The sequence below is a fragment of the Thunnus thynnus genome, chromosome 15, assembly GCF_963924715.1.
Source record: "Thunnus thynnus chromosome 15, fThuThy2.1, whole genome shotgun sequence".
In the NCBI taxonomy this organism is placed as follows: Eukaryota; Metazoa; Chordata; class Actinopteri; order Scombriformes; family Scombridae; genus Thunnus; species Thunnus thynnus.
In genome coordinates, this window is record NC_089531.1 from 30922102 (window position 1) to 30991648 (window position 69547).

The following is a 69547-nucleotide window of genomic DNA, read 5'->3' on the forward strand; positions in this document are numbered from 1 at the left end:
GGGTGGTGGGAGGAAACGACACTTAAATGTCTTAACAGCTGGACTCCACCTGAAAAAGAAACCAGGCAGACTTTTAAACGCGTTACTTCTCATTTGTTTTATCTGATGATGATGGGCACACTGAGCATCTGATCCCAGATCAGGTACCACAGTGAATAATTGATTAAAGCAGCGTCTGAGCAGTGTTGCATACTGCAGGACGTTTCCCTCACTGTATTTCCACTCTGACAGGACAGAAAAAGCACTGCGTCTATAGGTAAAAACGGTATAGTATAATAGTATAATAATCCATATGGAACATTTCGCTGCGCATACTCACCACATAGAGGATGTTGAGTGCGCACAGGGAGTGTTTAGAGCAGGTGAATCCAGCGCAGCCCATCTTGGTCAATAAATAAATACAATAAACCCTTGAATACAGGGGTTAACTAAATATATCTGCTCCAAAATTAGATCCACAGCAACAAAAAGCCCGCCCAAGCAATAATTCCGCTTCCCCAATGGAATAGATGGTCACCCAGCAGCAGGTCCAACCTAAAAAGAACGGAGCTCGATGCATCAATTGAAAACAGTAAGGGAGGAGCACAGAGGAAGTCAGACATCAGGTCTTCAACATAAAAGCGGGCATTTTTTTTTTTTTTTTTTTTTTTTTTGAATTCAAAAAGTGAATCTGACTGCTTGAAAATATGGCAGAGCATTACTGCCACCATGATGTAATAAAAACATAATGAACGTTTTTAATTTTTTTTTCTTTTTCAAAATGTAATCCTTTATTTAAACAAGTAGTCTCATTGGGATTTGGATCTTTTTCAAGAGAGACTTGTGTACTAGAATAGACATATACAGTTTAAGCATGGGCACAGACACACACACACACGTTTGACATTATCTTCCCATTAAGAAAAGCAATTAGCAAATACTTGTAATACAAATAAATAACATACAATGCTGCTCTTTCTGTTTGTTAATGAGGGCCACCCAACCTTTTTATTAAGAAGCAGTGATGAGTGGGGAATTTATCACCTGTGATGAAGTGCAGTTCAGTGTGAGTCAAGAGGCTTCGAGGTGTAGGGAGAAGCTTCATATCATATAATGTCACTCTAATCAAGTGCAGACATAACTGTGTATTGTAAAATGGCCTTCTAACTAGCAGAAAAGAAATATGATTTATTTATATCCAAAATCCAGAAAAAAGTTACTGTACTCTCGTATCATTATATGAAATATAGTCATTATGACACACCAATTAAACTTGTTAGAACAATATTTTTCTCATTTGAATGACATATCATATCAGCTTGTCTTATTACAACAAAAATGTTCATTATAACAAAAAACTTTCATATGATGTTACAATAACAAAAAGATGCAGTCATCACCTACAGTAAAGATACTGTAGCTTATTTAAATATATATATATATATACATTAGCTAGAAAGCTACCATCATTGTCATTTCTTACTAATGAGCTGGAAGGACACAGGCCGAAGGGATAAAAGTCTTAATCAATGGATTCAATGACTGTCAGTGTGTGTGTCCTAGACTATAGGCTGCCATCAAAGAAACAAACTGAGCAGTAATTTTATTTAGAAATTTTTAGTTAGTTAATTTCACGAAACAACTGTGCAAAAGTGCATTAGTTTATTTTCAGATATTTATATGACAAAATGCTGAGCAGTCATCATAAATTGCATTGTAATGTGCCTCTCCTATAAAAAATAACAATACACCGTAGCAAAGCACATCCCACACACACCTAGCCTCTTTCCCTTACTTTAACCGTCACAAGTAAATGCCTTACACAAAAAATAATATGAATGTCATTCTAACCTCAACCCTAAAACCAAGTCTGAATCCTTAAACAGCCATTTGAAGAGGTGAGAACCAGCAAATCTGTCATCACTTCAAATATCTCAAAGTTTAAAACTATAAAAATTCCTCACAGAAATAGACATACAAGAAGGTGCGTGCGCACAAACACACACACACACACACACACACACACACACACACACACACACACACACGCACACACAGATTCAATAGACTCTTTTTCTCCTCATGAAAATATAATATTGCTGTTATAATGACACTCAAACTCATGGTGTCACAAGAAAGTTTTTGTTGTTTTTGTGAGGAAATAAGTTTGAATATAGTTTTAATGAAAAGATCATTATAATGAATGTTAGTATGCTAAAATAATGAGAAAACATATCATTGCAACACAAAAATGAAATAAAGGTCATAAAATAAAATGTTCTTGATATAATGAGACAGTTAAGGGGAAAATTGTAATGACAGAAACATTCATAGTGATTGTCAGAAAAAAAACAGGGGCCACTGTACTTTAGTCGGACTGAATATTTTATTGACATTGACTATTTACTGCAAACACATATGATGAATGTCACGTGAAACCAATGCATTTATTTTGAAGAAAAATTAAATAATATCCGGTCTAGGCGTGGTCACACATTTGAACTTGATGCCCACTGGGCATATGACTAAGTGAGGGAGGGGCACCAAAGCATCCAGCCTGCTGATTGGCTGCAGGGAAGTCCTGTTATTTCCTCTGAATATCCATGAAACGTTTCCAGAAAGAATCAGTCGATGAGCAGCTTCAGATTTTTAAGGTTTCTTTTGGTGATTCATCCTTTTGTTTCCTTCTCTCTCATTTTTCTCTCTTGGTTTATTTATAATAAACGACAACTAAGCAGTCTGCAGGGCAATAATCAGGAAATACTGAACATCAAGAACATATTTAGCTGTGAGACAGAAGCTGCTCTAAAGTTATCATCTTTGATTCACCATCAAATGAAACAGTACATCACAATACTGTAACAAAGCAACATATTTGTTTGAAAATCATCCACAGCTAGAAAGCAATTATAAGCCTCACATGTGGGTAAAATGCTTGGACATTAGTGTGTACATACTATAAATTTATTCATATTCTGAGCTGCATTTCCCTGTCAACACCAATGCTGGCTTACTACCATTACTGTGCTTCATTTTATGCTGTGGAACCCACCAGCAGCAACAACCACACCTGAAGCTGAAGCTCTTCTTCCAGGTCAATTATGGTTAAATCATGTTTTGTCAGACTGCCTTAACTTCCACATAGAGACAAAATGTTGTTTTGCATTGACACAGTGAGATTTTCAACCATTTCAGACTGAATCTTGGTGGTGCAGAGGGTTGCCACCTCATTCTTGGGTTTCTTTGTTTGTTGCATATGCCTGCATATGGAAATATACAGTATTTGCCAACAATGGTCACGTGCATGTCCCTACCAATACAGAGGTCCAACATAATATATTCATATTTCTTGAGCTCTAAGCACAAGGTGATTTCATGGAAAGTGAGGCAGTATTTTACAAAGAACAGAACTCTGCCTCCCTTACTTCTTAGATCACGTTCCATCTATAGTAATGTTGTTATTTGTGATCTTAGGGGAAAGTCATGTTTCAGTCACAACGAGGATGTCCAGGGAGGTTTTATTTATCAAAACGTGGATATAGTCAATTTTTGGGGGCAGGCTTCTGATGTTTAAATGCAACAGTCTGAGCCTGTGGCATATTTTAAAGTCTTGAGATGATTCAAGTGTAACATGCTCTTTAGATGTAACAATGGGCAGACGAGAGGGCACAATAGGCACAGGAAAATAACAGACACGTTTGGTCGACTTCTATGTGGTGTACTGGGAGAATTTACATCATTGTCAGAGGTTCCTGGCTCCTCATGAAAAACATAATTGAGTGACTGCTCAGATGTTGTGGAAGTATTTTGGCTACCTGTTAGTGGAGCATGGGGTGGGTAACAGAAAACAAAATGTTTGCTGAAAGAAGTTTTTCCCCCAGCCAGTTTGGATGTATACCATTGCCTCTGAATGTCTATGTTCCCAGAGGAGGTTGAAGTTGTCGATATAGGAGACTGTCTGCAGCGCAGGCTGATGAGAGCCAGATGTGTACAGACAGTAGCCTACTGAAATGCCTAACACCACGGCCACAGGAGGGGATGGGGCCAGACATGTAAATGTGGATCTCTTCAGAGAGCAGAACAAGTGCACAAAGTGACTTTTCAGAAGTTCAGACTGCTCCTTACAGATGTTATTCGTGCCTATGTGTACAATGACCTTGTTAATATCCTGTTCATTTGTAAGGATGTCAATGGCTTTATCCTCTATATTGCAGACAGTGGCACCCGGGGCAGAGTTTGTTCTGACATTCCTAATGATGGAATCACCTATGACCAGTGTTGTGACCTGATGTGGGCGTTATGGAGCGGATATGGAGCTGGTCACTCTAGAGGCAGAGCGTTGGTGCAGTCCATGGGGACCTGAAGCTGCTGGTCAAGGGCCTCCACTCCCTAGACCAAGCAGATCAAGCAGCAACCAACACAGCATCACACAGCAATGACATATATGATGTTGTGTTCTAAAACATTTGGCGTATTTTTGTACCATTCCAGCTGTCATATGTTTCCATTAATTTCTGTAATGAAAATAGCTTGGTTGTCTTGAAGCTTGAGTTGTGTAATCAAGTGACCATCAAGTCTGCATTCATTTTCGTCAAAGTTCCTTTATCTTTACACTGGTGTAACGGTGCAGTGCAGATTTTTCAAATCAGTCTCCACTTAAACTGAACTATCGAGAGACAGTAATGGAACATTGACCAAAAGTATCGCAGGGTTGATGTTTGAACAAAAGTATCACAGAGTTGATGTTTATACAACGCAAGTGAGTTTCAAAGATATTTTGTTTAAAGTCCCCTCCATTCAAAAATGTTTTTTCATTCTTGTTCCTTCAGTTAAATCTTTGAGCTTCACGGTGCAGAATGATGTACGTGCACAGTTTGTTTTCATATTCATCTGCTGAAAGTGGAAAGTTTTGTGCTCCTTTAAAATACAACTTTAAGTGGTTGTTGATGGGCCTACGAGCAGGACTTGTGACATCACAAATAGTTTAGAGACAGATGTTTAAAGATGTTTTTATTGAAGCAAAATTGTCATTTTTTCATAAATAGATGAAAAACAGAAGACAAGTCAGGAGTAGATGCCATTTTAAAGATTTTAACATGGTGATTATGCTAAATCAAAAACTTTTTGTTTTTATTACGCTTTTAATTTTAGAAAATTGAAGTGTTACAATAAATGTTCATGAATAAACTACCTTACGCAGGAGGTCCCCACAGCAGGTCTTAAACTGGAGTCTCCCAGATCATAGACAACTGCGCTGACTACTGAGCTAAAACTTTACTCATCGGCTCATTGCAGACAGACCTCTACAGAACACCATGTAATGTGTATGGAGGAACTTCAAAGGTTCTTACTTTGCACTTTTCATTTATTGCCTAATTTTTACAACCTAACTTTGTGGAAAGGGGAAGGGGAACGACAGGTTATGGAGAGTTCCTTGAGAGCACTTTGCTTGTGTCAGTAGCTCAGCTTTACCTCTGGGGAACACCCTCAACTCTGGGAGTGATATCCAAATTAGGAAAGGTGCATCATGAAGCAGGTGGATGTGACTCCCCTCGAGACCTGCTGATAGACGTAGCAGTGGAGCAGAGAAGAGAGACTGAGATAGCGATGTAACCGACCTGCATGCTGGTATTTGACATGGGTTTTTTTTCTTCCCGAAAACAAATAATTTTTAAAATATTTGTATGACACAAATATTAAACCCCCACTATTTGTGATTTGCAGAATAACATAATTGTATTTGGGAACACCCCTTGTAGGAACATCACTGAATTTCACCTTCTACACATGATTCATATGATGTTGTATCACTTCATTTTGGAAACTGTGAAAATTGAATTTATTCTCATGGGCAGAAATTGGCTCCACAGTGTACAGACTGGAAAACATTAGAAATAGGGCTCAACAGTGCCTGAGATTTAGCCTGCTTCTACATATCAGTGAAGACAAAACAGATCCCCTCCCCCCAAAATAACTTGTTTACCACATGATCGACATGTATTTTTAACAAAATCCAAAGGGTTTTGATAACCCCAGAATTTGTAATATTTCTCAACCCATAGCAGAGCTCTGAAGTAAAATGTGAAAATCACCACTTAGGAGTTACTGTATGCAATATGTTACTGTTGTAAACACAATGGTTACACAATGGATTTTTATTGATTGTGCTGAAGAAAAAAAGCAGTGTACACACATACATATAAAACCACTTTATTCATAAAAGGATGAAAGCATTGCCAATTTACACATATAAGCATACTTTGTAAAACTCACTTGTGTGCTAAAACATGTAAATCTACTGCAGAGGTCATTCATGGACAGTGTCATAGATGGAGTCTGTGCTGATCTCTGCAGGCAGTGCTGAGGTGGTTGGATGTCAGTAGGGTTGTCTACATGTGTGGAACTGAATCCTGTGACTCTCGTGTCTCAGAGACTGGCTGCCTCAGGAAGGGAGGGGTCCGTAATGCTGTGGTTTGGACACTACACAACATGGAAACTAGCTGCTGTGCTGACTCTCAGGCTGTTGAATACAGGAAGACCGACTCCTGCTGCTCCTCCTCTAGCCCTCCTCCCCCTCTGACTCTGACTCTGTAGACAAAAAAAAGACATGAAGAAGTAGCTCCATCTGCTGGTTACACTGACAATTACTGCTCACTGGGTACATCACTGACTACATTTACATGCACAAAATATTCCGTTTTTTCCCCTTATTCCAAAAATGATAATATCCCTACTTCGCTGTTTACATGGCTAATGAGAAGGAATATCCCATTAATATTCCTGTTTACATGCAGAGGGTTGTCAGGTTTTCCCTCTGCTCCAGTGGGGATGGGAATCACAAGATCTCTGCACACAGTGAAGTAAACCAGCAAGGTGAAAACAGTAGTGAGCTGCTGCCTGATATTTATGAGTGATATTGATATGAATGATATTATAAATTAATAGTTACAGGCACATGCAGTACCTAGGTTGTCCCATGATGTAAACTGCTTGGTCCCCGTTGTGGAAAGGGCGCACTCTACTTTTACAGCCCGCCCTGAACAGCTCTCCACTCTCCTTTCATTCCTCTCCACTGTCTACCTTCCTGCTCCTGTGTCGCAAACTGCAGTAAATAGCATGCCCAAAGAATGCTCCTAAACCCCGAATAATACCGACATATCTCACATGTCTTAATGCTACATTCGGAATAAGACCTAATTCACAATATCCAAACAGAATATACTATTTACATGACCCATTGTCATATTCGCAAAAATGGAAAGGAATATTAGTGTGCATGTAAACGTACCCAATGACTCCTAAATGTATGGATACCGATTCCTGCCAGGAAAATACATGCTTGTCCTACTGTTTTCTTAACAAGCTCAGTGTGAAATCTGACTTTTGTGTGAAAATGAAGATGTTTTTGCTAATCTGACAGGAGAAAACATATTAACACCAACATATATATTGCCTATTTGGAAACCGATATAACAGCAGGGAAAAAAAACAATCAGGAGAGCAAAATGCCATAAAAGCTCATCAAATGGGCTGTTGTAATGTCAGTTACAAGTAGGTGCTGGTTTTCTCTTTTTAGCCAATATTTGTTTACATTTTGGAAAATAGTCTGCTGAATTAGCTATTAGCAGCTCCTATTTGCAGTGTAGCCATGGATGTACAGACAACTATCACTGGATTACTTTGATACTGAGGAAAACTTGATGATGAAGAAATGAAATGTGATGATTCTCAAGTTCTTCAGCCTCTTTTTTTCTCATTTCTAAGTGGATTTATGGAGATTTATTTGAGATGGACATTGGAGATAATGGAAGTGTAAACTGAATGATATCAATGTGTGTTTCATGTCTGTGTATTCAGATTTGACTGAGTTATGACTCAGTCAAAGGAGGATGAGTTTTGACTCTTCTTCACATCAAACAGTGTCTTTGCCTCACCTTCAACTCTCCAGCGTCCCCCTGGAGAGGCTTTGTCCTACTGAATGTCCATAGCTATAACAGACCACATGCTGTCTTTTCCCCATGATTAAAATGCCATCCACAACCATGAGTTCAATTCCAGAAGAGCACAGAGAATATTTCATTCCCCACCTCCCCTTGTAATGCTGTTAATGCTGTCTGGGGCTTAAGTTATTATAACTATAAGATGTTACCATAATTGTGATAATAATTAGAGATACCAAGACAGATATTTGATAATAAGTCTTAATCATGAGATAAGTCATACTTTTGACTTACTAGATGTTTCTCATGAGATACAATCTCATTATATCTTTTAAGTCATAGGGAAGTTATGAGATACCTATAACAATTCATATTTGTTTAAATTCATACATGAGGATAGCACAGCCAGCTGCTGTGAGTACTTGATACACAATTTCACAGCAGAAAATATCCACATGGATAAGCTTTTTCAAATCCCATTACTCCAATTTAGAAATATTTTTGCTGTTACTAATTTACTGTAAAAAACTCTGCAAATTACATCCCATTTCTTGACTAAATATGTTCCATGATCATGCACTGTTATTTGAAATTAATACTAACAGAATCTAGAAAGTATGAAATAAAGGAAGTAATATTGTTATTGCCTTCTTCTGCATTCTGGAGCCACTCTACAAATTTCTTCATCTGTTCCAAGAAGATACTCTTCCCTTTGGCAGCATGGGTATCTTTGTACCACTTCAGTATGGCCTCCTCACTCAGGACATCAGCTGGGTTGAGAGACAAAAACATTCAGTGATGGGAGCTTACATTTCTATTCATGAACACCAAAGACAACACATCTGGAACCAAACACCTGGAAGATAAACAGAGACAACAGCTGCTGTATGTTCGTAATAATATAGTCAGTGCAGTAAAAATGTGTTAAGTGGTTGGACAGGCTCTGAATGTGTGAGATGCTGACCTTTGTAGAAGAGCATCACTATCTTAGAGAAGGACTTCATGAAGTGGATGTTGTCGTAGCAGTACTCTTGGATCTTCAGCAGCAGCACCAGCTGTGACTGACCCTGAGTGCTGAACACTGTCAGCAGAGGAGCATAGTACTGGGCGGGAGGGAGAAAACACACACACACACACACACACACACACACACACACACACACACACACACATACACACACACACACACACACACACACACACGCACATACACACACACTTAATGCTGAATATCAATACTTCCAATAATAGCCAGTGTTGGAAGTGGTGTCGCTAAATACAGCAAATAGAAGCAAATAGTAGCAACACTGCTATCAAAATGTAACAAGACCACTTGTTTAACTACATTTCCCTGTAGCATGTAGTGTAGCTTTCTACTTTCAACAAAAGTGTGTAGTGTTGCTGTAGCTACACTACTTGCAATGAAAAGCATCTTGTCTACAATGTGAAAGTAGCTTCCCCAACACTGAAGGTAGCAGTGCTAATACTAAAACTAACTAATACCTTTTGTCATAGCAACATGCTAATACCAATACTGAAACTACTATCAAGTTCTACTACTACTACTAGCTGCTTACTCCCATACCAATACTGAAACTAGTAGTTCATGGTAGAGTCATATAGAGAAAGAGTCACGTCAATGGAAGTTCAAAATGATTGATCGTCACGTGATTCACGTAGACTTAAGATAGTTCCAGGAAGTTCTTGGCGGGCAATTTGAATGCGTAAATACAGAGAGATAGAATTGCGATTTTTGGTATATCTTTGGTGTGTATATATATATATATCTGTGTGTGTGTGTGTGTGTATGTATGTATGTATGTATATATGTATATAGCACACCGACATGTATGTCTCAACATGTATGTATCAGTATGCTTTTTTAAAAAGTAAAATGTGCTAATAATTTAGGACTAGTGTGAACTAGTGTTACCTGCCTTATTGACATATTTTAGGCCAATGTTACCTTGGTTAAGCATGTTGTTCTTGATTATTACTTTGATTTTTTTTTATTATGTTCTTAAACTTGTACGGTAGTCAAGAGCAATCACATCCTACTGGTTATTATGTAAAAGGGAAAGGGAAGGAATATTTCAAAATTCAGATTAGATTAATTTTCTACCATCTCTTTAATTCATGGTGGTTTCAGTAATCCCATGGTAACGTAGGGCCTAAGTAATCTTAATGATTTATGTAATCTTTATGACTTTCAGATAGGACAGAAGGAGACCAACAGGTGACTTATCAACGATTGTCAACTGACAGCACAATGGGTCAATGGACTAGCAGCAGCAGCATGGTGATGTTTAGTGTGTTGTCTTAGGAAATCCACTGCAAATAAGTGGAATTAATCTTTCCTTTTACAATTCACCCCTGCACTTATAAATATATACATTGACAAATAATGTATTCAAATTCAAAACAACTTTAGTATCCATTTTTTGCATGCAAAAGGCAGCAAGGCAGGCATGCATATGCAGAGATCTGCTAGACAGACCACATTGTGTGTGTGTTTATATACATATAAACATATATATTTTATGTATTATATATTGTTGTTATTCTGTCCCCTCCTCCTCCCCCCTCTTTCTTTCTCTCTCTCAACCCAACCGGTCAAAGCAGATGGCTGCCCACCAAGAGCCGGGTTCCGCTTTAGGTTTCTACCCGTTAAAGGGAAGTTTTTCCTTACCGCTGTCGCCAAGTGCTTGCTCATGGGGGAATTATTGGGTCTCTGTAAATTAAAGAGTACGGTCTAGACCTGCTCTATGTGAAAAGTGCCCTGAGATGACTTTTGTTGTGATTTGGCGCTTGTAAATAAAAACTGATTGAAAAAAAATTGTCTTTTTGCTATGCACTTATTTACTGCAATGAATTCATTAAATAAATCTCTTATAAACTCAGAAACATGAATAGCATGTCAAACAGTTTGTCTGTGCCCTTTCCTCCATGTTGTCCTTGCACATAGTCTCCACCATGGTTTGCTGTGCTGCATGGGGATGCTCCAATCACTCCTCATGGAGAGGAGAAAAAATGGCTGGCTTAAGTCAGCAAGAGCAATCTTACTATCACTACAGATATGTGATGTAATCATATTCAAACATTTGCTATGTTTCCATTTGCACAGTATTACGATTATGCCCAATACTGCGATTAAGACATTAGTGCGATTACTGTTTACATGATTGCAAAGGTGACAACTTCCTATAATAATCCTGTTGACATGTGTTATATAGTTAGTTTGATTATCTAGAGAGAGTTGTGATGTTGAGTTGCTTTGTTTACTTCCTGTTATTATGTTCTATTACTTCTAAGTCAATAACGAGTACACAAGAGCTCTAGTTAACCCGACTGGCTTATTTGTCCATGCATGCCATACAGGTCAGCACTATAAATATATCACACAACATCATTAGACCAAAACAACTATGCTGTTCTATCAGATAATGATCTTCATCACTGCCATGGGCCTAATCCTATTGCAATTACGATTACTTCAGATGCTACTTTTGGGAAACCTGGTTGAGAGCAGAAACGTATCCAACTGATTGTGACCTTGGCACTCCCTATGGAGGTAGGCTTACCAATTCTACCACCCCCTGCTACTCAGCCTTTTTGGGTGAGGATTTGCAGCAAGGTTTGGTGGGAACAGGTAGTCCTGAAGAAGTTCAGTGACCTAGAGTGAAGAGAAAACTTCAGAATGTCCAGAAGATCATTCATGGAGCTGTGTGAACTGGTGTGTGAAAATGTGTCCCCAGGATATCACTGTTCGCGCTCCTGTGCCCCTGCACATGAGAGTGGCAATAGCACCATACAAACTTGGAAGCTGTGTGGAGTACTGGGTGATTGCAAATCAGTTTGGAGTGCACAAAAGTACCATGAAGAAGTTTGTGTATCTGTTCTGCAAGAACATGGTTCTTGTAGCACAAGATTTAATACAGGCACCTGCATTGGATGAGGCACGTGCCATTGCACAGTGATTCGACAATGCGCATCACATCCCTCAAATCATAGAATTCTCTGTACTACTGCCTTTGTTAATACAAAGGGGAGGCCTTCTTACATCGTTAGGACAGAGGTTAAAAGTTTTTCTTTTTAAAACTAAGTTGCTTTATCAATATCAGTGGTAGTCAATCACCTATTGCTTTGTGTTAAATTGACTCACACTTCCAGATCATCCAGTTGGAAGAAGGAGCCCCGACTAGTGGCTGGGAGGAAGGGTTTGAACGGAGACAAGAACTGTTTGGACGGAGAGACAGTTGGTTGCAATCAAACAGTATTGTGAGTGTAGTAATGGGTGATAGTTCAGATGGTGAGGGGTGGCCTCCAGGGATGGAGTTTAGCCAAAAAAAATTTGCAAGGAAACAGTCATGGTCTGAAGCAAGTACTGGAGGAGAGCATAATCCAAGACCTACCACAGAATGGAAAGTTATTATTATGCTCAATAATGATAAAGGCCACTCATCCAGTTCAGGGGACTAAAGCAATAGAGAGAGAAACTGGAAAACTAAAGTATGCTAAACTGCTGAGTAATAAGAAGCAGTGGGAAAGGATACTGAAACTGGGTAGCCTTGATGACAGAAAGATTACAGTGCACATACCAGGAATGGCAGCAAAGTTGAGAGGATTGATTTCAAATGTACCACTGGATATGTCCGTGGAAGAGGTGAAGAAAGAGACACAGGATGGAAAGGTGATAGAGGCCAAAAGACTCCAAACTAATAAAAGTGGTGTCAAATCTGATCGCTTGTCAGTATTGCTTGTGTTTGAGAAGATAATGCCTGAGGTAAAAATGGGCTGGATTACACCTATACGATTATAAGGTGAGAGAGTACATTCCGCAAGCTTTAAGGTGCTTTAAATGTCAAAGAATGGGACACACAGCACAACAATGTAAATGGAGGCAAAGGTGTACAAAATGTGGAGGTGGCATGATTATGGCAAATGTAATAAGGATGCTAAGCTGAAAAGCTGCAGTTGTAGAGTTGAGCATAGCGCTGCATATGCTGGATATGTGATCCAGCATTCAAGTTAGCCGGAGGGCTAAACTGTAAGTAGCCGGCTCGGCTGGCGAAAGCCACTAGTGTGCTCACTCTATGGGCCCAGTGATCCTGGAAGATCCGGGTAATTTTATATGCGGAAGTGGAACTTTTTTGGCTTCATGCGCCATTGAGCAACTTTCATAGGAATGAATGGGGCCCTGCCTCCGACGCTGTATCCAGTTCTCTTTATACATCCATGCATATCACTGGCTGACTGGGCCGGCGGGGTGTGGAGGTGAGTAAAAAAACATAATATGGGCGATCACATTACATAACATACCGTAATCCAGAATATGAATGTCTGATTTTGAGATGATACATAAAACCAATCATATAGTCATGTAAATAACACAAATGACAAAGAAATACAAAACTTTCAAATCATCATTCAACCATTGTTTACAAATACCATGTTTTACGTAATATGTTAATTAATATAACCATCAATAGGTATAATTTGGGTGATCACCACAACGTGGATGCAATTTAAGAGACTTGGGATGCACCCCGTGATCCACGTTCCTTGGCAACATACCGTCCATGACTTGATCCAGCTGTACCAACGAGATAACTCCTTCACCACATCCACACGGAAGCCTACTCCTCCTCAGTGTCCCTTCTTACTACTTGGCAAATGCGCCATCATAATAGCAATCCGCCAAGGTGCAAGCGCACCTGGCTTTTAAAGGGAATGGGAGATGACACTCTGATTGGTTTATTGCATATGCCAAAAACACACCCATGATTAATTAAGAGACTAAGGACAACCTCTTTTAACCATGCGCCTGGCACATCGACAATTTTTTCCGCCATTAAAATAGCAAAAGCGGATTTGGACACACCTTAAATGCACTTGCACATCATTAAAAAAGGGCCCTAAGATTTTCTATTCAATTAAGAATTCCATTGGGGGAAAATTGAAAAACAAATGGGTAGGACTAGTTTTAATCCACATCCAAACAAGAGGGCCAGTTCATTGTAACTTTCTAAGCTATATATAAGCCATCAGTTGCCTGTGGGCTCCAAGCATGAGCTCAATTGGTGCCACTGTCCCCATTATGTATTGTATTTGTAAACTGAACGTTTGTCATTTAATTTTCAGAGTGTGAGTGTAGGGACAGCAGTTGACTTTTCCTGCTTGGAGATCCGGCATATCCCCTTCTTGACTGGCTACTGAAGGGCCACATGCAGTCTCCCGCATTAACCCCAGAACAAGGGTCCTTTAATATTTAATATACTTGAGTGTAGCACGGACAGTGGTGGATATGAAGCTTAGCGAAAGTTCAGTCAGGAAGACTATCTTTTGCATGCTCAGGTCATTAGTATTATTTCTCAAACCATCTGTCATTTCCCATCCCTAACACATGCTCACTTATAATTTCTTTGCTGTCATTCCACTGGGTGTCAATTAAGACATCAGCTGTTCACATCAGCTGATCATATCTAACCAATAGCACAGTGACACACCTTCATTTGTCAGCCTATCATAATGTGGCTGTCTTTTTAAATATGTTTTCTCCTTCCCTGCCTTAGTGCTTTCATATAGCCGTTTTGCGCACCCCACCACTTCCCAATCACCGCCCAGCCTTCGCGATTCATCAGTACATCACCTCATCAACCTCATCAGCCTCATCAGCCTCAGCAGAAGTCATGAGCCACCACCACCAGTGTCTGGACTCCATGCGGGATCTATCTTGCGCCTGCTCAGGACTGATGTCCTTCGATTCAAAATCTCCCTGAAGAGTCTAAGCGCCAAAGACTTTTGTTAACACTCAATTTTCAATATCATTTGTATAAGAAACAGTTCTTTTTGCTGCATTCACTTGTCTCTCCTGATTGAAATGGCATTTGGAAGGTTGAAATAAAGGTGGAGGGTCCTCTTGAAGAGGAGTGACTTCCACTTCCACTAATCATGACCACAGTTTGGTAATGTGCAACTTTATTCTGATGTTTTACTTAAAATAAACTTAACAGAACTTTTTGCATTGAAGCGTGCTTCATTTAACAAATGCAATTAGCTGTGCATAAATAATCCACACTACAGTTGTTGGTATCTGTATTCCTCCTCAAGTGCAAGATGGTTCCTGTTGCTGGGCTAGATAGTGTGGGAATGTGTGGGTTGCAGGGGGCAGGGAAACTGGGGCTGAAGAGCTTGGAGACCCTGCATCAGAACCAACACCACACACTCAGTAGTACAACCATTACTTCTAAGATGCCGTTTATCATCCCCTGCTCTCTGTCAATACTCAGAGCCAGCTGGGCCTCCATCCATTGGTTTTGGTTCTGCTGTATTCTTTCTCTGAATGCTTGATGTTGAGAAGACCAGGTATTCATGGCTGAGGTCGGCCATCTCCTCCTTTTGATCTGCAATGCCTCTGTATGAGATCACAAAAGTATTTAAATACAAGATCCACATGGAACATATATTGTTTCTTTTATTTTATATAGAAACATAAATTGATTCTTTTATAGGACTTCCTAATAATATTACAGATCTTTTGACCTACAGTACAGTTTTCTGCTGATTCTGGATGTGTGGATCCTGTAGCAGAGTACAATTCTGCTGTTTGAGCACTTGTGCCAGGTTCCTCTGCTAGTTGAGTGGATGCTATCCTAGGTGGTTCCCCCGTGTCCGCATTTTCCTTGATAGCTCTCTCTGTTAAAACACAAAGCAGTTGCTTCTTACAGATAACAGTGTTCTTTGCTGGCTGGAGGTAACAAATTTATTAAAATTTATTCGTAATTACTTAAATATGGGTGCAGCCATGATGTTCATGCAATCTATGATATTATCATGTGTCTTATTGTGCCACCTCCTGGTCACAGGCTTGTACAACAGTAACACAACCACTTTGCAGACTGTGTAAACAAGCTCTTAAACCACTGGACAAAAAAACAAACTCATACCACTATTGCAATATCATCGGAAAATCCAACTTATTGAGCCTTGAAAATTCTCGGTTTATGACCAATGTTTGTTTACTTTATAAGATACTGCATGTTTTAGCTCCCCCACCCCTTAAACAATTTATTTTAATAGCTCATGGTGAAATAAGACAAACAAGACAAGCAACGAGAAGAGACTGTTAAACAAGACATTGCTTGAAAAATTTGCTTGAACCACTTTTTCAATTGCAGCAGCAAAACAGTGGAATGCTCAATCAATCAATCATTCAATCAATTTTTATTTATATAGCGCCATATCACAACAGAAGTCATCTCAAGGCACTTTTCACATAGAGCAGGTCAAGACCGTACTCTTTAATATACAGAGACCCAACAATTCCCCCATGAGCAAGCACTTGGCGACAGCGGTAAGGAAAAACTCCCCTTTAACGGGTAGAAACCTCAAGCAGACCCCGGCTCTTGGTGGGCGGCCATCTGCTTTGACCGGTTGGGTTGAGAGAGAGAAAGAGAGAGGGAAAGGGGGAGGGGGGACAGAAGAAAAACAATCACAACAACAACAACAACAAGCACAAGCAGCAACAGCCAGGGAAGGATGCCATCAGGACTGTGAAGGACCGCGAAGGTTCGGCCCGGGACTCAGGTTTTCCTGTGAGATGAGAAAGCACAAAAAACTCCGGGGAAGAAGCAAAGTTAGTGACATGCATTGATGTTACATGAATGCATACAGATGGAGAGGAGGAGGAGGAGAGAGGAGCTCAGTGCATCATGGGAAGTCCCCCAGCAGTCTAGGCCTATAGCAGCATAACTAAGGGCTGATCCAAGGCGAGCCTGGTCGGCCCTAACTATAAGCTTTATCAAAAAGGAAAGTTTTAAGCCTACTCTTAAACATAGAGAGGGTGTCTGCACCCCGGACTGAATCCGGTAGATGGTTCCATAGAAGAGGAGCCTGATAGCTGAAGGCTCTGCCTCCCATTCTACTTTTAGAGACTGTAGGGACCACCAGTAAGCCTGCATACTGGGAGCGCAGTGTTCTAGTGGGATAATACGGTATTATGAGCTCTTCAAGATATGATGGTGCCTGACCATTAAGGGCTTTGTAAGTTAGGAGAAGGATTTTAAATTCTATTCTAAATTTTACAGGAAGCCAATGTAGTGAAGCTAAAATGGGAGAAATGTGGTCTCTTTTTCTAGTTTTAGTCAGAACACGTGCAGCTGCATTCTGGACCAGCCTATTGGATTATTGCAATGCTATCCCTACAAATATTAATGTGCATTAGTTTTAATCAATCTGGCAAAACCCAGGGAGTTGAGATTCAGAGTGCAGAGTGAGGGTGCTGTCTCATTGCAGGGAGTCCTCAGACTCCATTGAATCCCCAGTAGTTCTTGTGCTGAAAGAGAGTGGGAGATGGTGAAAGAGACAGAGGAGAAAGGGTTAGACACACCTATATAGGCTTGGGCGGGAAATTGTTTTAGGGGATCAGATGTGGTGTTTGTTCCCTGACTTAAGTTATGGAACTTCATTAGTTGTGATTATCAACAGCTTGTGCCGCTGAAGTACAGTAGGACAAGTGGCATCAGTTACTGATGTGATATGAATTCATATAAAGTTGTTTCATGCTCTTGGCTGCCATTCAGATATATAATGAGTGCATACATATCAACTAAGTATAAAGTGTTTCCTAACACTGTGCATTTAACCACTATGGGATGTGAATGTAGGTTGGTTGAAAAAACTGAGTTGTGTGTGGGAAGTAAACTCACATCACTCTGCAGGCACATTTTGAGGCAGACCAGTTTGTCAAGACTAAAATGGGCAAGACTAGGCTGAGAGCAGATGCACCATCTTTGAACATTGCCCTAGAAACCTATGATTGATTCACCTGATTGAGGAACTATTTATGTAGAACAAGAAAAAAACAAAGATTCATTTGGCAGAGGTTGAGAATTGAAGCAAAAAATTACGAAATGACAGAAAAAAACAACACTTGGAAGAAAGAGCCAATCCAAAAAGGTGAAAAGGAACAACAGTGGCCAAGCAACCCCCAAATAGCTTCAAAGGTGCCATTAGTCATTGCAATGGAAATATTTGGACTAAGCAATGCTCCTAGTGCAAGTGCTCCTGCACCCAGCCAACATCACTGCTCCTCCACCTACCAGCACCCAGCTAACATCCAGCCAACATCACAGCTCCTCGATCTACCAGCACCCAGCCATCATTGCTCCTCAACCTAACAGCACCCAGCTAACATCACTGCTCCTCCGCCTATCAGGACACCCAGCAAACATCCAGCCAACACCACTGCTCCTCCATCTGCCAGCACCCAGCCAACATCACTGCTTCTCCACCTAACAGCACCCAGCCAACATCCAGCACGCAGCCAACATCACTGCTTCTCCACCTGTCCTCACCACTCCTGACCTGTAACATCATCGGTCACCATCATGCCCTGAGCAGCACTCCTGGTCCTCATCCTACAGCACTCCTGTCATGCAGCATGCAGCATCACTGCAGTATGATTCCTTGAGAAGACCAGGTATTCATGGCTGAGGTCGGCCATCTCCTCCTTTTGATTGCATATCACATATTCAGTATGATCATTTATATAATTAATATAAAATGTTTAGTATGATTCCTTGTATAATATGTCAGTATAATACACATGTAGTATGATTGCTGGCTTATTTGAAACATAACTTGTTTATTTTCAATTTCACCATGGTCCACTCAGCACTCCTGACCTGCAGCATCACTGATGCTCCATCATACAGCAGTCCTACGGCATCACTGCTCCTCACCATGCAGCACCCACTGCTCCTACAGTACGTTACTAATATACACTAACAAGATTACTTATATAATACAGTAATAGAATACATGTTTAGTATGATTACTTATATAATACAGTAGTATAATACTTTTGGTATTTAGCATGATTCCCCTTTTAGCCTAGCAGGATTTGTAGGACAACCGCTTGTTCTTTAATTGTGTTAACTAATGTTTGAGTCCTAAGAAGAAGAAGAGATAATAATTAAATCAATTCATTAAAGAGGATCTATTATGTTCATTTCCAACTCTAAATTTTTATTTATTTATTTTTTTGGCTTTGCATGATTCACAGTTCAAAAAACTCCTTATTTATCTTATACTTGCCCTTTATGCAGCCCCTCAGCCTTTGTCTCTTTACAGTCCATTTTAGCTCCTGGCTCTATAGCTCCAATATGGCGACCACGTAGACACATGAAATCGCAAACATGGTATCTACGTTTATTTTAGGGATGTGCAGAGAGCTCAGTATTTGTATCTGTATTTGCGGAGTTAGCAAAATTATTTATATTTGTATTCAAATAAAAGTGGAAATAGGCATAACAATCCTGTTGTTGTTTTTATTACACTTCTGATTTCTTCTATCTGTGCTGTTATTGATAGGTTTTTTTCCTTCCAGAAAACAAATAATTTAAATTAGTTGTACGAAATATTTGTTAAAACCCACTATTTGTGCTTTTCATATTCGGATTCAGCTTCCCCCCCTAGTTTTTTATATCTAAGCCCACCAGCAGGGTAGGCCTGCAAGTTGAGGGCCAAAAACGTGATCAGTCAGTCAATGGGTGTGGTTTTTGATTGACGTTTTTCTGCCTCAACAAATATAGATACAAATACAAATACTGGGCTCTCTGCACATCCCTAATTCACAGTGACCTTTGGATTCTCGGTTACCTGTCTGACCAAGGCCCCTCATCCCCGATTACTCAGTTTGGCAGGGCAGCCAAATCTACAAAGAGTGTTGATGGTTCCGACTCATTTCAATTTCAGAATGGTGGAAGCTACCATGCTCTTGGGCACTTTCAATGCTGCGGGATTTTTCTTTTTCCTTCCCCAGGTCTGTGCTTTGACACAATCCTGTCTCCCAGGTCTATGGATAATTCTCTCAACCTCATGTCTTGGTTTTTACTCTGACATACACCATTAACTGTGACACCTTATTTAGACAGGTGTGTGCCTTTCTTTATAATGTCCAAGGCAGCAGTTGACTCTAATCAAGTTGTAGAAGCATCTCAAGGACCACTGATAGAGAATCAGAGCACATTTGCATGTCATAACAAAGGGTCTGAATATATATGTAAATGGAATATTTAAGCTTTTTATTCCAAAACATTCAAAAACCTGTTTTTGCTTTGTCATTGTGGAGTAATGTGTGAAGATCGATGAAAAAAATGATAAATTGAATCAATTTTAAGATGAGTCTGAAATATCAAAATATGGGATACTTGATAGGGTGTGAAAACTGTATGTACTGTAAAGACATCCACCTCCAAGAGTATAGTTATTAGTCTCTAGCCTTATCTAGTGGATTAGACTTCACCACCAGCTTCCACCCAGCAACGGAAAACCAGTACAGATGGGTATATCTTTTGGAGGTCAGTCATCCAATCCTTGTGCAGAGCTTCTATGTATGGCAATGTCTGTCTGTCACTTTGGTCCAAACTGAAATGTCTTGGCAACTCTTTGGTTAATACATTCTTGTTCTGCTCAGGATGAATTAAAATCACTTTTGTGATCTCCTGACTTTTCATCTAGCACCATCATCAGGTCAACATTTGACAATGACATTCCCATCAGCCTCCACTGTTCTTTGTGTTTTGTGCTAATAAACAAATGTTAGAATGCTAACACACTAAACTAAAATGGTGAAAATGATAAACATTATACCTGCTAAACATCTGCATGTTATCAAGCTGACAACAGAATTTAGGTCAAAGTAAAGTTGTTGTATGTTTGTTTGGCATACTTTCTTTTTATGCTGGGCTGTCACGCAGCAAAAAGAATAATTATGATGAACTGGAAGAAACACAAACTATATTGTTTTTCAATAAAGAGATGGTTGGAGGACTGTTTGGATTTGTTAAACATGAAGAGCAGCAGGTTTTCTCAAAGATTTTAATAGAGGCTTGGAACATGGTCAACAGCTACATGTAACTATTGTAGAGCTGACCCATTCATGTTCTATCACCTCCCCTGTGTCCTCAGGTTTTTAGGCTCACAGGAATTCAGAGCTTTAATGGTAAATGGACTGTACTTGTATAGCGCCTTTCTAGTCTTTCAACCACTCGAAGCACTTTTACACTACGTGTCACATTCACCCATTCATGCACATTCATACGCTAGATGGGTACAGAGGCTACCATGCAAGGTCCGAACCTGCCCATCAGAGGAAACTAACCATTCACAACCATTCATACACTGATGGCACAGCCATCAGGAGCACTTTGGGGTTCAGTATCTTGCCCAAGGCACTTCGACATGCAGACTGGAGGAGCTGGGAATTGAACCACCTACCTCCTGAGCTACAGCCGTTCGTTCTTTATTGGAACAAAACTACAGAGATTAACAGGGAGAAGTATGAGGGGCACCCTCATATTCTTAACTGCATCGTGTTGAGGAGCCTGGTGCATATTTAGAAACATCAAGTACAGGGGTTGACAGGTGAACATAGTCACCATGAAAATCTCTTGATACTAATGCTCTCCATTCATCCCTTTACTGTCCCCCTCCATGGTTACTTTAGAGAAAAGTGGAAGTGTGTCATGTGGAGCATTTGGTACACTTCTTGTTGAGCCTTGGTTTTTTCTTACCAGAAGTCTTTTATCCAGGTTTGCCTTCCTCAAAGATGAGGTTACTGAATTAGCATCTTTCTCTGTGATCCACGCCTTGAACATCTTCACAGCAAATGATGCAGCAATCCCTGAAAAATCATGATGTCCAAAACAAACAACTATTTTACTTCTTCACGTAACAACCATATGTATTTCATTTTTTTACAGAAAAATAGTGAGTGATGGAAGTCAGATGAGGAATGTGAGAGAAGATATTTCTCTAGTTGCACTTGGCCTTATTACTTCTGCACAATTCTGCACATATCAAAGTGATTAGATCAGTGCATTTTACTGAGTAAAATACAGTATATAAGTATATAAGTGAACAGTCCTGTATGTTTCACCTTTACCTGCCAGCTATATAGTTTTCTGGTCAGATGGGCCTCTATTTCCTCTACACTTTTAGTAATTTATTAAGAAATAATGTGTTCATATGGAAACACATTTATGGGAAAATATTGGAAACATTGGTGGTGCTAATGTTTTATACCTTCATGTGCTCTATTTTTGTTTACCATAAATTCTCAAGCCGGTATTCAAATAATGGCCAAGTGTGAAGTCAAAGATCGTTGGCATGGACAAATTAAGGCTGCATGCTAATAAAAAGTGGGTAAAAAAAATTGAGGGGGATGGAGTCACCTGTACTATAATGGTTCACATGGTAAATTCAGTGTACCTTTACACAGCATTTATTCCATCAGTACAACAACAGTAAGCAGCATTGGTCGGGACCTCGCACTCTGGCCCATCAGGATCAGATCATTTCGCTTTTTAAAAATGAGGGATATTTCTTACAAGTGTGGAGTGCTTTTATTTTGAAAGTTTGATTGACATGTGTACTATCAGGTGTGTAGAGACAATAAGTAACTGCAGCTGGACACAGAAAAATACTCATATATTTGAATAGAGAGTGTGAGCAAACCCACACCTTTTTGAACATTTACTGCTTCCACATAGTTTTAGATATAGACTACATTTGAACTTTAAATGAGTCACGAGACTTTGACCTACAAATCTTGAATTTACATGTTTTTAGGGCCTGAGCCCCAAAGGGGCAAATACCCTATTGTATCTGTTCTGTTTGTTTCTTTATTATCTTGCCACTTCAGATTTGACCCCCTAAACATGTTCAAAAACTCACCAAATTTGGCACGCAAATCAGGTCTGGTGAAAAATTGGATAAAATGTAAAAAATTATCCCCCAAAGTGCCAAAATGTGCTCTATAGTGCCATCTATGTATCTAATATGGCCGCCATGGAATGTCGTAGAGAGATCGAACTAAAACTCAATTATTCGTCTCATCAAGACCTACAAATCATACACTGACACCCCTGACCTAAATCCAACAGGAAGTCCGCAATACACCCATCAAAGTATGACTTTTCCCCAATTTTGGACCCCGATTAAATGCTATCTCCTCCTAGGGCATTAATGGTATCGGCTTCAAACTTGGTTACATGACTTATGACACTGTGCTGAACTTCCTGTGTCCACTGTTATGCCCGCTGCTGGGGCTGCTTCACTGCAATTTCGTAGGGGGCGCTATTCAGCCAGTTTGCATCACTGATGGAATATTGTCATGTAGACGTGTTCAGGCCGGGACTCTTATCAAACATGTAAAGTTTGGTGCAGACTGGAGCATGTACAATAAAGTTATAGCAACTTCCTCCATCATGGCGAAACATCAAATCTCAACGGTGTGAGGATGAGAATTTTCTGCAGGGTGAGACATGTCTGCCTTGCTCACACCTGTGTCATCAAAATTATGCAAGTTTTGGGCCCTTTCACTGTAATTTCATTTAATAATTTGAAAACTTTTAATGAGTTTGTGTGAAAGAAATTAATGTCCTAATTTTCATCAAGTTTATTTTTAGAAAAGTAAAGACTTTCAACCCACATGACCTGGTCAAAGTTTGATCGACATGGGTACTGTCAGGTGTGTGGAGACAATAAGTAACTGCAGCTGGACACAGAAAAACACTCATATATTTGAATGGAGAGTGTGAGTGAACCGCTAGCTGCTTGGGCCCTAAGTACAGAGCCACAAATTTTAGTTTTGATTTTATTTTTCTGCAGCACTTTATCACTAAACTGTCACTCTCACTCAATGAGCTCCATTCAACCCCCACACCCATGGCCCCCCCAAAATCACATTTTTTGTAGGAAATTTCGTCAGGAATCCATTGATACAGGTTTCAAAGTGGTCAGACTTATAGTTTAGACATCAGAACCATTTGTTTGACACAAAGTCCTTGCCTGGAGATTGCCTCCCCATTGGTTTACATTGTAAGGTGTGATGTGGCACTCCAACTTTCAGGGCTTACAATATCTAAACCATTCGAGTTATTACAAAGTTTTTAACAACTTTTGTTCAGCACAGTGTCATAAGTCATGTATTCAAGTTTGAAGCCGATACCATTAACGCCCTAGGAGGAGATAGTGTTTCTTGGGGGTCCAAAATTGGCGCAAAGTCGTACTTTGATGGGCATATTGCGGACTTCCTGTTGGATTTAGGTCAGGGATGGCAGCATATGATTTGTAGGTCTTGATGAGACGAATAATTGAGTTTTGGTTCGATCTCTCTACGACATTCCTACGGGTCATGGCGGCCATATTAGGTGCATAGGTGGCGCTATAGAGCACATTTTGTCACTTCGGGGGATAACTTTTACATTTTATCAAATTTTTCACCAAATCTGATGTGCCTGCCAAATTTGGTGAGTTTTTGAGCATGTTTAGGGGGTCAAATTTAGAGTTGAAGTGGCGGATTAATAAAGAAAGAAACAAACACATGAAATACGGGCTGCGGCGCAGTCGAAGGGCTTCTGTCACGGGCATGTAGATGTCTTCAGACCCGGGCTGTTTTCAGACAGTGCAAGAAGGAGATAAACATTACTTCCTTTGTCCACTATCTTGCCTGCTGCTGGGGCTGCTTTGCTGCAATTTCATAGGGGGCGCTATTCAGTCAGTTTGATTGCACTTCTATGTGGTGTACATTTAAATGTACATTGTTACGAGTACTTGCTGGACAAAGACGTGTAACTTTAGTTTTTCACTGTTATTTAACATTGCATGAAGGAGTTAAATACCATTTCCTGAGTCCACTATATGGTGCTAGAAAACACCCATTACGTGAACATCATGTCGCTGTATATCAACTGTAGAGCACACAAAACACCCATTAAGTGAACATCATGTCGCTGTATATCAACTGTAGAGCACACCTTGAAAATTTCATGTGTATCAGATGATGTTTGTCATATAAGGCTGAGTTGCTCACACCTGTGGACCAATGATTAAATCCTACACATTAATCCTGTCTGTCTAATTAACTAAAAAAAAACCTGCTGCTCCACCCTCTTGGCAGGTCCATTAAAGTTTTAATGTTGAGCTCGGGAACTCCAGTCTTCCTGAGTTCTTCCCTCATATAGGCTATAGTCTTTCTTGATCATTAGTACAATATATGATTGCATGTGTAGTAGTCTCCTCAGCCAAGTGGGAAAAAATATGTGCATATATCAACATTGGTAATTGGCAAAAATGACAGTCAAAAGGTAATCGTGTTAAATAATCGCGATATCACTATTGAACAAAAATAATCGGGATTATGATTTTTGCCATAATCGAGCACCCCTAAAAACAAAATAAATTTTGATTTACATACACACACACACAAAAAGTTTAAATATGTATGTGATAAATTGTAAGTATGTATGTAATTAATTGTTTTCTTTAATAAACTGTTACTTGAACATTTTTCAGTGTGCTCCTAAAGTTATGTGTGCTCCTGATAACTGATAACTAAGACAATGAAATCTGGAAATACCCTGAAAAATGGGGGTTTTCAGTATACAGTGTGAACAACTGCAAATTAATTATACTTCATGTACGGACCATCAAGACATCTTTAACACTGTTACCAGAGACAACCATATCTTGCCATTAAGAACATATTACCTTCATTCTGGTTGATTATTCATTTATCTGTTTGCATTGATACCTCATTTGTTCACTTGTTTACCATTTTAGTTAAATAAATATGCATTTATCAGCATATCATTGTCTGTGACTTTAATTTAAAGCAGAGAATTAAGATCCCTGTATCGTAACACACTACTTCAGATGTGAGATTTTATATATATATATATATATATATATATATATACACACACACACACACACACACACACACACACACACATACATATATATATATATATATATATATGTGTGTGTGTGTGTGTGTGTGTGTGTGTGTGTGTGTGTGTGTATGTATATATATAATATGGATAAAGTAAATTTAAGGAACAGATCTGAAACAGTATGTACATGGATCTTCAGTATCCATACGTAGTAACTCCTGCCTCAGCCATGAGCTGTGCTGTGTGTGGCCTAAAAATAACCTTTCCCTCATTAAGTTCAGGGAAGTAAATCTTGTCAATCAGTCAGAGCAAATGTCAAAGCAGTGCGGTAATATCACAGTGTGTGTGGAAGGTGTCACTGACAGGATCATGAACCTCTAAGATGCTGTCAGGAACCTATGATTTTTATCTGTAGTAAATTCTATAGCTGGCTGAGATGGTCACTGGGGCTGGAGCCAATCCCAGCATGTACTGTGACACCAGGCTATCGGGATCCAGAGTCTGCCAGTCAGTGTGACAGGAAACCCAGAAGAACAACATGAACCACAAGGCAATGACACAGCTCAGTTTATGGTCAAGGTCATCATGATTTGGTGCTGCTACTTAGCAGGACTACAATACCATGACTCAGCCACTGCTGAAGAATGCTTTATCAAGTCAGTGGAAAAGGGGCATTTATGCAGCAAGAGCATGCAAATTCCACAAAAAGAGCTTGGAATCACACCAGTGTCTGAGAAAACAGACAGAAAATTAATTGGCAACTATTTTGATATTTTGATATTTTAATATTCTGATATTGATTCATCATTTGAGTAATTTTTTTGCTTGGCTTCTCAAATGTGAGAATTTGAAGCCTTTATATGTCACACTTGATGTAAACTGAATGTCTTTTTTTGAACTGTTGATTGGACAAAACTACATTTGAATAATAATAATAATAATAATGATACATTTTATTTTTATGTGCTATACAAAAAGGACTTTGAATGTCACCATGAGCTCAAAAAAATTATAACTATATATTTCTTGTTTCCCTGTTATCTGACATTTAATAGAGAAAATGATTAATTTATTTATTGAGAAAATAACTGGCAGATTAATTGGAAATGAAAATAATTGTTAGTTGCAGACTTAATTGATTACAAAGACAATTTTCTGTTCCTGTCTTTTTTCATTCTCACATATGTTACCGTATTATAACAAAAAATACTCAAGTAAAAGTCCTGCAAAGTATTATCTGCAAATATAAAGAATCCAAAGTAACAGTATTCATTATGTAGCAGAGTGGTCCCTGCCACTGTTATATTATTATATACAATATTATTGGATCTTTTTATTGATAAGCATTGTAATTGTAAGCGTTATTTTACTGTTGAAGCTGGTCAAGTTTTGAATGTACAATCTTAATATGCAAAATAACTAATAATTATACCTGTGATATAAATACAAAAGTAAAGTACATGTACCTCAAAATTGTACTAAAGCAGAGAACTTGAGTTTGTCACTTCAAACATTTGCCTTTATGTCCCTCCATTGACCTAGTGCCATGGTGTATGTGATTAATTATTGCTGACTGAATCAATTTAATTACATTTCCAATTAAAGAGTCATACTTTTAACCTCAAGTATTAAAATTGAATAAATGGAATCAATCTGATGACATTTGAGTAACAATGTTAAAATGCAAAATTATAACTGACACCATGTGTTTAATTGCATTGTATCTCAACAATTACTGTCCATAGCCTAAATATGACAGTGACACTGAAAATAAATGAAGCAAAAAGAATCTCACCAGCAGTCTGTACTGAACACTGAGTTTAGATGTGTATCAAGTTCAGTGCTGACTTGGTTCACTCAAAAACCTTGAGAACATTAATGTAGCTGTAGGTTAAATTAATACAGGTGTCTAGTGACAGTACACTCTGACACAGGCTGTCTTACCTGTAGTTTTTCGTGGTTCATGTAGTTGGTGGAACTAGCTTCATTGTCTGTGAACAGAGTTTATGAGTCTGCAGGCAGCATGAGCCATAACACTTAGCTGGGGGATTCTGGACTTTAACAAAGTATTTAACATTTAACACCGCAGCCAAAGTAAGCTGGCAGAGCTGGACATCCAAAATGTATGTAAAAATGATATAAAGTAAAACAAGGGACAGTTAGAAGTTTACAACTTGAGCAGTCTACTCGGTAGTGTCTCCCCCTTTCTTTGCTGCAGTGGTATGTCCCAAGGATGGCTCATCCTTCAGCAGTGCGCTTGTGTCCTCTGTATTTATCAATCCACCTGTAGACTGTGACCGTCAGCACAAACAGCAGAGTTTGTTTACACTGACAGCAGAACAGAGATCACATCAGACCAGAGCAGAGCTGATCAGCAGAGGATGGCTACACCTCAGAAGGGAGATTTGTCAGCATCTGAGAGGAAAATCCTGCAAGTTATTGCTGCTGGTAAGTAGTACTGAAAACTTGAATTAACTCAAACTTAAAACTTAAATTAAATCAAACATGGTGCATACCTGTACATTTAATTCCATATGCTGGACCATTTTAAGATTTAGATAATTTTATAGACATTGCTTAAAACCAGTAATATAACTGTTAAGCTGTCTGCAATAAGGCTTTGGTTGTCTGGTAACTGTCAAACATCAGCGGTAGATTAGAAAAGAAAAGGGAGTATTGGGAGGCCACAGCAACATGTTGTACAACAAAATCATTGTAATCGTATTTTATGTGTATGTCATTTCTAAATAACTTTTAAATAACTTTGATGTTTTCTGAAAGACTATGTAATTCGGCAGTGATTATAGGAAAAATAGACACTGTTCAATTGATATACTGTACATGTGGTTAATCAATTGTCTATATAACCAAGGGAGTCTGTTAGTAAATGCTGAGCAGGTCAGCTGAACATGCAACATTTGTCTACAGACAAGCATGCAATGAAACATATATGACTAAAGTTTCTAATATTAAAATAATAATGAGTCAATATTCATCTAAGTTTAAATGGAGTTATTTCCCCATAATTAGTACCAGATTGTATAGTTCTTTCTTGGAAACTTCTCAGGAAATTACTAGAGAATTATTCAGAAATTACAGACCTGGAAGATAAAACATTACCAAATTCACATGAACTGTACTGATGTTTGATCTGATTTTTGCTGTAATAATTTTGTTCTGCAGGAGATGTACATGAAGCTACCCAGCTGCTCAGTAGCAACAAAGTACGAGTCAACTGTCTGGATGAGGTATGAAAATAGATGACATATTCCTTTTAAATGACAGTTGTTGTGGAAGTTTATAAAAGTTTATAAAGTATTTTAAACTCAAGATCTACTACATTACCTTTTTCTGGAGCTTTCAATTTTTTAAAAAAGAAGAAAGTAAGTTTAAGAGGTTTCTTTTCAAAATACTGGTTCCAAGCTAGAAAATGAACTTTCATGGCAAAATAATTTATGTATTTAGGTTTAAAATCAATATATCAATATAATTACACTGACATCAATATTTAAAGAAACTCTCGGTTTTTCAACTATTTCTTTATTGTATCCTTATTTTTACATCCCCAAATCTTCATGATCTTAGCAATTAGAGTGTTGTCCTGTAAACTGAGTATCATTTACATTTCTAAATTATTTTCAAGACCAGGATTTCCTAAATGGAAATAATGAAAAGCCATTTTTATCTAAAAACATCTACACTGTGGATATATATCCTCCTGGACCCTATGTGCTTATGAAGTGACCCTGTATGTGGCCCTGATCCCAAGACTGAGAAACTGCCGCAAAAAAGTCTTTTCTTTGAATTTAATTTGCTGATACAGTGGAGCTCAGTGGCAATTGGTTTGTGGTGCTCAAAGTGATATTGAATTACCTGAAGCTCCTGTTACAAAATGTGTTACCCCCCACTCATAATGCAACAGTTATGGCACTGTAACATATGTTATCCATTGTGATGGAGACATATGGATACGACTCATGAGAGGCAGATTCAGCCCTCGAAGGTGTTTGATAATAGCAACACACCACTACATGTAGCTCACAGGCTTCTTCAGGCAGCCTCTCTGTCAGAATCAGGTGCTTCACATAACATCCCTCACAGTCATCATATAACAACAGTTTGTGATGTAAGGCAAGATTCAAGAAATTTAGGAAAATTTATGATGCAAATGACTTTCATCTTCATTTTTAAAAAGTCTAAATAATAATTAAATAACTAAGGTAGATGGTAATGGACTGTACTTGTCTTCCAACCACTAAAAGCGCATATACACCATGAATCACATTCACCCATTTACACACATTCATACGCTGAATGGTACAGGGGCTACCATGCAAGGTCCCAACCTGCCCATCAGAGGAAATCTAATCATTCATACACATTTACACACTGATGGTTCAGCCATCAGGAGCAATTCAGGGTTAAGTATCTTGCCCATGGACACATTGATATGCGGACTGGAGGAGCCGGGAATTGAACCACCGATCTTCCGATTAGTGGACGACCCACTCTACCACCTGAGCCACAGCCGCCCCAAGGGTCTGTACAAAAATTATTAGGATGTGGAGGGGGGACCTTCCCAAGGGTTATTACTATTAATTGAAAATTTAAGATGGTGTACTTCATTTCTTAATAAGTTAATGGAACAACAGTTTTCAAATAGCCAACAAATATAGAGGGGAAATTAAAAATCACCAAGTTTATGGCAAACATGAGAAAATGGTGTTTCCTATTTACCAACTATTCCAGCCACTCTTTGTTTTTAAACCAAGAACTACTAAATGCACAGTCATTACCACGGTCTCTGCATGAATAAACCAGGCACAGGCAGGCATTTGTGTTGTTGCTGAGAGGCTGAAGGTGCACAATTTTTGTCACCCCATCCTGGATTCCAAATAATAAATCTGATTTTTCTTCTTTTTTTTACCATTAATTTCACAAGGGAAGAATGAAAATACAAAACAAAACACAAATCCATGTTGACAAAAAATTAAAATATCCACCAAAAAAAAAAATTCTGATTACACTACCTTTAGCAAAACACCTAAATGCATAATCCTCCCCCAGTCCCTAACTATGCATCAAAACTGAACTCTTGATTGGCTCCTCTAAGAGAGCAGTTTGCTTCATTTACTGAAAGGTCCACTCAGCAAATGAGTGTCCACTCAGCAGGTTTATCTTGTTTGGTGTTTGCCAATCAGGGTCTACTATTCTGAAAGGCTTGCCTGCAAATACAGTCATATAAAGAAATTTAAAGGAATAGTTCAACATTTTGGGAAAAACATTTACTTTTTTTCTGAACAACTGTTTATCCATCTCCCCAGTACAGTACACGTGTCTCTAAACAAACAAGATACATTGTATTAATTAGTGAGCTTTGGAGTTGTTGGAAGTTGTATTTTTGAACACTGGACAATGCCTAGCTCTGCCCTGTGATTCTGTCCTTTATGCTAAAGTGAAACTACCTTGTCCTGAAATAGACATGACTTTGATATCAATCTTCTCATGTCTAACTCAGAAAGAGAGAGAATGGACATACTTTACAAAACATTGAACTATTCCTGTGAACTAACCCTGACTTGGGGGGAAAATATGTCTCTCTTGATTTTCAATTCACCCAGGACACATTATTGCATATTAAGACATTATTATTTGCCACATTTTGGATGCTCAAGCTGGCAGTTTATTGAAACTGACATTTACTGCAAGTTAATTTGTGACCTGATTTTTCCAGGTTCATCAGCATACATATTAACTCACTCCTAATTGAATATTTTCTCTCCCTCTCCCTTTTGTCTCTTTAGTATGGCATGACTCCACTGATGCATGCAGCCTATAAGGGCAAGGCAGATATGTGTCGTCTGCTGCTTCAGCATGGGGCGGATGTCAACTGCAACCAGCATGAATATGGATACACCGCTCTCATGTTTGCCGGCCTATCAGGTACCACAGTGTGTGTTACTCGAGTTTGTTGCAGCTACTGTAAGGTTGCTTTTTCATGAATTTGATCCTGGTTTAACAAAACTAAGATTAACTCTCATTTTAGTTTAATATTTGTTGATGCACCCTGTGCTGTTTTTCTTACTATTAAACCACTGATTCCATTTCCTCCAGGGAAGACGGACATCACCTCTATGATGCTGGACGCAGGAGCAGAGACAGACTTGGTGAACTCTGTGGGTCGCACTGCTGCTCAGATGGCAGCTTTTGTAGGTGAGACAGGCAAAGACTGTACTGCTAGTTACTGGTGACTGTAAGGCTGATTACATCTCCACCTGTACATTCTTCCAGGCCAGCATGACTGTGTAACAGTAATCAACAACTTCTTTTCGCGGGTGAGGCTGGACTACTACACCAGACCACAGGGGCTGGAGAGGGAGCCCAAACTGCCCCCTGGGTTGGCAGGACCACTGCACAAGATCATCATGACAACCAACCTCAACCCAGTCAAGGTGAGGCCTGCTAATGAGCATGCCCACTCCCAGTTGCACTGGCCTGTTGCTTCATAGGAACATCCCTATTTTATTTTCTCCTGACTGTGGTTGTGTGTCCCACTATGTGAGTGTATGTGCGTGTGTCAGTGTGAAGCAGGGTTTTGCTAGCAATCCCTAGAGGCTGCAATGTTCATTATGAGATTACAAACCATCCAACAAACATCTTAACTTATGTGCTAGAAGGTTATTCGTTGTCAGCAGTAAGGTTTCATAAACAAGTGATGAGAACAGTGGAGGTAGTTTTAATTTCAACTTTTATGGAGTTTACTTAGGGAGATCATTTCTAGAGCTGCAATGATTAATCAAGTAGTTGATTGACAAAAAAATATTTGGCAACTATTTTCATAATCAAATGATGGATTTAGTTATTTTATTACCAAAAAAAAACAAACAAACATTTGCTGACAAATGCAACTAATAATCATTAGTTGCAGCCCTAGTCACTTCCTACAGTTCCTGGCAAGATGTGACTGGTAGTTTATTGGACTAACATGAGAGCAGAAGAGCCACACCACATAGAATCCCCACTGCTATAACATTTGTCAAGTTACCGTAAAGACTGTTGGGACTCAGTTAGGAGCGAGTATGGTTATTGATCATTAATAATTATCAAAGATAATTATATATATTAATAATTATCAAAGATAATTATTGATGATGATGATGATGATGGTCACCACTCTGAGGTCATTCATCCAAGAATGTCAACATCTGAGGGATATTAACATTATAGGATGAACAGTGAGGGTTTGAATTTGAGCTCTTACCTGGTGGTATTAAACAGCAAAATAACATACAGCACTAGTAGAGATGTGTGTGTATGTGTGTGTGTGTATGTGTGTATGTGTGAGTATGTGTGCAGGGGGGATGTCAGAGAGGAAGGAGGAGGAACAAGATGGTCGATGTGAACCAGGTGTGGTCAAGTCACATGAGAGTTCCGGACAAGGTGGCGGGCTGAACCATGTGGGTTACATCACACGAGAGTTCTGGTAAACAGGGTTGACCGCGAGATTTAAACAGGGACTGTGATTAAATGGCACATGCCAGTCAGCCAGGCACCTCTGATCACCAAAATGGTGTCAAACAATGCTGAGCGTCTCTGTTGCTTAGCAACACATGTCTGACTGCAGAGAAGCATGTGTGTGTGACCATCAAAACATGCGTGTGTGTGTACATGCAGGTGAGGTTAGTAGAGAAAAGAGGGTGAAAGCACCAAAGAAGAAAGATCTCAGCAATCATGAGGAGAAAGTGGCGCTTGCTTATTTCCACAGAGACATAGCGTGCTATTGTCCTTATTCATGGGCCATGGTCTGACTTCAACTAACGGCAACCAACAGTCTCACACATGATGGTAAGCTAACACAAAACAGTCCAAGCAGTTGGACATGCACCAAAATCAGTTTTGCGTGATACACACAACCAAAACCAACAGCAACAGCAATAATACTTCAAAAGCATTCGCAGTAGCACAACTGGACGCACAGTCCATGGTATCACAAACAATTAGTAATTAAGCTTAAAATAACACTCTATTAATGACCTTTTACTGCCCAAACATAACCCTCTTACTGGGTCGCACAGCGGTCTTTCTTCGGATCTGGGAATTATGTTCGAGATGAACACAAGCTTGACCAGTAAGGAGAGACTGTAGGCCTTGACACAAGCCACACAAAAAGCATTGACTTCTGCTCAGCTGTCAACTTTATATCCTCAGTGACATCACAGAAACCCTTGTGGGTTATTGGTGGGTCTCATCCAATGGGAAATGAGAGTTTGAGCAGGCTGGATGTCACACGTAAGTGCAAATTTGCTTTCACTGGTCTTAGGCAATGAGAGCCCCATGAAGGTCTGAGGTCAGGCTGCTGTGTGGACACGCACACCTGGTCACGTGCATGGCTCAACATTCCCCCTTTTGGTCCGAAGAGTGGAGTGCTGGCCACAGCCTTTAGAGCAACCCAAGGGCCAAACAGTTCTGTGAATTGGGTAATTTGAGGGTTTCACACAGTCCTGAGAAAAACAGGGGCAAAAGATTTCACACAGGTTATAGAATGCAGGGCTTTGGTGTCTGGGCAGTGACATCTGGGCAGGTGACTTCCAAATAGGGAAAATCCTCAAAGACACTACTGTTATGTCGAGTGGAGGAAGATGTTGAACTTGGCTGGGGATTTTGTGCATCCAAATAGACAATGGTTCCAGGTGTACTGGCGGTTGCCGAAAGAGAAGGTGAGTTTTTACTGGTCATCTGGGTCAACTCTCATTGTCCACAAACCGTTGGCTATGTCCACAGTTGAAAAGAAGTGGGCCCCTTTCACCTTAGCCAGTTTCCTGATCCAAGTGGATCATGGGCCAGTGGGAAAGTGGGACCTGCTTATTCAGTGGGTGGTAGCCGATGGTGAGGTGCCATTTGCTGTTCAGCTTTAACACCAGTCAGATCGGCAAGTTGTATGTCGAGTTGCAATCCCTGATGATCTGCTTCTGCAGCAACTGGTCAAGAATCCTTTGGATCAATTTGTATGCAGCCAGTGGGATAATTTACTGGAATACAAATGTTGATAGCACGTTTGGGTCAGTAGAAATGTGAACGATGTGGAGGTCGGTGACTCCGCAATCATGTGAGTCTCTAGAGAAGAGCAGCCGGAAATCGCGGAACCATTTCTGAAGCATGTCTCTCTCATCTTCCATCCTCAGTGCTACTTTTGTGAGCTGCTGATTCGATCTCAGTCTCAAATCCACGGTAGAGTCCCTCTGGTGGTGACTGGGTCCCGTCAGCACCTGAGGCCTTCTGGCTGAGTCACAAAAGCATACAAAACCATGTCACCTTTGGGACCCAGAACAGCGCTCCAGATTGCTTTACTCTGCAGCGTTTTGTGGTGGGTGATGGTGATCATTTTGGTCAGTAAGATGATAAGGACATTGTAAAGACTGTCATCTCTGGCTAGGGATGGAGGCAGTTCTTCTATGACAGGCACGGTCAGCTTGAAGTCATGAACTGAGCTGTCAGTCAACATCCCTAGCACTGTCACTGCACTGTCACCTGAATTGGGATGTGAATCAGAATTCAAAACAACAGCTGAACGATTATTCAATTCAAGCAGGGGCATGCCGCAAACTGTCAGGTTGAGTTCCTAGAAGCAGGGCAAAGGTTGGAAAAATGCCTGTGAACCAGGCATCTTCTGTCCCCTAAGGAACATGAGGCAGATGGGGATGTCTGCTGTTTATGCAGGAATAACCACATCAACTTCGCTGGCTACTAGACATGCCTGGGGAATGGTCGGACCTGACGACGTGTTCAGGTTCTACGGTCAGGGAATCATTTTTGGTGCCAGCCTGGGACCACAGAACCTGGTTGACTGTTTCCAGCTGGGCACTGAGCCTGACAAGAAGGTCCACCCCCAGAAAGAGGGGTGGACTTAAGGGACAACGCTCATAAAGTGGATGACTTGTTACTTTCCAATCCAGAGAGGATGCATACCCAAATCGCTCTGATAAAGGTTTGCGGTGACCCCGTGGAAAGAAGGCAGTGAATTTGCTGCGTGAAGAATGGAGGAGAACTGCACTGACACAGGTCATTGTACAGGTCTTGACTGATAGTGGATTTCTCAGACTAGAGAGCTAGGAGTGCATCTGGGACTGAGATATCATTAAGGTTTATGCCTCCGACCACACAGGGGCTGTGCACTGCTGAATTCACATTTTTCAGCAAGCAAAGGAAATACCTGTGGTCACAAAAGGAAGTTTGGCTGCCAGCCGGCAGCATGAGATCACGAGCAGCATGGAAGGATCAGAGCCAAGATCAGGCTCTTGAAGAGGTATGAGCTGTGACAAGGGGTCTCTGGACTCCTGAATGATGGCAACTTGTCTGTCTGAGACTAGCGGGGTGCTCTCCGGACCAAGTGGCTTTGGGGTGTCAACCTGAGCCCAAATATGTCCACAGTGGCAGTCAATGAGTGGGGCCAGTTGGCCCAGTAGGTTCTGGCCAATGAGTAATGGCTCTGTATCAAGGATACAGATGTTGATGGGATGCACAAGAGACATTTCTTGAAAGGTTATGTCAACACACACACGTTGTGTGATGGGCGACTTATTCTGCATCTAGCTGGTGATGCTTACATTGCAGGTTTTGATTTGTAGCGGCTTGCTGAGGGTGAGCATCGCTCTAGCAATATCTGCAAAGCTATTAGAACAGAGTTCTATTGTAACGCAGAGTGTTATGACTAAGGATGGATTGGGGTGCACTGCGGGCCCCTATGTCCGCTACGTGAGCCAGTGGAGGTTCTTGGTAGCTATCAAGGAGGATGAGGTCAAATACTACACTACTGGGGACTGCTGGGCTCCTAGTGCATGTTTCTCGGTTAGCTGGAGTGGCCAGCTCATTTAATTGGGTGACTTCATACCTCCGACGCATGGTCGCTCCCCTTACCCGTGTGGCCCAAAGTTCCAGGCGCAACTGAGTGGCCTCGTCCAACTCGGCTGGCTCTTTGTGGCAGAGGGAGTCTAGAGGGTGAATTTCTTTGAGGCCCGGGGCTGTGCTGTGAGTCCCTTGTGTGGCTGTGTTGGCAGTTGTACTTACCTGACAGGCCTGGACCGTTTTGCGGCAGCCCTCTGTGCTTGGTTGGGTTTCCTGGACCCGTGCATGCAGGATTTCGATATCCTGTTGCATACGTCCACCTCAGTGTGGGAGTCCTGTGCTTCTTGGTGCTGGCTCATTTTGTTGCTCTGCACAGCATGGTAGCTGCACTGCAGCTGGGCATACTGCTCTTGTTCCTCCACGGCTTGAAGCTGAGTTCTGCAGTGTTGCAGAAGGAACATTTGGCCCAGCATTTCTGTGAGGGGGCACTCTTTCTTCCCATTCAGCTGGTTGAGTCATGTCAACCAGCCTTTCTGTCAAGGTTGTCCTTCTCTGTGGAGAAGTGGAGGAGGATGGAGACCACATCTTGCAGGGCTAGGTCGTCTGTTCCCTGAGGAGCTTCAGCTCCGGTCATGTGAGTGTTCAGGCGACTCATTGTCCTTGAGGTAAATGTGCAATATCCAGTGGGTCTGATAAGTTGTGATTGGCCACACTGCTGACAAAAATGCACAGGTGAAAGGCCTCAGCCTGTGGCTTGTGAGTGTTACGCTAATTACTCTACCCTGCAACCTGTCCTATTTGCATGTCAATAAGATGGCTTCACCACTTCTGGTGAGTAACAGCTATGTGAATGTTAGGGATCTAAAAACTATTAACTCTGGGGCAAAACCACAACAACCTTACTAGCCCACACTGGAGCTTTGAATGTGAATTGCCTTCACAAATGACACTGCACATATGCGTGGCGAGTGCTAGAGAAATCAAATATGAAAAAAAATATTTTCCAAAAAATATTATTAATAATAAAAAAATATTAATTTTGATTAATGTGTGTGTGTGTATGTGTGTGTGAGAGAGAGAGTGCATGTGCAGGGGGGCATGTGAAAGACAAAGGAGGAGGAACAAGATGGCAGACGTGAACCACATGGGGTCAAGGCATGCGAGAGTTCCAGACAAGATGGTGGGCGTGAACCACGTGGGGTTACATAATACTAGAGTTCTGGTCAATGGGGTTGACCTTGAGATTTAAGCAGGGGCTGTGATTAAATGGCGAAAACCATCAGCCACATGCCTCTGATCACCAAAATGGTGTCAAACAATGCTGAGCATCTTGGTTGCTCTGCAACACATTTCTGACTGCAGAGTAGTGTGTGTGTGTGTGTGTGTGTGTGTGTGTGTGTGTGTGTGTGTGCATGTTTGTGTGTGTGTGTAAATGCAGGTGGGGTTAGTAGAGAAAAGAGGGTGACAGCACCAAAGAACAAAAGATCTCAGTGATTGTGAGGAGAAAGTGGCACTTGCTTTTTTTCCACAGAGAAATGACACACACAATGGCAAGCTAACACAAAACAGTCCAAGCAGTTGGACAAGCACTACAATGAGTTTAGTGTGATAAACACAACCAAAACCAACAGCAGCAGCAATAATACTATAGCAGCAATAATATGCAGTCCGTGGTATCACAAACTATTAGCAATCAACCCACTATTAATAACCTATTACTGCCCAAATATAACCCTCTTAATGGGTTGCACAGCAGTCTTTCTTCAGATCCAGGAATTACGTTTGGGATGAACACAAAGAAATCTAAAGCTCGACCAGCGAGGAGAGATTGCAGGCCTTCACACGAGCCACACAAAAAGCATTGATTTCTGCTCAGCTGTCAACTTTATATCCTCAGTGATGTCACAGGACCCCTTGAGGGTTATCGGTTGGTCTTGTCCAATGGGAGACAAGAGATTGAGCAAGCCAGATGTCACACGTAGGTTCGAGTTTGCTTTCACTGGCATCTCCTCGACCAGCGAGGAGAGATTGCAGGCCTTCACATGAGCCACACAAAAAGCATTGATTTCTGCTCAGCTGTCAACTTTATATCCTCAGTGATGTCACAGGACCCCTTGAGGGTTATCGGTTGGTCTTGTCCAATGGGAGACAAGAGATTGAGCAAGCCAGATGTCACACGTAGGTTCGAGTTTGCTTTCACTGGTTTTAGGCAGTGAGAGACCCAGGAAGGTCTGGGGTCAGGCTGCTGTGTGGACACGCAGACCTGGCCCTTTATTCTGGCCACGTGCATTGCTCAACATTCCTCCTTTTGGTCTGAAGAATGGAATGCTGGCTACAGTCTTTAGAGCAACCCAAGGGCCAAACAGTTCTGTGAATTGGGAGTAATTCGAGGGTTTCGCACAGTCCATATATTCCTGAGAAAAAAAAGGGGTGAAACAGTTCACACAGGTCATAGAATGAAGGGCTTTGGTATCTGGGCAGTCAACTGAGGTAACATTTGGGCAGGGGACTTCTGAGTAGTCTAGCTACACTTCGGAACTTTACATATCAAACATCATACTTCAAGGCATTAACCTTAGCACAATCATTTACTGCTCTTTGGTCATTTCTGATGACACAATGTAAGAAAGAAAATTAAAAACGGAAAAGAGAAAAAGGGGAAGGAAAGGTGATTAGGCTTAATGAATTACTCCTAGAGGGGTGTGATGCTCCAACCACTAAGGGGGAATCCAAGCACCACCATTTGTGGGTTATTAGTGGGTCTCATCCAATGGGAGACAAGAGTTTGAGCAAGCCAGACATTACACATAATTGCGAGTTTGCTAAGCCTGCTGGGAGCTGAAGTCCATTTCGGATTCTCGTTGACTAAGTTGGCACTCTTTTCACTGGTCTTCAGTGACAGTGACAGCAGTGGCGGCTTCATGAAGGCCTGGGGTCAGGCATCTGTGTGGACATACAGACCTGGCCCTTTGTTCTGGCCACATGCGCAGCCCAACTAGATCAAGCTCAGTAAAACTGAGTATCCCAAAGAAAAAGAATCACAAACTGAAAGACAGGCAATACAGTCATGTTAAAGCTGTGATTTTGGATGGAAATCAGATTTCTCTGCAAGTAACCATCAAGGAGCTTGAGACTTGGCTCACCACATTAGTAGTGGTGCCAGGTAAGTCTCATTACCTGGCAGGTTCAAGGCTTGTATTTACAAACATGGAATCTTACCTCGAGTCCTCTGGCCTCTTGTGGTGTAAGAGGTAACCCTGTCAACAGTGGAGACCCTGGAGAGGAAGAGTAGCTACCTCCACAGGTGCCTGGGTCTGCCGCGCAGCCTAAGCGGTGCAGCACTGTATGGGAGGAGCAACTCACTGTCAGCAGTCTCAACAAGGAGTTCAGGGTTTCTCGCACAAGAGTAGGAATGCTCGACTGGGACTCCAGGGACTTTAGAGTGGCGTCAGCACGTGGACAGAATCTCTGTTGAGACACAGGGCTTTGGTGGGCCCAGTGGCAACAGGATGGGCAGTGTTGGGAGCCATCTTACAACCTCGCTATGATAGGGCCCATGGCAAGAACAGACACCATCTAGTCCTGGAGGAAGTGCAGGCAGGTGTCAAGGAGGAATGGACCAGCAGCATGGTGGGCATGTGGCAGCAGGGAGCATGGAAAAGGTGGGAGGTGCACTGGAGGAAAATATCCTGGACTGATATCTGGCTGGCAGAACCCCATCAGATCAAGTTCATGGTCCAAGCTGTGTATGATGTCCTACCTAGCACAGCAAATCTCCATGTCTGGGGCAAGAGTGATTTTCCAGCATGTCCTCTGTACCCAGGAAAAGGTTCACTCAAACACATCCTCAGCAGCTGCCCAACAGCCCTGGAGGAGGGCCGCTACTACTGGCGACATGACCAGGTGCTGAAGACAGTTGCAGAGGCCATCTCCAAAGCCGCAGCCAACAATAAGCACATCTGCGGCTGTGTCTACAGTCACAGCCCAGATCAGCAGCTGGTCTGCTCACCCCTACATTGGACTGGGAGCTGTGAGTTGACTTGGAGAGGCAGCTCAATTTCCCGGACCACACTACAACAACTTTGTTGAGGCCAGATGTGGTGCTATCATCAGCCTCTTCAATGCAGGTGCTCTTTATAGAGCTGACAGTTCCCTGGGTGGACCATATGGAAGAGGCAAATGAGTGGAAGTGGTCCAAGTACCAGGAGCTGATGGATCAGTGCGGGAGGAGAGGCTGGAGGGCTTGCTGTGAGCCTATTGAAGTTGGGTGTGTAGGCTTTGGACTCACCGTGCAAGGTCTACTCTCTACTTGGCGTCACTGGGACTGCAAAAAGGGAAGCCACCAAGTCCACAATGGAGGCTGCAGAGTGGGCCTCCAGATGGTTTTGGATAAGGAGGAGTGATCCGTTGGCCAATGTTCCTGGGTCAAGCCAGGGTCTGATTAACCTTGGCTGAGTTGCCTGAGCGAGGGTGTATGATGTCCCATTTTCTTAATGATAACATATAGTTATACACCCCATGACCACCTTCTTGGACATATTCAGCATCCTGGACAAATATTAGTCAAGTTTTAGGTTGCATCATAGCACACAGAGTCCACTCTCCTGAGGGTGATTAATGATTTGTTCTTGTACACTATTTTATTATTTAGATCCCTCTGCTGCTTTCATTCTCTCCATTGTCTTGACCGTCTTCATCTTTTTTAGAAAACACAATATCTCCTACCATTGTTATGCAGATGATATGCAGCTATACCTGGGTTATGAGCTGCACTGAAGATGTAAAATCTTAGATGGCACAGAGATTCTTACAGCTAAACCAGAACAAAACTGAATCTTTGGTGCCTTTGATCCCTGTAGCTTTTCAGTCTGTGTCATCATCAGGTCATAATTTCCTAGTTTGCCCAATACTTTGGTTTATGACCAAATACCTACAAAACTAACATCATTCCTTTCACCCTCAGCTGTACTTAGGTGTTAATAAGCAAATTTTATCATGCTAACATGCTAAACTAAGATGGTGGACATGATTAACACTACCCACTAACATAGTCAGTGCCCGCTAGCTTGAGTACAGCATCACAGAGTTGTGAGCATGGCTTTAGACTCTTGTTTTAGGTTAGGTTGCCAGGTCCTCCATATTTTGTCACGTTATTGATTGCCTATATGTTAAATATATTTATGGTACCCTTGCTCATGCTATATATTAAACTAAACTTAGTAGCACCAACTGAGGGAACTGATAAAACTCTTTGCCCATTATTTGACATTCTATTTGACATTAAATGGGCTCCTTTCCAGAGGATAAGGGATTAGTGTCTGGTTTCTTTTACTATTAGCATCAGTGTGCCACGTGTAAGCAATGTGGTGTTAACAGCACACTATGCATAAACTATGAAAAACAATGTACGATGGAATTACTTATGTCCTGTACATATTCCCTGTCTCAATAAACAAGAGATTATTTCTGTCCCTAGAACAGCTCTGCTCAGAAATGTTTGTCCAACTTACTGTCCAATCTGTCAGATAGTCATGCTGGTGAAGGAGAACCCTGTGCTGGTGGACGTGGCAGCTCTGGAGAAGTGTTATCAGGTGATGGACCTGCTTTGTGAGCAGTGTGTGAAACAGCAAGACATGAATGAGGTCCTGGCCATGAAGATGCACTACATAAGCTGCGTGCTACAGAAATGTCTGGCCTTCCTACAGAAACGGGATGACAAGCTGGACGCACTTGTCAAGAGGTGAGGCCTTTAGGCATGGGCACTGCTTTCATGTAGCTCTGGGGGAGCATTGTTGAGAAGTGAGAAAACACGTCTGATGATGTCATGTGATGTGAGTGATGTCATTGGGGTAATGTCAGTTTAGGTTTCGAGACGCATTTTTTAAAGTAAAGCTTGTGTTGTGTGTGTTAGGGGGCATTAAGTTTGAAAGATGTGTGTTTGCCAAGCAGGGAGGGTCTAATGAATAATGTTATGAAGTGGCAATTATGGAAATGACCCTGTGTTTTGAAAACTCACACCCATACTAGGGAGTAAAACTATATTCCTGCCTCTGCTGCTCAATTTTAACCATTTGTTTTATCTGTCTTGTGTAAGTCCCCTAGTATTATGGATGTGCAACACTGAAGTACCACTTTAATAGCATTAATAACTCAGATTTAATTGGTGTCTAGTGTTATTGCATTAATTAAAAGTAAAGCTGGATTTATGCTTCTCTGGGCTGCATGCAGGGGAACATGTGGCTGTTTCTTTTAAGCTTGTGTGTATTGCATTCACATTTGTTTTTGTCTCTCTTTTGGACGCACATCTTGATAGGGATTGTATCAACCAATCAACTTGGTTGATAATCAGGTGTGCATGATGCATTGTTGGAAGGTCAATGTGTTGGCTCATATGCAAGCCTCTGCAACCTAAAGTTACTCATAACGTCCTTCTGTGAATAACTATCACAGAGACGTTTACATGTATCTTAGGAGATGCCTAATTCCAGTGTTATTCAGTCAGTCAATTTGAGTGTGACAGCAGGTTCCAGTGCTGTTTTGACCTTTTGTTTACATTTGGATCACAGATTGGGCCTTTAAATTAAACTTTCAGACATATTAAGAAAGGTAACTGTCAAACCCAAAGTCAGATGAGAGGCATAACATCAGTTTAATTTACATGCATTGTCATGCTAAACTAAGCTGAAATTGACTGATATCTTTGCATCTGACTCTGAGAATAATCCAGGGACTGGATTTTGTTGAAAAATCAATTTTCACAACAATTTGTAAAATGTCATATTTGTTCCTTTTAGTTGATTAAATGCCTGAAAGCAGCAGCATAAATGATTCAGCCTCTCTTCTACATTGCACTTCACTGTGCCTGGATGACACTACTGCCAATGGTCATGAAAATTACAAAAATTAGTTGATCACACTCATGTGCACTTGCACCAAGAGATTGTGCTTGTGTCAAGTTTTAAAAAATTCAAGATTCAAGGTTCAATAAGCTTTATTGTCTGTCACATAGCAACAGAAGTTCCTCTTTGCAGCTCAATTAAAGACAAGGTAGACAAATGTAACAATAACAAATTAGGGCCCAAAAAATCAAAAGTCGAACATGAAAGTATTGGATTTTTCACTTTCCTCTAGTGGTATCTCTCCATGAAGATAATTTGGTTTTATTTGGCCAGGTTTTAAGATATCTGTTTCTGAGAGTTTACCACCCCACCTCATTCCACTACGATGCAATGCATGTGAATGGAAATTAGTTTGTGGTGCTCACAGTAATGAAAAATTACATTTCTACAGCAACTTGTCTTTCCAAAAACAATGTCCTTGTTATTCTGGGTAACCTGCAGAAAACACTGCCAAAGATCTTCATTGGAACTGCTTTCTACCAAAGAAATTGCTCCTTTGAAAACTTTTCTGAGGATTATTCAGAGTAATGGGGGCACAGAAGAAAAATGAAAAAATGGATCCTACAGTATGTAGCGCATAAATGTGCTCAGTAAATATGATTAACTTTGAGTTTGGTCATGCTAAGGGAAAACTCCTGGAGCATCAAAATCTGTACTGTAATCAAAGTCAAAATTAATGACATTTTTTAATGCCTTGCTTTTTTGCTGCTGGGCCCAAGCCTGTTGAGGGGGAGAGACTGTGACGGCTTCCCACAGTACCAGGAGAAGTTCATTCGGGACTGCATCAGGAAGTTTCCGTACTGCGAAGCCACACTGCTTCAGCAGCTGGTGAGGAGCATTGCACCGGTAGAGATTGTAAGTGAAGAATATATCATTTTTAGCAAAAGGCCTTTGATTTTAAAGAGCAATGGGTGAAAAGTGTTATAACAGTGGATAATAGTTGATGATAGAGGATGTTGTATGTTAGAGTGTTAGAGATAGTATCTCGGGGGTGTTGGCTTGATAGCTCCTTAAGACAGGGACTCCGATCAGAGAGTAGGGCATGGAGAGTTCAATCCAAATAAATCCAAATCCAAATAAATTTTAATGATCACTCATTGGGTAAATACTGGGAATGGATGAGCAGGCATTAGTTTTGGATTGGATGTGGATTAGAATGTATATGTGTGAGTTTATTTGTGCATGAACGCACACAACAGAAATCCACTACTGCTCACCCAGGGAAAAATGTGCAGAATAACAACAAATTTTGTCTTAAGAAAGTATGACATTATCAACTACAGCAAGTGCGCTAGGAACAAACTCAGAAAACTCACAATTGGAAAGGGGGCCTGAAAACAGGTACAATAATAGATACAGAAACCAGACTTTCCTACACACCCAACCCAAATTTAAGCATTAAATTTGTACTTCAGGAAGGGAAGACTACACAATACTTTGTTAAGTCTCATCATCTTCCAATGCTGGCAGTCTTACAAGTCGAGCAACAGGCAAAAGTTACGTCTGTCCTTTGATCTTCGCCTCATCCACACCTGGACAGGTCTTGATTACCCTGCCAATAAGCCACTGGCCCCGGGGTAGTTGAGAATCAACCACGATCACAACTTGCCCAGTGGTTAAGTTGTCAGTGTCCCTCTGCCATTTCTATCGCTTCTGGAGGTCAGGCAGATAGTGATGAACAAAGTTGGACCAGAAGTGGTCTGCAAGAATCTGGCTATGTCGTCATTGCCGTCTTCTGAGTAGATCACTGGATGTGTAGTTTGCTTGGGGGTATCATATTCAGGAGCAACTTTGCTTGGAGATGGGCTTACCAGCAGCTAGAACCTGCACTTTTTCTGAGAAACTGTCATCTTGAGCTTGTTTGAGGAGATGCAGCTTTGCAGCTAAAGCATCTGCAGCAGTCATGGCAGGTTTCTCGTGGCTATTGGCCACCCTCTGGAGGAACTGGTGGGTGGCCTTAATGAGATCATCCCAGCTGTCAATGTTGGACATGGACATTGTGTTCGGACTGCTGCAGGTGGTGCTCCCTTCAGAACACAGCTTTCCTTAACTCATCCTGCTCTTCTTCTTTGGCTGCTTCTATCTATCCAAGTAAGGTCGTCAGCTTGGTTATCTGTGGTGTTGACATATCTTTGGTTTGCCTCTTCAGTAAGATCTTGTATTTCAGCAGCCCGAGTACCAACAAAGACCTTATAGCGGCACGAATTGGATCTGAGCCATGTCAAAACTGTTGTTGAGTCGGTCCATAGTGTTTATATCACTGGGAGGAAGAGAAAGCTCTGTACACAGCACTTTGGCTAACTGTGCTCCTGCAAGAGCTGCACATAGTTAGGCTAACCCTTGACCTTGCCATCACGAAGGCCACATGGATGTTGCCATGGCAATCCTGCGTCCGTAGGTAGCCAACTGCACCGTAGGCCCTTTCAGAGGCATCACAAAAGATATGAGCCTCCCTTTTGACCCTGCCTTTGTCTGCACTTGGCGGGATGTAGCACCTTGGCATCTCCACGTGGGGTAGGTCCACCAATGCATCCTCCCACTGTCTCCATCTATCCAGTAATGACTTGGGTTGGATCTGCTCATCCCAGCCAACTTCTGCTTTCTGTCTTGGACAAGGATTTTAGCTCATGTTGAGTATGGTATAAGATACCCCAGTGGGTCATATAAGGCAGTTCCAGTGGAGACTTAAGGTGGTTCTTCTGGGTCCTGGCTATGTTGGGAAAGCCACAGTTCTGTGCTGGCGGCTCTGGCTTCCACAGGGAGGTGCTCTACAGTTGATGGAATATTGCTAGCCCACTGCCTTATCTCAAAACCTCCTGTGGATAGCAACTCCCGCGTTCGGTTAATGAGGTTCCTAGCTTTGTCGGCATTTGTGATGCTGTGCAAACAATTATTGACATAAAAGGCTCTCTTGACAGTGTCTAGGATGTCTTCATTGCCCTGGCTGTTGTCCTTTACGTGCCTCTGGAGCACATATGTGGCGCAACAAGGACTGCATGTTGTTCCAAATGGCAGGACCTGCCACTCATACACACTCAGCTCCTCCTCCTTCTTCATTGCCTGCAAAAGGAAGCGAAGTAGGGGTTTGTCCTCTGGAAGTAGGTGAATTTGGTGAAACATCACCTTGATATCACCACTTATGGCCACTGTGTGTTCTCGGAAGGGGAGGAGGACACCAAGCAGTGAAGGCCCCAGGATTGGACCAGACAGTAGTTGGCCATTGAGGGTTTGCCCATCATATTGGTATGAGCAGTTGAATACAAGCCTAGCCTTGTCATTGTGATGTACTACATGATGTGGTAGATACCACAACTCACTGAAAGAATCGACAGTCTCAGGGGACAGTTGTTTGACATACCCTGCCAGCTCCAGTTTCTGTGCTTCTTAGCAGTAGGTCTCCACCTGCTCCATATCTTTGGCTGTCCTACACTCTGTGCTCCGTAGCTGAGGGAGCAGCGCCGAGAGTGCCTGGAGGATGGGGCTATTTTTGCGATGGAGGAGAGGTGTTGCATATCTTTTCACACCATCCACATCCATCTTAGTAGTGCACTGTTCTAGTAGTTCAAGAGCTTGCTGGTCTTCCTTAGAATGTATAGCAGTTTTCACGTTGGCATAGGGCAGTATGTCAATTTTCCACAGCCTTTCCACATGCTGGATAAGGTCAGAAGCTGGAGATATGGTGAAGAGACACTGTTGCTCCTCAGCAGGAAGATGAGCTGGCTCCTGCAGTGCCCATCCAAGGGGAGTACAGACCGCTAGTGGACCCCCAGGAGGACCAAACTCACTGGTTGTGTAGGGACAAACAGATGGGGGAAATTAGAGCCAATGAGCACCAATGGACATAGTCTGTCTACCGGTGAGAGTGGTAGTCCCTGCAGGTGCGTGTATTTCTGCGTGAGTGCTTTGACTGGATAGCTGTGTTCTGAAAGGCCCAGTTCTTCCACTGTGAATGCATGATGGATTTTATATCTGGCCTCAGGATCATGTGCTGGAGAGATTTCAAAAGAGACTGAGGCTCCCATTAGGTGGATCACATCATGACAGACAGTTCTCAATGGAAGTATCTCTGGCTCCTTAGTTAGCTGAAGAGCTCAGCATTGTGCAGATGGACCTTCACCACCTTTAACATGACTCTCTGAGGACGGTTTGGGCGGTCAATGTAAATGGTGTCTGGAGTGGCACTGACCATCAAGACCTTTTTGGGCTCCTGTTGACAAACTGCATGCAGCAGGGTGAGGTGTTGCTGCTTGCAGACTTTACAGGGCTTCTTCAGAGTGCATGCTTCAGGTGCATGATTCCTGCCACAGTGCCAGCAGCCTTTGTCCTTAATCCACTCTGTAATCTGACTTGTAGACAATATCTTGAATTTGGGGCACAGACTGAGGTAATGCTCACGGGTGTTGCAGTATGGGCAGTAAGGCTTCATCCTGGCTTTAGAATTGGGGGAACTGGTACTCTGACCTGGAGTTGGAGGACACACTTTACTGGCTCAGCTATCTGCATTGTAGTACACAGTAGAGGGGTGTCCTTGCATCCTCTTGCCTTTCTTATCTTGCTTGGTCTGGTCCTGAAACATGTCAGCTACTCTACTGGATATACGCTTGGCTTGTGATTTCACTTGCAGCCATGAGGAGAAGTCTGGCAGTGTGTATGTTTTGTCAGTTCCAGTTCTCAGTATGCCATAACTTAGACCGTACTCAACAAACCCATCACGATAGCTGGCCGGTAGTTTTCTCAGCAGCCTATCAACATGAGAGCCACATCACAATTTGTAGCCATTTTCACCCTCTAAAGACCGGAGCATGCCTACTAAAGCATGTACTGACAGGGCAAAGTTGTCAAAGGCTTCTGGGTCGCCTACTCTTATTGGTGGAGAGTTCAAGATGGCACCAAGCTCACTCTGGACGAGTTGGCGTGGTTGGCCATATTTGTCCTGGAGGGCCTGAAGTGTTGTGGTATATGGCCTGAGGTCGTGCATATATACTTGTGCTAGCTTGTAAGTGCTCAGTAGCTTTAAGTGCTCCAGGAGCACTTGGTATTTGAACTGCTCTGTGAGATGTGTATGGCCACTAAGCAGACTGTCCAGACCCATTTTGAGTAGTGTAAAGCAGACTCCTTTCCACTTGTGAAATAAGGTAGGGCAGGCTTTGGGATTCCATATGACGTAGCAATTAGCAGCTCCATCATGTTAGTGACTGTTCTAGGATCAGAAGGAGGCAGTGTCATTTCTGGCATTAAATGTGGCAGGGTGGGACTACGGCTAGTCTGTCTGATTGTATCCTGCAGCCTGAACCATGTGTGCGTGTAAGGCAAAGTTTGACTGGGTGACACATATGGTCTAGTTGGGAGTGCTTGCTGAGGTAGGGCCTGTTTGACAGCATCAGATGGATGGTAGACAGCAGCAGGGTGACCCACACTTGGTTGAGTAACATTGCAAGAATCAGTTGGAGGTGGACCCATTACAGGAGGAATCTGCTGTACTTGAGATACAAGTAAAGTGCTGGGACCTGGGTCTAATTCAGCAGACAGGGCTTGTGTTGATGAGTGGGGGGCAGCTGTCTTTAGTGTATCAGCTGGTAGGTTTAAAGGTGGCTGCCTGGTGTTCGTAATGCTTGTGGTGTTATACTGCAGTCCCAGAGGTGTGGAATGCTGTGGGTATCCCACTGCTCTCTGGGTATTGTGCTGCACTGTCAAATCACTTTGTTTGTCATACTCAGGTTTGGAAGGAGCGGGTCTCACGTCTTGGTCCTTCAGGAAGGCAGTAATAAGGGAAGCTCTCTCCACTTCCATTTCTTTCTCTTTCAGATGATATTGCATCAATAACTGTTTAGTAATTGATTCTCTAGTCTGATGTGCTGCACGAGCCTCCTCATCTAACTGACATCTTTGTCTTGTTCCCTGAGAATATCTATCTTCCCATGTTTTTGCATCCAACAGTTGACACCATTCCTCTGCCAGACTTTCCTCTATAATCTGACGTTGCATTTATGCCAGCTCCATGCACTTTAATCTCTCCTCCAACATCGCTGTTTAAAGGTCGATTAGTCCTGCCATAGTAGAGCATCCTGATACAGAGTGTGCACTAATCTGGGTCCTTGGTTTACTGTGTTGGGAAGCTGAGACATATGACTGTTGAGAAGGTTAGCGTTTCCCTGTGATTGCACAGTCCCCAGGCACGTCGGCTTCTGCTACTGCTGTTGGGTGATAGGTCTGAGTCGCCGGTTTAGGTCGATATCCAACTTCATAAACATTAAAGTAGGCTGGTGGATGTCTCTCCTGCTGAGTTCTTGGGTGCACTGACATGTCAGCAATATCATTATGCTCCAATTCCATGTTGTCCTCAAGGTGACTATTGATCCGGTTCGAAGGACCATTTGTTAGAGATGGTATCTCTGGGATGCTGGCTTGATAGCTCCTTAAGGACAGGGCTTCGATCAGAGACTAGGGCACGGAGAGTTCAATCCAAATAAATTTTAATGATCAGTCATTACGTAAATACAGGGAATGGATGAGCAGGCATTAGTTTGGGTTTGGATGTGGATTAGAGTTTATATGTGTGTGTTTATTTGTGCATGAACGCACACAACAGAAATCCACTACTGCTCACCCTTGTCTTAAGGAAGAATGACAACTACAGCAAGTACGCTAGGAACAAACTCAGAAAACTCACTATTGGAAAGGGGGCCTGAAATCAGTTATAATAATAGAAACAGAAACCATTAGACTCTCTACATAGAGAGTAATCACTTTGTTTTTAATCACTGTTGTTGATATAACTTTAGTACATCATTGCATCTTGTTGCCAGGGCAATGACCCAACAGCGTTCTCAGTGTTGACCCAGGCCCTGACAGGCCAGATGGCATTTGTGGACGCTGACTACTGTGCTACATGTGGGGAGAGGGGAGCAGACAAGAGATGCTCCCTTTGTAAAGCAGTAAGTCTTTTTGTAATTTAATCATGTCATCAAAAATCTCCATGTTGAATTGCCTCCAGGTAATGCTACTTTGTTTTGCTTTGAAGGTGATTTACTGCAGCTTGACCTGCCAAAAGCTTCACTGGTTCACCCATAAAAGGATGTGCAGGTCCCTGCAGGGGCAGGATGCCAATCAGGAGAGGGACACTCCAAGGCTGAAAGAGCTGAAAGGTCCTCATCTTTTATCTGTGCTCTACAGTTGTTTTATGTACCATACACCTGTGGGTAAAAAGTGTGTTCTGGAGATATACAGTATGGTATATGGATGCCCAAGGTTACTCCCTTTTCTCTCTCAAGTACCCATCAAGTACATGGCAGACTGCCAGAGCCAACTTCATTATATTTAGCTTAAATCCCCAGAAACAGTTTCAATTATTTGATTGAACACAAAGATATTTCAAAATATGTACCAAATGAGGATAATATCAACTGAAATAATAATAATAAAGGTATTAAAATTGGATTTTGTCACAGGGCCCCTCTACAAAAATACCCTCAAGATAAGGTAAAAATTCTGAAGCTGCTATATGATTATGGTGCTTCCTAATGTTAGTTATGCATTTAAATGGAGACCTTACTTCAATATAGCCAATCAAATCTTTGCATAAAGCAGTAATGTCAGTGTTCTATCACAAGCAGAGCAGACGATTACACCGAGCATTATAGCATCCTGCTACATGATACAAGAGCCACAGACTCTGAACAACAACCCACATTAGCTTTCCTACTAAAGTCTCCCTCCTATCAAACACACATCTTGTCCTGCACCTTAGCTTGTTGACACAACTACACACAACTACAGAAGTTTGTGTATTTTGTCTCTCATATTTTATATATTAGAACAGTCCAGGCTTGTTCCCCTTACATGACATGTTTCTTTCCCTCTCATCCTCCTCATTCTCATCTTCCATGTGAATAGGTTTTGAACAATGTTGATCATTTCTTCACTTTTCATTTAGGTCAGACCCACCAAATAGAAAAATAAGTGGGGGTTTGTGGACCACACAGAATCATTTGTCATTTAATGGCTACAAACAACTTAGAGTATAATGTTAATAGATATATTTATCTTTGTGCATTGACAGCTAGGAAATGATAGAGGATGCGTGAGAAATGAGAATGACAGGGAGGTATTACATTTTCACATTACATTACTGACATTACATGCCTCAATCAGGTGATTTACTAATATAGAACTAACATAAATATCAGACTTCTGTCATTTTGAGCCTGTTTGAGTCAGAGAGAGAAATTACACTGCCTTGATTTTGCTATTTTAACATAGTTAAGTTCATAAGTAGTGCAATCCTGAGAAACTCATGCAACACTCATGCAACTAGTCATGGATCAACGTGCCCTTGTTTTGATGGCATTCATATTTGAATTTATGATTATTAGGATAGCCCCTTGAGATGTAGCATCTCATTTTCAAGGGGGTCCTAAAAACAAAAAATACGAAATATAACACATACATACAAAAACATCATTACATATCATACACTACAAATATATAGATATAGACAGCTCACTTTCTCGCTGTAAATTCAAATATGAGAAAAGCTAGACTCACAAGCATAAGTATATCCAAACACTGTCAGTATTAGCAAGGCCACTTTCCTTATTGTGGGGTACTGATATTGGCTAACATGGTTAGACCACAAGTCCACTGCACCCTCAGACTGCAAGTGCTGTATTAAAGCAAAGGAAGACTGCACATCAACCAAATCCATCTGAAAGATGCTCTCATCAATACAAGACATTACCTCTTTTGTTTTTATATGGAAATCTGCCTCAGATTTGATGGAAAATGGGTCACGAGCAAACTGCAATACCTCAATGGGAATGCTGAAACCTTGGAATCTTTCAGTAAAGTTCTCAGTCAATTTTCTCATAATGTCTGTCATGATGAGAGTTATGTGTGCCCCAGGTGCTGTGCTCATGAATGCATGGAGTTGAGGGAAGTGCAGCAATTTTGTTGCCATGAGGTCTTTTGTGAAAATCGTTAGCTTTGTCTTGTAGGCACAAAGCCTCTCAACCAAATCAGTGATAGACTTTTCATTCAAAACGTTCAAGTGTCCAAAATGTCACACAGAAACTAGACTTCTTCCATAAACTGTTCATCCAACATGCACTCCAAGAGGTTTGTTGCCCATTTGTGTTTACACATGCGAAGGAAAGACACAATCTTATGGTGGAGTTCACAGAAAGAGTCCAGAGCCTTTCCTTTGCTGAGCCATCTGACCTTATTATGGACGAGTAAGTCAGTGTGTTTGGCAATGTATCTGCAAGCAGCAGATGGAAAAGGCGATGTTGTAAGCTGGAGGTTGACCGAATGAAATTCACAATGTTCATGACAGTGTCCATGGTGTTTTTCAGATCACCTCTGAGCTTTGCACACAACACAGACTGATGAATGATACAGTTTAAAAACTGCATATGTGGGGCTATGGCTGATAGCCTCACCACCAGCCCTTGCCCTCTATCAATCATAGCTGGAGCACCATCAGTAACCAACAGGCAAACTTTTTGTAAATCCATTTCACGCTTGTTAAAAAACGAGACAGTCTTTTCTCCCTTGTTCTGTGCAAAAGAGACCAAGGGCCACTTGACTCCACTGAGAAGATGCTAGCAGTCCCTGTACTTTCCTTCTCCATTCCTCTGAGCCCTCAGAAAAACTGGCAGAAAACCAGCTATGATTTGACTTGAAGTGCCTCTTCACATTGTATTCTTTCATCACAGCAATGCATTTGTTGCACAATAAACACATTTACTTCATATTACTTGTTGCAGCTGGCATAGTAAATAAATAATTGTCAGTCGATTCGCTCTAGAATTGGCAATTTTCACAATCAAATTTATGTCACTTTAGCTTTGAGAGAGACATTTTGAAGCTTCTTGTTAGCTTAGCTAACATGAGTTTCTCGGTGGCCTGCCTGCCCAGAATGCAATGTGAGGGTTGACTGAGCAAATGGCAGGTGCTCTGCAGGTGTAATCCTGTTGCAGCCAATCACAGCACTTAGGTGCTTTAAAAAGACATAACCAATACCATACAGGCAGCCTCTTGCGGGCCATAGAAAAAATCAAAAGGGCTATATCCGGCCCAAGGGCCGCTTGTTGAGTGGGCTTGATGTAGGTGTTGCCCCATGCAGCAAAATGTAATCCACCTCAGCAGTAGGATAGTAGTCCTAACACAGTGCTGCATGTCAGACCACTGTGTTATTTACAGTAAAGTGTGCCCTCTTGTGTCAAATACAAGTAATTAACCTGTGTATCTAACCTCCCTATTAGATGATGAGAGTGACCTGGTGATGGAGACAGCCAACTTCCTGCAGGAGCTGTGTCTGCGGGCAGAGGAGAAGGTGGCTGCTGCTGGAGGCTGCCCTGCAGAGCTGCTGGCCTGTCCATCCACCTCTGTTGAGGGACCGTCCTACACCCAGGACTGAGGCAGGACAACCAACTGGGGTCCAGAATGACAGTGAGTCATCTCTTTTTGTGAATTATCACAGAAGTTATGTTTGAAGAGATACGGTTGAACAGAAACCATGACTGAATTGTACTTCCTGTTTGTACATTCCATACCAAGCCATGTAGTAGATAATCAGTGATAAGCCTGATAAGTGTATAAGAGGCATAAAATGAAGTCTAATGTGGGTGTTACAGTTTTTTCTGGCTGGAGTAATCACTCACTGCTGCTGTCCAAACTCGTCCCTACAACTTTATCACAAAAATATTCAGTGTGGCATCTCATATATTAAGGACATAAACTTCCTCTGTCTCCTTTGTCTCCTTGTATAACTTTATGTGTAAAATTATATTTTCACCATATTCCATCAGTTTTTTTTAGTAGGATACCTCATAAAGTTAGCAGTAAATTTGCATGTAGACCCAAGGAAAGATTGGACATAGGTCAAAAGAAGTGGTTCATATGATTAAGTACAGATTAACAACTCTGTGTGCCTTTTAGCTGACAGAATAAGAGAAAAACCCTTGCATGTTTGGCACAGTGTGGGTGCTGGAGAGCTGGCTATGTGGCGCTATGATGTAGAATTGTTAAAAAGAGGTGAGAACCCTCCCCTCTTTGGACCCAGGAGTTAATGTGCCAATTATGAAATGCAACATCCCCAGTTTGCATCTGGCCTGGGACCTATGTTGTATGTCGTTTTCTATCTCTGTCCCCCCTGATTTCCTGTCATATATTTACTGTTGCAATATAGTAAATACATAAAATGCCAATAATTAAAAGAGAGGCTAGAATTTTTTTCAAACATACTACTGTCTTATTTCAGGTCTTCTTATCAGACCAACTTTATTGATAGATATTGGATGATTCAGCAAAACCCCAGATTTTGTTCAGCAACAATTTTTTTTTTACATCTTAAGTTCGACAATAACTGCACATGGCAACTACAGTATGGTTAAGGTTAGGGAAAGATTGTGATTACTGCTAATAAAAAGGTAAATGTTAAATGCCGCCCATCCACCATCCCAACCTCCACTCCCTTAAAGACAGAGTTCACATATTTTGCAAATCTGTCTTAAAACAGTCAGTTGCCCAATCAAACACTGAAAAATGTTTTGCTTGCTGTAATCATCCCTTTTCATTATACTGCCAATTAAGAGATCTCTTCCAAATGTGCTTCCAATTTAAGTGATGGGGGACATTATCCACAGTCCTCATAAAGTCCAACATGCATTACAAAGTTGATTTGAAGTTAATTATGAGGCTTCAGCAGTCTTAGTTTATCAAATAAAGTTCCAGTCTTTTAGTACAAAAGTTCCTCTTACTGGACTTTCTCCCCAGCAGCTCAACATGGAAACACTGGGTACATCTCAAGTCTCTTAATTTATGTTTCCTCGCTCCTCGCTCCTCGCCTGAACCGGAAGTTGTTCCTGATGCGCCATTTTGACAGGCGTCCCAAGTCTCTTATTCTGCTCCGTGGAGCGAGGAGCAAGGAACGAGGAGGGATCTCTGAGGACCGAGGAGCGAGGAAACACGAGGGCAGCCTTCACGGAAGTCTTTCACCGGCGGACACGCCCCCTTATTGGATATCAGTTACTGATTGGACACTGCAGTTGATCAGACTGATCTGATACATCACTGCAGTTTCATACCGAAGTGGAGACAGATTACAATTGTTATTTCCTCCATTAAACTGTTTCTTGCTGACAGACAGACTCTTCCTGACTTTAATTTTATCCATAATAACAGTTAAACACATCTATATTTTACATCATTTGTCATCATTTCCATTCAGTCACATGTGAGGCTGAAAATTTCGGAGCGTCGGTTTGATATGAGTGACATCATCTCCATTTGCCCTGAAACATTTAGCCAAATACATATTTTCCAGTGTTCAGAAGACACCCGGGTCATATTCTGGGTCATTGAATGATGAATTCACTATCAGGATTATCAAAAGATACAGATGCAAATAATCAATAAATAGTATAAACGCATTCTGTGAGTAGAAATGGTTCCTGTGCGTCTGAGCAGGACACAGTATAAATGCAGAATGCAGGTTTTGGTGTTTGTTAAACAGGTAACAGGCTGCAGAGAGGAAACAGCTGCTCTAGCGGTGATAACTGTGAACCTTTATTAGTATTAGCACAGTGCACATGTGTGCAGACACAAACTCCATCAGAAGTTTCTACAGTTATTAAAGCCGACTTACAGCTAATCCAGCTGTGATCAGCTGTCGCCGTCATCAGAAACGGACGTCACTTCACATGACGCTTCAGAGGAGAGGAGGTCTCATGTCTCTTAAAACAAATTTCCTTGTTTCCTCTCTCCTCGCTTGATTTCCTTGCAGACATAATGTACTACACAATATCAAAGACAATGAAGAGCTGTATGTAACACAATACAAGATGCAGGAATTAGAGATTACTTTAGGGGTTACATATAGTCTTACCCAGATACATTTTGCCCTATTGATTAACTCAGAAAGGGTAAAAACTTAAGCAACAGTATAAAGAACAACTTCATCATGAGTCCCATAATAAAGTTGTTCTTCATACTACAAGTTCAATTCAATCAATTCAGTTTTATTTATATAACACCAAATCACAACAAAAGTCATCTCAGGGCACTTTTCACATAGAGCAGGTCTAGGTCATACTCTTTAGTTTACAGAGACCCAACAATTCCCCCATGAGCAAGCACTTGGCAACAGCTGTAAGGAAAAACTCCCCTTTAATGGAGAAAAACCTCAAGCAGAACCCGGTGGGCAGCCATCTGCTTTGACAAGTGTTGCTGGAATTTTGACCCCTTCAAACTTTCCTTCTCCATGCACCTTAGAAGTAGGTAAAGTTGTGCCAGAAATCCCTACTCTCCTAATGATTAACTCATATTAGTTACTGATAAACTGGAATATATTTTAACACAGAGAGAGGACTGTGGATCTTGTCCCCCAACACTTACATTGAAAGCGCATTAGGAAGGGATCTTTTAATGGTCAGTATGAACAGGAGGAATTATTACAGCAAGCAAAACCTGTTTCTTTTTGGGCACCTGACTGTACTGAAAAATTGTGAACCTATCTTTTAACTCTGTGCATCGTTAAATAAAGGGCACACTCCTTCCTGCATTGGCACTGAACATTGGTGTGAGGTGCAGAATCATCCAGTATGGACACAATTCCTTGAATACTAGGATGATTCAGACATAAATGTGTGCATTTCCTGCAGTGAATCAAGTTAGTAATGGGTCATGGAAGTAATTATCAACTTACAATCATATGGAGGTGGCATTTTCACCAATGAATTGCCATAGTGATAGCATTCTCTCTACTAGTCAGAATGAATGATTTTGGTAATGTTGTTATAGAGTGAGCTGCACCACACAGCTGCCCAAGGCCAATCACAAATCTACAGTTTTATGTGAAATGTGCCCATGTGACCTCAGGGCCAATAACAGGGGAAGGTTTCTGATTTGTAGGTTAGGACCAAGGACAATAAAGGTCAAGCAAGATTTATCATGATCTTAATGTTTACAATTTGTGAGTGCCATTTGCAGTCCAGTACATATCCAGTGATGTAGCAGTAAATAACATGGTCGATTCGATACACCATGACCTCCAGTCAAACCAAACTTTCCATTGTGCTTTATTTATTAGCAATATTTTCATAGATTGTACATCACTTTGATTCTATGTGCAAAATGTATAGATATATGTCAGGTCTTAAACTACAGTGTTGTTTTTATGTGGGTTATACCTACTGCACACTACATCCCTGCAGGAAGTATAAATAACTTTGCTTTCTTGTGCTTGGAATACAAAGCCATATATATCAAAGAAACCAAACATTTCAGTTCTGTATTTAGGATCAGACACAGCTTTGTACAAATACAGTCATGAACTACAAACTGAGAATGATTGTATTTATGAAAAATACTTGACTGTTTTCTGAACTAAACTACAAAAATGCAGCTGCATCGTGATGGCAGTATTTCATCATCTGAACTTAGCTGTGTTCTTTGTGTGGTCTTGGTAAGGCTGTATTTTATAAAGTGATGTGCATTTTATCTTTTTAGATGTTTTGTTGTTGTTGTTGTATTGTTGTTAAACTACCCATGTCTATCAGTCTAACTAAATGAAGAATTGAAGAATGTAATGTTACTCCTGTAGTTGTTTAACCTGGCAAACACTGATGCCTGGTTACTGGGCCCACCATCTGCCTTATCTTTGGAAATTAATAAAGTTTGCTTACATAAGAGGCACTGAGTGAAGTCATTTTTACAATTGTTTTGACAAATATACAACGTACGTTTTACTGTGATGCATACAGATACACAAAACAAACACAATATTCAAACTGCTTTGGCATTTGCTCCCTTTTACCAATAATAGTATTGCAGTCATAAACTACCAAAACTATAAAAGTCATAAACCCAGCAGGCTGCCCCTTGAAGCTAGTGTCCTCATTTGGAATAGATCATGAAGGAGTGTTTTTATTCCTCATCAGTTATCAAAAAGCTTTGAGGGAAAGTATTTTGGAATGGTAGAAATTTTATGCTTTTTGACAACTGATCCAAATCATTAACCTGAAATGTGCTAGAACCCATCTGCTTTAAACTTAGACTGATACTTTACTTTATTTCTATTTTATTACTTTACTTACCATCTTACTTTAATTGAAAATATATATGCATATAGAGAACAAGTTGCAAATATACTGAAAGGCTAAGACTAGAAAAATATCAGTAACAGAAGTGTTAAACTTCACTTGCTAAAAATCTAGTGTTTATGTTTCTTAACTCACCTTTTTTTACTTTAATCTATCAGTATATTGTCATATGCCGTGATCACTGCAAGTAACATTAAATTATGAAATTACATATTTAAAGTTTTCCTCCTTAAAGGACACGTTCACAATTTTCCAGGTCTGTCTTAAAACAACAGTCAGGTTGAACTCTGTTTCTTGCCCATTTTTCTTGTCATAATCATTCCACCTGCTCATTCCGGTCATTAAAAGATTCCTTCATAATGCACTTACAATGTAAGTGAAGGAGCCAAAATCCACAGTCCTCCTTCTGTGCAAAACTATATTTAAATGTATTTTTAGTATTTATGAAGGTTTCTCCTAATGGTCAGTATGAACAGGAGGAATGATTATGGCATGGAAATCATGTTTCAATGTTCATCTGGGCTCCTGACTGTTGTTTTAAGACAGACTTGAAAAATTGTGAGCCCATCCATTAACCTTCTAGACTCTTACATTAATCCACTTACAACACTAGATGGCAGCTTTTCCCTTCACTCATATTTAGACTGAATTTCAGGTTTAGGTTTAGTGTACTTCATTAGCAACATCAAGATTGATGCTAATTGGTAAAATTGAAAACCTTGTCCACCAAAACCTTTTTCACAGGATGAAAAAAATATTATGTACCTTAAGTCCTATTTAGTTTTCTAATTGTTAATCATTGTTAATTGAGATACACTGGCCACCTCATTAGGTACAGTTGTGCAATCTAATGCAATCCAATGCAACAGCTTTGCCATAAATTCTACATTTATGAGGAAGCTTGTACATTTTCAGTTTTTGTTGATGTTGTCAGAAAGGTTATAATTCTAATTTGTTTATTATTGAGGTTTTTATTGGGTGGTTGTGGTGTACTGGAGTGCATCATATTGAAAAGTGTTTCTAATATTTTGCCCCCTTTAATATATGTTAATGGAGACTAAATATTAGGGACACTTTTCAATATAAGGCACTCCAGTACACCACCACCACCTACTACAACTTCAATAATAAACATTATCACCTTTCTGACAATGTCAACGAACACTGAAAATGTATAAGCTTTGTAAATGCAGAATTTATGGCAGAGCTGTTGTATTGGATTACATCAGATTGCACAGCTGTAACTAATGAAGTGGCCGGTGAGTGTAAGTTTTAAAACATTCCATCAAGAAGGTGTCTCTCAACTTTTGCTTGTCTTTACTTAATGTTTAGTGCATCAAATAAACAGTTTAGAGATAAACACAGCTTTAATACAGATTTTGAAAGTGATAACAAAAGCATGAAGACAAATATTGAAAGTGATAACAAAAGCATTACCAGGGTAAAAAAGAGACTTCCCCTCAGCCTCTGTTTCTCACACATGATGAACATCCTTCAGTTATGCATTGGATTTGTATAGAGTTCTGTCTTCCTGAGTGCATTGTTCTCCCATTTTCCACAGCCCTGCTCTCATGGGAGCACACTGACCCCTGTCACTATGGGTGCTTCATAATGTTCATAGGCACAAGCAGCAAGCATGGCTGCTGTGCTGTCATGCTGCTTGTCAATAGTCATAACTCAAACCCTGTCCTCCCATTTCCACTCCATTATCCTCTCTCCCCTCATCTGTATGTCACACTTACTCTGGACTGCAGTGAAGCATAAAAGCTTGATCTCAAATTTCCGGTTTCTGAGATGTAAAAATTAGCAAATGCTGTGTCGGATCAAATAACTTTTATAGTCTTCTTTCAAGCCCCCCAGCCTCCCCTCATCCATACCTCCACTTTGATGATGTGATGTGACAAGCACAGCTTTTTGGGGTAATTGGAGATCATTTTGAGAGCAAAGGGGGAAAAAAACACTCTTTGCCTTTGTGTAACAATAATGGCATGAGCTAGACAGTTTTGGAGTGGATTTATTTTCAGTGATATCAAAGGGGAGACAAGGAGAGTTGGAGTATAGTTATTGTCAGAGAGCCCTGGGAAAGGCTTGTAAGAGGACACCTTGGGTCTTAGGGGCAAAGTTTCGGCAGGATGAAGGTGGAGAGAAGGCTTTGTCTGGCTACTGTGTGATCTGGATAATGAACATACACATACATCATGATGATGAGCTCATCCACGCAGCTTACTTCAGATGGGGCTCAATGAGGAAAAACTTCATTTTCATTCCAAAACCCTGATCCAAAACAGCAAACAGTATTAAGACTTGCCCCTCAATCCTACTATCAGCTGGCTCCTGCACTCCGAACATCACATGTAATACATAAACTGTAGAAACATGTGGGGGAATGTCTTGATTCTCCAATTAGAAAACAGGTGAAGATGAGGTGTAGTGTTATCGAGTGTGTGTGTGAGGAATGGCATACCTGCATTACTTTTCATGACAGAGATTTAATGTGCAAATATTTTAATACAAGGAGACAAGGTGCCTTGTGCTATATTCTTGCCTTAAAGGGGACATATTATGCTTCCTCTGGTTGTCTGTTATTTATATACTGTTATGACGTTGATATTTATGGAAAACATGGTTAAAGTTCCAAAATTTGGGTGAATGTACTATGTATATAGAATTGCTCCCTGCAAATCAAAAGCCAGGCCTTCAACCTGCTTGAAATGCTTCATTTGTGACTGTTTAATCTACCTTGCAGACGAACTGATGTCGGCCTGTTGCACATGCCCATCTGTCTGTTCCGTGGCCTTGGTTGCTAAGGTTTTTCTATGTGTTCACGTTGTCCACTCTTAGATTTTGCATTGGATTTATGCTCAAACATGCACTGATGTATTTGAGAAGTTGACATTTTGAATAAAGAATGAAAAAATAAGTGGAATCCTACTACTACTATAGTTTGTTTCATGGTTTGCCGATGCAGCCTGGCAAAATCTGCTGAGGGGCAGCTTCCGAGAGCTGGCCAATCAGAACCAAGTGGGCTCATTGGGAGGGGGCCTTATAACACTGCATTATATAATAACTATGCAAAATGTTATACATTTTCACATAATTTTGGATCTAGCCAGGAGAGAACAACACAAGTAAGTGCCATAAAGCTAAGTTTGAGTTCAATAGGATGTAGAGCACAAAGGCAATGCATAGAGTGCATAGAATACATAGGAGGTTTTTTTTTCCTCCAGTCCATCAAATGCGGAGGTGTTTGTGAAAGAGCTGGGTCTTTAGTCTTTTCTTAAAGATTGAGAGGGACTCTGCAGATCGAAAACAGTTTGGTACCTCATTCCACCACCGGGGAACTACAGAAGAGAAGGGTCTGGCTAGTGACTGAGGGCCCTGTTGTGGTGGTACCAGGCGCCTTTCAGTGGCAGAGGGTAGTGAGTGGGAGGGAGCGTAGACCTGAATGAGGGATTTCAGGTAGGTGGGAGGTGTTTTAGTTTGAATTTGATGTGGCCACCAACTGGGAGGCAGTCGAGGGATATGAACATTGGATTGATGTGCTGTTTTCGACTGGCTGAAGACCAACCATACCGCTGCATTCTGGATCATCTGCAGAGGTTTGAATGTACATGAAGGGAGGCCAGCAGGAAGGAGTTGCAGTAATGCCTGATATTAGAAGAGCCTGTACTGGGAGTTGTGCTTCATGCTCAGACAGATAGGGTCTGATCTTCCTGTTGTACAGGGCAAATCGACAAAACCAAGCAATTGAGGCCATGTGAACCTTTGAGGTTAGTTGGTCATCAATCATGACACCCAAGTTTTGGGCAGACTTTGTGTGCATGAGTTGGGTTGATTCGAGTTGGATACTGATCTGTTGTTGTATAGAGGGACTAGCTGGAATGACAAGGAGCTCAGTCTTAGAGAGGTTAAGTTAAAGGTGGTGGTCTTTTATCCACGCCGAGATACTGGTAAGGCATGATGAGATCCGAGCCGAGACTATGTGGTCTTCTGGTGGGAACAATAGAAAGAGCTGGGTATTGTTAGCATAGCAATGATATGAGAAACCATGGGAGTGGATGATTGCACCAAGTGAGATGGTGTATATTGAGAATAGAAGGGGACCAAGCACTGACCCTTGAGGAAGCCCTGTGGATAAGCCATGCAATTTGGATATTTCTCCCCTCCAAGATACTCTAAAAGATCTGCCTGAGAGGTAGGACATGAACCAGCAGAGGTCGGATCCTGAGATACCAAGCTTAGTGAGTGTGGAGAGGAGGATTTAGTGGTTAACCATGTCAAAGGCAGCTGACAAATCTAGCAGCAATAGAGCTGAGGACTGACAGCTTGTGTGGTTAAGTACTAGGAAGTATCACATCTGAACCTACCCCTTTCAGATTTTCACAGCAAGGCAACAATAGAGGGTGTGACCCGCATCAGCTATCAAAACTCAGTGAGTGAAACCAGTGTTCTGCTCCAACAAAGCCTGACAACAGCTTAAATCTGAATCAAACCAAAAAACAAAGTTTCAGATACACTTACCAACCAACCGCTATATCCTATGTTCTAGATCCGAGTCTGTTCTTTTTGGAGCTTAGTTCAATCTCTCTTTATAGGCTTTTAGTGAAAAATCCTGCCCCTTTCAGATTTTCGCAGCAAGGCAACAATAGAGGGAGTGACCTGCGTCAGCTGACCCACCTATTGAAACCCAGAGAATGAAACCAGGAAGTGCTCTGGTCCACAAAGCCTGAAAACAGCTTGAATCCGAATCAAAGTCAAAAACAAAGTTTCAAAAACACTTACCAACCAACAGCTATTTCATATGTTCTAGATCAGAGCTTGTTCAGTTTGGAGCTTAGTTCAATCTCTCTTGACAGGCTTTAGTGAAAAAAATTGTGGTGGTTAGTACAAAATACAGGAATTGTACTTGTTTATGATGAAAATGTAATAAGAAGGTGCATTATGTAATAACAAACCAAAATAGATACCTACATCTGTACACATTATATTTTTAACAATTAAACTTTCTGCCTACAGATAACCGATACCCCCTACCGGCGTGGATAAGGCACCGACAGACAGCTGTCCTCTACCTCTGACCGAGGTATCGACCTTAGTTCAAAAATCTACAGACGCACGACCATCCTAGCCTTGCTTAGGGAACCAAATTCAGCCTGGCTTCTATAATCACCAGCTGTCGTTGAACCACTACCAATGGGCCTATTTAGTCAAGTATGTCCTGACAGCCTGGGTCACAACAAAGTTTATTGGTGCAAATAGGTGTTGGAGGTTTGAAAGTACTCCAAGATGGCCTACTAACAGGTCATCTCTGGAGGAGGCCCTCTCTGTCAGTCAAGGGCACTCACCCGGTTTTATAGGGCAGCTTCAGAGCCCTAGCCCTAACAATTTAGCCAATTAGACCCCTAATTATAAAACACTCAACCTAAATTTAGACTGAAATCATACCTTTATCATATGTACAGCAATATATTTAACCTCAGTCACTGAACCTGAACCATTACCACTCTGTTATTCTATAAACGGCACTAATTTTTACCTTTACGAAATTCAATAATTTATTATCTAGACAATTTCAAAACTAATGTCAGTCTATCCCAAGGGGGCGTCTTTTCTTACCTTAAAGGATCACCAGAGGACCTCAGAGACGAGCATGAGTCAGGAACTTTGGTTGGAGTGTATAAAAATACAAACCAGTGTTATTTGGTTTTAGAAAGAAAGCAATCTAGGAATACAAAAAGTAAAACACAAAAACATAAACAAATATTTAAAAAGCAAAAATTGAAAGATTAAAGAGAGTCTCAAAGAGATCCCTCAAAAGGCCCTAAGGAAAAAAGGTGTCCTGCAAAAAGAAAAAGGAACCGGACTGGACACCACGCCTCTCTTGGCTTTACTTTTTATATCTCTACAACTTCCTCTTATTTGTATCACCACATATCATCTATCTTCAAGACATCTATCAATTTCATGCTGATGTTACATGACTTTACACAAAAAAGTGAGCTTCTCTTTATCTGTCACTTACATCAGAGTACATGGAACTTTTGAACTTCTTCTTATTCACATTTAGAGATTGTAATCAAGGGATGTCTGCAAGGTGCAGAAACACAGCTCCTCCATTGCCTCAGAATATCTGGCAGTTGCCTAAGTTTTTGTGATGTGTGTTTGTGTTTGTTATAGTCATCCTTGAAGGTTCAGCTCTAATTCAGTACATGTTGCACAAATTGTGTAAATTCCTCAGAAATGGTACAAGATATTAAGCTATGTTAATTTATCACCAATTAAAATTAAATAAAATAGTTTAAGTTGGCTTGAATAGAGTTTGTCTCAGCCACATATAGTGGAACTTTCAACAAGCTCAATTAAACTTCCCAAATATTAAATTAGACCAGTGTTATAGTTGACTCTGAGTCTAAATAGTATTGGCATCATGCACCATTTATGTAGGGCATTTAGATTAAATTTGGCTATCAGAAATAATTAATAATTATATTAAGTAATAGGACTTAAATTACATCAAGACCAACCTCAGGGCACCACCCTGGAAGACAGGGAAAAGATAGCCAATTGATTGATTTGGTCTCATTAAATATACTAAGCTACTACTAATAATTAACTTAAGAACTATAACCAAAATTATCATATTAATAGCTAGTAAAGGTTGAAGGCTTGGGAGCTCTTTGGATCACAAGTGGACAGCTCTAAGTATAGGTGTGAACGCACCTAAGATGCATTGAGGACGCACTGAGATCCGATCACCTAGACCACATTTGGAGGTGGTCTGGACCACATGTGGCCACATTCATTTAGCAGTGTAAATGCAATGTGTCCTGGGCCACACTGAAGGACCACCTACTCAACCAACGTTTTGCAGCAGACTAAGCACAGGAATTTAGTTGCTGCCTCTTGGTTCAAAGCTGTGTTCAACTTGTTTGATAACGGGATAAAGAAATGCATCATTTTTTTCCCCTGTTTTTGAATTAAAAGAACATTGCTCCTTTAATTAACTTGTCTTTTAAACCCAGCTCCTTTCCTGATTGTCATGTTTATTTTTAAATCTGGAGACCGCCTTGAAGCCTGTAACTACAGACCAATAAGTATACTGCTTGTACTCTCAAAGGTTGCTGAGAAAGTTGTCATTGAACAACTGACAACATTTCTTAATACAAGCAGTTTTGGTCTACATTGTATGCAATTTGGCTTTGGAGTAAATCATTCCACCGAAACTGCTACCTTGCGTTTAATAGAGCAAATTAAATCAAGACTTGATAAAGGAGGAGTAGTTGGTGCAGTATTTTTAGATCTGTGTAAAGCATTCAACACAGTCAACCATGATGTTTTAATATCGAAACTCTCTAAATTTATCTTCTCATCTAGAGCACTCGCATGGACATCTTCATATTTATCTAATAGGAAACAATGTGTTAAAGTTTGTGACGCACTGTCCAGTAACATGAAGTGCACAATGGGTATTCCACAAGGGTCAGTGTTAGGTCCCCTATTATTTAGCCTATATACTAATGATCTCCCTCAACACTCCCTCCCACTCATTTTTCTTCCTTCAGTGGCCCCACATAGGCCCCAAAGGGGCATGTTTGCTGGGCCCTGTGTGGGCAGCCCACTGTGGGCCTCGTTACCAGTGTGAAATGCGGAGCACATGTGGACCCCACACTATGGGACCCAGGTGGTGCCCCAGTGGGATAGCCCACACTCACAGCCCACAGTCCAAAATGTGGGCTGAGTACCTGAGTTCCTGTCACTATTTGTTGAAAGTTTGGATCTTCTGAATGCCTTTGGATTGTTTTTCTCACCCTAATGGTGGAACATGATTATCTAATCACCATCAGCTGTGCGACTAGGGTGTGGCCTATATAACATACCAGTGCCAGTGTCCTACTATGATTGCTGATCTTGAAGAGGGCCTGAGGGCTGGAATGTCATCCATATAAAAGGGAACTGCATATGGAGCCAGAGTGTGCAACACTTTTTTCCTGCTCTTGCGTCTGCTTCCAGTGATCAGCACCTCACTACAACCCTTGGTGTTTGCTACTTTTCCGTTATATACGAAAGCCTCGGAAACAACCATTTGGACCTTGTGTTTAGATTTTTTGTTTGGTCTTATTCTTTCTGTCAAGTATTTAACATTGTGGTTCTCCATGAACAGAAGGACCAGAAGATAAATGGCGAGATGAATGAATGATGAGATCCACTGATGCCCCTGAGGAGATTGATTTAATATGTACTTATTGTGTTCTAATGTGGTTCTATGTGGTCATTGTTCTGTTTTATAAAAATAAAGTTGTTTTAGCATTTTATTCAGTGTTCAATCCACATGCTCAGTTGTATATTAAATTTTCAAGATATTTTCTTCATTTTTTCTTTTTTCTTCATTTTTTCCTCTAACCTGGCTGAAAATAAATGTAGGTGTTCGAAACATAAACTTAAACAGGGGCAGCCCACTGTGGGCCCTGCTACTGGCGTGAAATGTGGGGCACATGTGGGCTCTATACTTTGGGGCCCAGTGGGGCACATTGCGGGCCCACACACTCAGCCCACACTTTGGGCTGGGTGTGGGCTGTCCCACCGTGGCCAGTGGGGCCCACACTCAGAAGTTGTTATGATGAATTCTGTAGGAGGAGTTCGTTAAAATACAAGACATGGAAATCACAAAAACTGAAAAGTAAATTCAAAATGGCTGACATCTTATTGGGTTTAAGCTATGGGTCTAAGAGACTTTTTTGTTTGCCCTGGCATGAAACGTGTGTGCCGATTTTCATACATGTGGGATTAACGTGCAGCAGGGGCTGCCTCGTTGAAATTTCGTAAGGGGGGCGCTATTGAGCCAGTTTGCATCACTGATGGAGTATTGTCACGTAGATGTGTTCATGCATATTGGAGCATTTACATAGAGTTATAGCACTATATCTTTTAATAACTTTTGATCACAAATAGTCTAAATGACACACACTGATTTTGAAGTAGCAGGTACAGCTCATAAAAGTACAGAACATGTAACTTCATGACGCCAGTAGGTGGCTCTATGAGTATGTCTCAATATTGACATATAAATGTATTCAGGATGGGACCCTCATGACACATGAGAAATTTGGGGCAGATTGGACAGTGTATATTAGAGTTATAAGGACTTCCTTTTTTATGGTGAAACATTGAAATTCTCCACATCGTAAGGGCATTCAGTCAAAACTCATGATTTTAATAACTAGTCTAGATGACACACAAATTTTGAAGTTAATCTGATGAAATCTGTAGGAGGGGTTAAAAATTAAAATACAACGCGTGCAAATCGCCAAAAATGGTCACTTAATTCAAAATGGCTGACTTTCTGTTGGGTTTACAGTTTTGCTCCAAGAGACGTTTTGTGCATCTGGGCATGATACATGTGAATACTGATTTCTATGCATGTTGGTGAATCATGCCGCAGGGGATTCAGTTTAGGGGGCGCTGTTGAGCCATTTTGGGGCTTATTATTATTATTGGAATTCCTTGAATTCCAATAGGGCCTTCCCACTGTCAGTGCTCGGGCCCTAATTAAAGCTGCAAGCAGTCAGTAGGTGGCACTATGACTATCACCCAATATTGACATGTAGAGGTGTTCAGGCCGGGAATCTTATCAAGCATGTGAAATTTGGGGCAGATTGGACAATGTACGTTAGAGTTATAAGGACTTCCTGTTTTATGGCGAAACATCGAAATTCACCACATCACAATGGCAAGGGCATTTAGTCAAAACTCATGATTTTAATAACTTTTGATAACAAACTACTGCTAGGTGCTCAGCCCCTACTAATAATAATTCCTTCAGATACAAGAGGGCATTCGCACCGCTAGGTGCTCGGGCCCTAATAATTCCTTAAGATACAATGGGGCCTTCGCATTGCTTGGTGCCCGTTGGGTCCCTGGCACTTTTGTGCTTGGGCCCTAATAATAATCTTTACAAAAACAATAAGTTCCTCGCACTTTCAGTGCAATTTTCCCCACTTCTGACATGTGTGACCGTTGGGCCCACTTTCATGCTCGGGCCGTAATGACAGTAATATAATTCTCAGTTGAGCGAATGATGCACTGCGGGCTCTGAACGTCATGTTTCATTGCTGCACTGTACCAAACAGAGATGGATGATTTGAGGATGGACTGGACGATGGCAGTGTAGAACTGAATCAACACTGCTTCAGGCAGGTTGAGCCTCCTCAGCTTCCTCAGGAAGAACATCATCTGTTTGGCCTTTTTGGTTATGCAGCTTATGTTGATGTCCCATTTAAGATCCTTGAAGATGGTGGTGTTGAAGAACTTAAATGACTCCACGGCTGCAGTTGTGGTGCTGTTGATGATGACTGGAGGGAAGGGTGGGGGGGCTCTCCTGAAATCTTCTGTCATCTCTACTGTCTTGAGGGCATTTAGCCCCAGGCTGAAATAGCTGCACCTAGATGTTATCTGCACCACTTCCTGTCTGTACACAGACTCATCCCTGCCCTGGATCAGACCAATGACAGTTGTGTCATCTGTTAAATTGAGGAGCTTTACAGAGGAGTTTGTTGAGGCGCAGTCATTCCTATACAGTCAGTAGAGGAGAGGGGACAGCACACAACCCCTTGGTGCTACGGCGCAGATGGTCAAGAGGGATGGAGGTGTGCTTTCCCAGCCTCACACACTGTTTACTGTATGTCAGGAAGTTAGTGAATCACAGACAGAGAGGATCAGGCACAGTAGCTGGGAGAGCTTGGTGTAGAGCAGCTCTGGCACAATTGTATTAAATGCCAAGCTGAAGTCAACAAACAGGATCCTGGCATATGATTCCTGGCTGTACCTCAGAAAAGAAACCATGCATGCTAGGGCTGCTCGATTAATCAGATTTTATTTTCAATTACAATTTTGGCTTCCAACGATTATGAAAACAAGATAATTGAGATAAAACAATTATTGTGCCACAGTGATGCTCTGGTTTTGTCTTGTGTTATAAATCCAGTGCATTGTGTGTCAGAGCAGATGGACAGCGCAGTGAGAGAGACAAACAGGGTAGCCCTTCTCCT

At 41.1% G+C, this 69547-nt stretch overlaps 3 protein-coding genes and 1 long non-coding RNA gene across 4 annotated transcripts in view; 1 reads left to right on the plus strand and 3 right to left on the minus strand.

Moving 5' to 3' along the window:
• The window catches only part of tspan13b (tetraspanin 13b), a 16316-nt gene extending 15503 nt beyond the window's left edge, over nucleotides 1-813 (minus strand). The window contains exon 1 of the mRNA XM_067611767.1: nucleotides 320-813. Coding sequence (XP_067467868.1) covers nucleotides 320-382 — 63 coding nt within the window. The 5' untranslated portion in view covers nucleotides 383-813. The remainder of the gene's footprint in view (nucleotides 1-319) is intronic.
• Nucleotides 814-6538: 5725 nt separating this feature from the next.
• LOC137198112 (eIF5-mimic protein 1-like) lies at nucleotides 6539-24122 on the minus strand. Its single transcript, XM_067611772.1, has 8 exons — nucleotides 24116-24122; nucleotides 21497-21606; nucleotides 14569-14703; nucleotides 14324-14355; nucleotides 12763-12781; nucleotides 8884-9022; nucleotides 8567-8689; nucleotides 6539-6567 (listed from the first exon to the last, which is right to left on the minus strand). Exons 1-8 carry the CDS (start codon nucleotides 24120-24122, stop codon nucleotides 6539-6541), a joined length of 594 nt encoding a protein of 197 aa, XP_067467873.1.
• On the minus strand, nucleotides 14914-18495 carry LOC137198457 (uncharacterized). The gene is made up of 3 exons (XR_010931646.1): nucleotides 18285-18495; nucleotides 15466-15614; nucleotides 14914-15333 (listed from the first exon to the last, which is right to left on the minus strand). It is a non-coding gene; the product is annotated as an uncharacterized lncRNA (long non-coding RNA).
• Nucleotides 24123-28041: 3919 nt separating the features above from the next.
• On the plus strand, nucleotides 28042-53818 carry LOC137198113 (ankyrin repeat and MYND domain-containing protein 2-like). The gene is made up of 10 exons (XM_067611773.1): nucleotides 28042-28108; nucleotides 28844-28908; nucleotides 31465-31603; nucleotides 31775-31873; nucleotides 31952-32112; nucleotides 42028-42242; nucleotides 44121-44256; nucleotides 50208-50336; nucleotides 50423-50546; nucleotides 53664-53818. The coding sequence occupies exons 1-10, from the start codon at nucleotides 28042-28044 to the stop codon at nucleotides 53816-53818; spliced, it is 1290 nt and encodes a 429-aa protein (XP_067467874.1).
• The last annotated feature ends 15729 nt before the right edge of the window (nucleotides 53819-69547 follow it).

Excerpts from the sequence above, each read along its gene's own strand:
- LOC137198112 (XM_067611772.1), bottom strand. Across the intron at positions 14,704-21,496 it reads ACCTGGATAAAAGACTTCTG|ACTCTTCAGGGAGATTTTGA; the intron begins GTAAGAAAAAAC and ends TTTGGCGCTTAG. Across the intron at positions 6,568-8,566 it reads GCTCCAGAATGCAGAAGAAG|AGTCAGAGTCAGAGGGGGAG; the intron begins GCAATAACAATA and ends TTTTGTCTACAG.
- LOC137198113 (XM_067611773.1), top strand. The coding sequence starts at position 28,042 with ATGGCTACACCTCAGAAGGGAGATTTGTCAGCATCTGAGAGGAAAATC. Across the intron at positions 50,337-50,422 it reads GATGCTCCCTTTGTAAAGCA|GTGATTTACTGCAGCTTGAC; the intron begins GTAAGTCTTTTT and ends TTTGCTTTGAAG. Across the intron at positions 50,547-53,663 it reads AAGGCTGAAAGAGCTGAAAG|ATGATGAGAGTGACCTGGTG; the intron begins GTCCTCATCTTT and ends CCTCCCTATTAG.